General features: G+C 40.4%; 1 protein-coding gene and 1 long non-coding RNA gene across 2 annotated transcripts; one reads left to right on the top strand and one right to left on the bottom strand.

Moving 5' to 3' along the window:
- Positions 1-21,513: 21,513 nt before the first annotated feature.
- slc2a1b (solute carrier family 2 member 1b) lies at positions 21,514-53,844 on the bottom strand. The gene is made up of 10 exons (XM_034165767.1): positions 53,634-53,844; positions 34,345-34,440; positions 29,915-30,075; positions 27,813-28,053; positions 27,552-27,714; positions 26,648-26,835; positions 26,428-26,532; positions 24,829-24,930; positions 24,540-24,743; positions 21,514-21,714 (listed from the first exon to the last, which is right to left on the bottom strand). The coding sequence occupies exons 1-10, from the start codon at positions 53,646-53,648 to the stop codon at positions 21,514-21,516; spliced, it is 1,476 nt and encodes a 491-aa protein (XP_034021658.1). The 5' UTR covers positions 53,649-53,844.
- Positions 44,574-64,642, top strand: LOC117506284. Its single transcript, XR_004559420.1, has 3 exons — positions 44,574-44,587; positions 57,093-57,094; positions 64,458-64,642. It is a non-coding gene; the product is annotated as an uncharacterized LOC117506284 (long non-coding RNA).
- Positions 64,643-72,089: the final 7,447 nt, after the last annotated feature.

Genomic DNA, 72,089 nt, shown 5'->3' with positions numbered 1-72,089 from the left:
ATAGATTACAATTTGTTCATGTAAATGGGGAATCTTCTTCACAGACTAAGGTTAATTATGGAGTTCCACAAGGTTCTGTGCTAGGACCAATTTTATTCACTTTATACATGCTTCCCTTAGGCAGTATTATTAGACGGCATTGCTTAAATTTTCATTGTTACGCAGATGATACCCAGCTTTATCTATCCATGAAGCCAGAGGACACACACCAATTAGCTAAACTGCAGGATTGTCTTACAGACATAAAGACATGGATGACCTCTAATTTCCTGCTTTTAAACTCAGATAAAACTGAAGTTATTGTACTTGGCCCCACAAATCTTAGAAACATGGTGTCTAACCAGATCCTTACTCTGGATGGCATTACCCTGACCTCTAGTAATACTGTGAGAAATCTTGGAGTCATTTTTGATCAGGATATGTCATTCAAAGCGCATATTAAACAAATATGTAGGACTGCTTTTTTTGCATTTGCGCAATATCTCTAAAATTAGAAAGGTCTTGTCTCAGAGTGATGCTGAAAAACTAATTCATGCATTTATTTCCTCTAGGCTGGACTATTGTAATTCATTATTATCAGGTTGTCCTAAAAGTTCCCTGAAAAGCCTTCAGTTATTCAAATGCTGCAGCTAGAGTACTAACGGGGACTAGAAGGAGAGAGCATATCTCACCCATATTGGCCTCTCTTCATTGGCTTCCTGTTAATTCTAGAATAGAATTTAAAATTCTTCTTCTTACTTATAAGGTTTTGAATAATCAGGTCCCATCTTATCTTAGGGACCTCATAGTACCATATCACCCCAATAGAGCGCTTCGCTCTCAGACTGCAGGCTTACTTGTAGTTCCTAGGGTTTGTAAGAGTAGAATGGGAGGCAGAGCCTTCAGCTTTCAGGCTCCTCTCCTGTGGAACCAGCTCCCAATTTGGATCAGGGAGACAGACACCCTCTCTACTTTTAAGATTAGGCTTAAAACTTTCCTTTTTGCTAAAGCTTATAGTTAGGGCTGGATCAGGTGACCCTGAACCATCCCTTAGTTATGCTGCTATAGACTTAGACTGCTGGGGGGTTCCCATGATGCACTGAGTGTTTCTTTCTCTTTTTGCTCTGTATGCACCACTCTGCATTTAATCATTAGTGATTGATCTCTGCTCCCCTCCACAGCATGTCTTTTTCCTGGTTCTCTCCCTCAGCCCCAACCAGTCCCAGCAGAAGACTGCCCCTCCCTGAGCCTGGTTCTGCTGGAGGTTTCTTCCTGTTAAAAGGGAGTTTTTCCTTCCCACTGTCGCCAAGTGCTTGCTCCCAGGGGTTCGTTTTGACCGTTGGGGTTTTTCCGTAATTATTGTATGGCTTTGCCTTACAATATAAAGCGCCTTGGGGCAACTGTTTGTTGTGATTTGGCGCTATATAAATAAAAGTGATTTGATTTGATTTGATTGTTATAATCAGACTGGAAAAATCATCGGAAAAATCTGTAATCATATTACAGCTATGTCATCAAGGATTACATTTTGATTAGTAAATCATGGCAATGGTAATGTTTCCCAAACATCCAATGACATCAACTCATCACCTAAAAGTGAACAAGAAGCAGCAAATCCAGTGTAGCCAGTAGAGTTCAGTCTGCAGCCATTAATCTGTCTTTTTCATTTTTTTGAAGAGTCTAATTGATAAACTTGCAGGTAGAAGAAAAAAAAAAACTCTCCAGACATTCTGAGCAATTTCTCCATTATTTTGAATTTTAAAATGTGCACCACAAATTTTGAGTGCAACTTGTCTTGAGAAATAAAAATGGATGTGAAGAGATATTTTGTTTTTGTTCATTTCTTTGAAGTAATACATTTACATTGCTTCTTTGTAATCCACTGGATTGGATTGGATTCAGTAACTGATTACATTCCAGAATATTCTGACTCGTCTCTGGTTCCATGTTGAGAACATGTGTCACAGAACCAGCAAGCATTTCAGTTGGTCGCTCCTGTGTCACTCTGTGTCGCTCCCCGTGTCGCTCCCCGTGTCTCTCCTGTGTCACTCTGTGTCGCTCCCCGTGTCTCTCCTGTGTTGCTCCCTGTCTCTCCTGTGTCGCTCCCTGTATTGCTCCCTGTGTTGCTCCCCGTGACGATACTGTATCTCACCTGTGTCCCTCCCTGTGTTACTATCCTGTATCTCTCCTGTGTCACTCCCTGTGTTGTGCCCTGTCACTCCCCATGCCATGCCCTGTCACTCCCAGTGTCACTCCCTGTGTCTCTCCTGTGTCACTCCCCGTGTTGCTCCCCGTGTCTCTCCTGTGTCACTCCCCATTCCGCTCCCCGTGTCACTCCCTGTGTCTCTCTTGTGTCACTTCCCGTGTCGCTCCCCATGTCCCCCAATCCCCAATCATCATCATCATTGTCATCATATTCTGCTGTTTATCCATGTCTGGGTTCGTGCTTGCAGTAGACTAAGCAGCTCATCCCATGCTACCATATTCTTGGCCAAGTAACTCTTCCTAGTGTAACGGAGGCCAGCAGGTGTCGCTGTGCAGATGTAGTTAGTAAACCTCACTCCCAACAGCTCAAAAAGGATTCTCTGGTCACAAGGCCAGAGCCCTGGGTTTTAGCCTTCTGGTTAGAGAGTCCGACTTCCATGCTGAGGATTGTGAGTTCACGTCCCGAGGGGAGCGAATTGGTGGAGTCATAACAACACGACTTTCATCTTCTCATTACCTGTCCCTATATAAGTAGGGACTTGTAAGCAAGAAGTATTTAAGTAAAAGTAAGGATCGGATTAGCTGCGAAGCTAACGGCGACCTACCCAGGCCAGCGGTATTCCATCCAGGCCCGCGGCGTCTGCGGAAGCGAACCATCCAGGCCGCGGCGTTGGCAGAGGTGAACCATCCAGGCCTGCGGCATCGGCGGAGGTGATCCATCTAGGCCCGCGGCGTTGGCGGAGGTGACCCATCTAGGCCCGCGGCGTTGGCGGAGGTGACCCATTCAGGCCCACGGAGTCGGAGGAGGTGAACCATCTAGGCCCGCGGAGTCGGCAGAGCCGAACAACCCAGGCCCGCGGCGTCAGCGGAGGCGAACCATCCAGCGTCGGTGAAGGAGATCCATCCAGGCCCGCGGCGTCGGCTAAGGAGGCGATCCATCTAGGCCCGCGGCATCGGCGGTGATCCATCCAGGCCCGCGGCGTCGGCGGGGGAGGTGATCCATCCAGGCCCGCGGAGTTGGCAGAGAAGGTGATCCGTCCAGGCCTGTGGCATTAGCGGAGGAGGCGATCCATCCAGGTCCGAGGCGAACGACGGCTACATCCGAGGCTGGCGAAGGATACATCCAAGGCTGGCAAAGGCTACATCCGAGGCTGGCGCAGGCTACATCTGAGGATAGCAGCGGCTACATCTGAGAAAAGTGGCAACGACATCCGAGGCTAATGGCGGCTACATCCATGGCTAACGGCAGCTAAGACCGGAGCTACTGCTGGTAACTGACTTGCTAGTAGTGAACACATGAGATTCTGAACAATGGCACTGAGAAGATCAGGGCTTGAAGATGAACTGGAGGAAATTAAGAAGTCTCTGAATTTCATCACAGATGAGCTCTCAAAAGTGGTGAAAAATCAAGAACAATTTCAAAATCTTGTGAAGGAGGTGAGGGATCTGAAGAATATGATCATGGAAAAAGACAAAAAAAATTGAATACTTGGAGAGGAGAGTTGATGATCTTGAACAGTATTCAAGAATGAATGATTTGGTAATTCAAGGATTGGACACAAGACATCGAACGTATGCCCGAACTGTAACAGCTGACAGGGATGGGGAGGATGTTTCTGCCAAAGAATTAGAAACTTTAGAGGAACAAGTTGTGAAGTTTTTTGAAAGTAAGAATATGAGCATTCAGAGCAGTTTCATTGAGGCTTGCCATACACTTCCTAGAAAAGATGTGACAGCCAAACCATCTGTAATTATCAGATTCTGGAACAGAAAACAGAAAATTGAGCTGCTCAGACAAGCCAAAAACCTTAAAGGGTCAGGAATGTTCCTGAATGAGCACCTGACACAGAGAAATGCTGAAATTGCAAGACAAGCTCGAATGTTGAAAAAACAAAACAAAATTCATGCGACCTAGAACAGAAACTGTAAAATAATGCTGAGACAAAGTGAAGGGTCCAGAGTGATGGTCATCAGTGAACTAAAAGATTAGACAAATACATATGAATCAGAAGGTGACCTCATAGGACTTTAAAAGAAAAATCAGGTTACTAAAATAAAATCATGCTAATGCTAAACAATATTTCACAGAAAAATGTTAAAAATAGCTCATATCAATATATGTAGTTTAAGAAACAAGTTAATTGAAATTGAAAATTTAAGTGCTGAACAAAATTTTCAAATACTGGTGGTGTCAGAAACTCACTTAGATTCGACTTTGGAAGATAGTTCAGTTACAGTCAGTGGGTACAATATATTCCGTCGAGACAGAGATGCACATGGAGGTGGAGTGGCAATTTATGTTCAAAGTCACTTGCCAGTAAAAGTGAGACATGATCTAATGCCGAATTCTATTGAATCCATTTGGATACAGGTATATTTAAAACATCTCAAGCCAATTCTCATAGGATGTTGTTACAGACCTCCAAATTCATGTAAAGATTATTTAGATAAAATTGATCAGATGCTTGATCATGTCACTAGTACAGATTCGGAGGTGTTTTTGCTCGGTGACCTGAACATTGACTGGACTATGAATTGTCCAATGAAATCTAGACTGATGACACTGGCAACGGCATATGGTCTGACACAAATGATATCTGAACCGACCAGAATGAGTCTCAAAATTGATGGAACAGAGGTGGCAACATGTATTGACCATATATTTACTAACAGAACAAATCTCTGTTTGAATGCCTCTTCTACATCTGTAGGATTTACTGAACACAACCTAATAGGGATTGTCAGGAGAACAAAAGTTCCCAAAGCTGGTCCTAAAATTATAAGGAAGAGATTTTTAAAATATTTTAATCTTGACAAGTATGTGGATGAAATCATACATGTAAATTGGTCTGAAGTAATGACTGAAGAAGATCCAGAGAAAGCTTTTCAAATATCCATCCATCCATCCATCCATCCATTTTCTTCCGCTTTATCCGGAGTCGGGTCGCGGGGGCAGCAGCTCAAGCAAAGCCGCCCATACCTCCCGATCAACACACACCTCCCCCAGCTCCTCCGGGGGAACCCCAAGGCATTCCCAAGCCAGCCGAGAGATGTAATCCTTCCAGTGTGTCCTGGGTCTTCCCCGGGGCCTCCTCCTAATGGGACGTGCCCGGAACACCTCTCCAGTGAGGCGTCCAGGGGGCATCCGGAAAAGATGCCCGAGCCACCTCAACTGACTCCTTTCGACGTGGAGGAGCAGCGGCTCGACTCCGAGTTCCTCCCGAGTGACCGAGCTCCTCACCCTATCTCTAAGGGAGCACCCAGCCACCCTGCGGAGGAAACTCATCTCGGCCGCTTGTACTCGTGATCACGTTCTGTCGGTCATGAGCCAAATCTCATGACCATAGGTGAGGATCGGAACGTAGATCGATCAGTAAATCGAGAGCTTTGCCCCCCTACTCAGCTCTCTCTTCACCACGACGGTCCGATACAGCGACCGCATCACTGCAGACGCTGCACCGATCTGTCTATCGATCTCACGCTCCATCTGTCCCTCACTTGTGAATAAGACCCCGAGATACTTAAACTCCTCCACTTGAGGCAAGGACACTCCACTGACCTGAAGAGGGCAAAGCACCTTTTTCCGGTCGAGAACCATGGCCTCGGATTTGGAGGTGCTGATTTTCACCCTGGACGCCTCACACTCGGCTGCAAACCGCCCCAGTGCACGCTGAAGGTCCTGATTTGACGAAGCCAACAGAACCACATCGTCCGCAAACAGCAGAGACGAGATTCTGTGGTTCCCAAACCAGACCCCCTCTACACCCTGACTGCGCCTAGAAATTATGTGCATAAAAATAATGAACAGAACCGGTTCTGCTTTTCAAATATTTGATGGTCTATTAACAAAAATTGTCAACAAATATGCACCTATTAAGAAATGTATTGTATCCAACTCAAACAGTCCATGGCTGGATGTCAACTTGAAAGCACAAATGAAGGAAAGAGATAAAGCCAAGCAGACTGCAATAATATCTGGAAGGGAGTTTGACTGGAAAATATATCGTAAACTTAGAAACTTTGTGGTGAAAGAAAACAAGAAAAAGAAAAGATTATACTATTATGAGAAATTTAAAACTTTTACGGACAGTAAACAGTTATGGAGAAGTCTCAATTCCCTCCTGTATTGTAATACATCAACTCCACTGGTCTTGGAAACAAATGAGGGATTTTTAACTAAATCTGACGAAATTGCAAATTATTTAAATAATTATTTTATAGAAAAGATAGACGCATTCAGAAATAAGTTAAAATAAAAAAATGAAAATCAGTCATTTGAGATCATAGAAGAAAATATGAAATCAAAAAAGTGTCATTTTTGCCTTAAGGTTCTAAGTATAAATGAAGTTGAACAATATTTGAAGACACTAAAAGACAAACCTCCAGGAGTAGATGAACTAGATGGGTGCCTCCTAAAACCTGTAGCCTCAATAATTGCACCAGCCATAACCCATATAATTAATCAATGTTTTAATGAAAATAAATTTTTGTCGGCTTGGAAAATATCAAAAATTATAGCGTTGCCAAAAAATTAAAAAAGTGTCATTTTCTGCAACGAATAGTAGACCTATCAGTTTACTTCCGGTATTGAGTAAATTAATGGAAAAAATTATGTATGATCAGATTAACGCTTATTTTAGAGAGAATAATTTAATAACAAATTATCAGCATGCTTATAGAGAAAAGCATTCAACAGCGACTGCACTGACCCAAATGACTGATGACTGGTTATGGGAAATGGACAAAGGTAACATTATTTGGACAGTATTATTAGACTTCTCCGCTGCTTTTGATCTCATTGATCACAAAATTCTTCTAAAAAAAACTTGAATGTTATGGTTCCTACAAATCTGCTGTGCAATTTATTAGTGATTATTTATGTGACAGAAAACAATTAGTGTATTATAATGGATGTTTTTCAAACATGGTGTGCCACAGGGCAGTTGTCTTGGTCCGCTTTTATATTCTATCTTCACAAATGATCTACCATTAGTGCTTGATACAGCAAGCATTTCAATGTTTGCAGATGACACAACAGTCTATATGGCTGGGAAATCAATTGAGGAAGTTAAAACAAAACTTGACCAGGAAATTAAAAAGATTGAAAATTAGATTGAAGACAACAAACTCATTCTGAATGTAGGAAAAACAGTAAGCATTGTCACTGGAACTAAACATTCCTTAAGAGCCGAACCACAACTAAATCTTGTAATGAAAAATACAGTTGTTAAACAAGTGGAAGAAGTCAAACTCCTTGGAGTCTGTATTGACAGCCAACTGTCCTGGGACAATCAAATAAATAATGTAGTCTCTAAAATGGGACGGACTTTGGCAGTGATAAGATGTTCAAGATATTTAACTAAACCAGTGATACCATATGTCATTCAAAGTTTGGTGTTGTCCCAGTTAGATTATTGTGCAGTTGTCTGGTCAAATACTTCAGTAAATAATGTAAAAAAAATTACAGCTTGTGCAAAATAAAGCTGCACATGTGGTGTTAAAATGTGGCTTTAGGACGAGTGTGGATACAATGCATAAGCGCCTCTCTTGGCTTTTGGTAAGGGACAGGTGGCTATATGCAAAAGCAAACTTTTTAAGAAATATTATTACAACTCAGATACCGTCTGTCCCTTACCAACTGCCTTTTAGTAAGGATACTCATTTTTATCCAACCAGGCATGCTAAAGGACTGTGTTTCATTTTGCCTAAATGTAAAACAAACCGGAGTCAACAGACAGTGATGTTTCGAGCCATGAGAGAATGGAATAATTTACCACTAAAGTTAAGGGAATTGAGCAGTGGACTGGGTTTTAAAAAGGAACTTAAAAAGTATTATCTGAAGCAAATGGTTGAAGTATTGTGATGTATTATGAATTGATTATGAATGAATTTATTCTGAATATATTATGAATTTTCATTATGATTTACAGGCCTTAGTGGAAATCTATTATGTTATTGTACTGAAACTGTGATTAAAACATGAATGGACCCCAGGAAGAGTAGCTGATGCAGTTATACTGCAGATGCTAATGGGGATCCAAATAAATAAACAAATAAACACAACGCAGAGTGCAGCCACTACACTAGGGGATCCCTATCCTTTTCCAAGCCATTTGGGAAAGATTATCCCTCCAGCGTGTCCTAGGTCTTCCCCAGTTGGACGTGCTTGGAAGACCTCCCTGTAGGGAGACAACTGGGGGGGACCATCTTCACCAGATGCCCGAACCGACTCCACTCCGCGTCTCTCCTGGATAGTGGCGCATCTCACCCTGTCCAGGAGTTTAAGCCCAGATACCCGACAGAGGAATCTCATTTCCACTGCTTGTATCTGCAACATATTCTTTTGGACATTATCCAAAGTTCATGGCCGTAGGTGAGGACAGGAGCGTAAATCGACTTGTAAATTGAGAGCGTCACCTTCTGGCTCAGCTCCTTCTTCACCACAACAGTCCGGCAAAGCGTCCGTAAAACATCAGATATCGCCCCAATCCATCTGTTGATCATGCGCTCCAACTTGCCCCCACTCCTGAACCCCAAGACCCTGAGATAATTAAACTCCTCCACCTGGGGCAGTAATTCTCCCCTGACCCAGAGGGGACAAAGCCATGCAACAGGAATTAATTCACATAAATTAATTATAAGGAGGGGTGGTGGCCAAGTGGTTAATGCACTTGGTTTCAGTGCAGAAGGTTCCGGGTTCAAATCCCACCCCTGCCACATTTCTCCATGTAAAGTGGAGTTGCATCAGGAAGGGCATCCGGCGTAAAACCTGTGCCAATTCAACATGCAGATCCACCTTGGATTTGCTGTGGCGACCCCGAGTGCAAACAAGGGAGCAGCCGAAGGAATTTACAATTATAAACTAATTAATTAAAAGGTAAATTAACTTCTTCTTTTTTCCATTTTGAATTTTGACATTTTGTTTTCATTGCAGTACTTTTTATGTCACTACAAAAACAAATGGGGGAATCAAAACAGGTATTTTGAAGGTATTCCTTATTGTCCATTAGGGGGCGGCATAGACACATCTTAGGGAAGCTGTTTAAAAGTATAGTTCCTTTAAATTTTTCACAAACTTTGGAACGATTACAACCCCTGGCAATAATTATGGAATCACCGGCCTCAGAGGATGTTCATTCAGTTGTTTAATTTTGTAGAAAAAAGCAGATCACAGACATGACACAAAACTAAAGTCATTCCAAATGGCAACTTTCTGGCTTTAAGAAACACTATAAGAAATCAGGAAAAATAATTGTGGCAGTCAGTAACGGTTACTTTTTTAGACCAAGCAGAGGGAAAAAAATATGGACTCACTCAATTCTGAGGAATAAATTATGGAATCACCCTGTAAATTTTCATCCCCAAAACTAACACCTGCATCAAATCAGATCTGCTCGTTAGTATGCATCTAAAAAGGAGTGATCTCACCTTGGAGAGCTGTTGCACCAAGTGGACTGACATGAATCATGGCTCCAACACGAGAGATGTCAATTGAAACAAAGGAGAGGATTATCAAACTCTTAAAAGAGGATAAATCATCACGCAATGTTGCAAAAGATGTTGGTTGTTCACAGTCAGCTGTGTCTAAACTCTGGACCAAATACAAACAACATGGGAAGGTTGTTAAAGGCAAACATACTGGTAGACCAAGGAAGACATCAAAGCATCAAGACAGAAAACTTAAAGCAATATGTCTCAAAAATCAAAAATGCACAACAAAACAAATGAGGAACGAATGGGAGGAAACTGCAGTCTGTGACCGAACTGTAAGAAACCGCCTAAAGGAAATGGGATTTACATACAGAAAAGCTAAACGAAAGCCATCATTAACACCTAAACAGAAAAAAACAAGGTTACAATGGGCTAAGGAAAAGCAATCGTGGACTGTGGATGACTGGATGAAAGTCATATTCAGTGATGAATCTCAAATCTGCATTGGGCAAGGTGACGATGCTGGAACCTTTGTTTGGTGCTGTTCCAATGAGATTTATAAAGATGACTGCCTGAAGAGAACATGTAAATTTCCACAGTCATTGATGATGTGGGGCTGCATGTCAGGTAAAGGCACTGGGGAGATGGCTGTCATTACATCATCAATAAATGCACAAGTTTACGTTGATATTTTGGACACTTTTCTTATCCCATCAATTGAAAGGATGTTTGGGGATGATGAAATCATTTTTCAAGATGATAATGCATCTTGCCATAGAGCAAAAACTGTGAAAACATTCCTTGCAAAAAGACACATAGGGTCAATGTCATGGCCTGCAAATAGTCCGGATCTTAATCCAATTGAAAATCTTTGGTGGAAGTTGAAGAAAATGGTCCATGACAAGGCTCCAACCTGCAAAGCTGATCTGGCAACAGCAATCAGAGAAAGTTGGAGCCAGATTGATGAAGAGTACTGTTTGTCACTCATTAAGTCCATGCCTCAGAGACTGCAAGCTGTTATAAAAGCCAGAGGTGGTGCAACAAAATACTAGTGATGTGTTGGAGCGTTCTTTTGTTTTTCATGATTCCATAATTTATTCCTCAGAATTGAGTGAGTCCATATTTTTTTCCCTCTGCTTGGTCTAAAAAAGTAACCGTTACTGACTGCCACAATTTTTTTCCTGATTTCTTATAGTGTTTCTTAAAGCCAGAAAGTTGCCATTTGAAATGACTTTAGTTTTGTGTCATGTCTGTGATCTGCTTTTTTTCTACAAAATTAAACAACTGAATGAACATCCTCCGAGGCCGGTGATTCCATCATTTTTGCCAGAGGTTGTAGTAGTTATTATAAGGCTCCTGTATTTCCATGTGACGTAATGATTCGTGCACTGCATCACTGTTTATATTATAAACTCACGTAGGTCAAAATCCTAAATTGTGTACACAGAAGGTGAATTTTGATCACATTTGTGATATGATTGTGAATCTTTTGTTTGAATTAAAAGAAATAATGGCAGTGTTTAAAACAATCCTTTTTTATTAATTAAATCATATAAAAATCCACAAGGACCTTTAGACCTTCAACATTGGTTTCCATTAGCAGCGGATGCCTTCTATTATAGACTTCAGAAAAAAACTAAAAATTTACCCTGTTAAATGTGCTGGATAAATTGATACTTGCGTGCATCTCCTAACATGAGAATGCAAATAAAATAAAATAAAATAATAATAATAATAATACGCGCTATTGACTTGTACATCTCCAAATAAAAAGGACAGATAATGAAGCAAATGCATTAAAGTCTGATGAACCTTGGTGCACAAAATCAGCCAAAAAGCAACTGTTTTGTTTTCTGTTACTATGGCGACCATGGTGTCCTGCGTGAGTCCACTAAGCATGCCTTGTAAGCAGTGGTGGGCACACTTCCGATAATCCGATAACAGATAATTATCGAAGATAACGTTTTCATTATCGGATTATCTTTTTAGATAACTTTAAAAACCATCATCGGACTAATTATCTTCCGATGAATTGCCGACCGATAACTTTTATGCCGCGTTCACACCGGGCACGATCAGACGCTACAAATTCGCGTGGGTCACCAGGCAACGGACGCACCTCCTTCGCCCGATGTGTTGCTCTGCTTGGGTGGGCTTTCGCTGCGAAAATTCGCCCTGGTGCGTCATCAAATAGGAGGAGCTTCCATTCCGCTCGCTGGCTCCGGTTGTCAGTCAAGCTAACATGATGGACCTTGATCACACGGAGCGAGTTGCTGTGGAAAGCTCCCAATACAGAGAGTATCATTATTTGCTGCAGGAGCTGCGTCTAGATGACGGCCGCTTTCAGTGGTCCTTCCACCTCTGCGGGACCCAGTTTGAGGATCAACTGTCCCGTTCACACGCGCACATGTAAACAATTAAAAAAAAAAAGAAACTCTGCTGCTTGCTGCAGCTGGCTCTTCCCCCAAAAAACTCTGTCATAATTGTGTTTAGAAGCCAGTCACCATTTGCATCTGTGTAGCTAATTAATAAAATATTCTCTGCAGACGATTCACTCGCGCGCATGTAAAAAAAAGAAAGAAAAAAGGAAACTCCATTGTTTGCTGCGGGCTGCTCCTCCGCTCTTTCGCCCCAAAAAACTCTGTCATAATTGTGTTTAGAAGCCAGTCAACATTTGCTTTATTATACAGCTGTGTAGTTAATAAGTAAAATAATCTCCAGGACGATTCGCGCGTGCGCGCATGTAAAAAAAAATAAAAAGAAACTCCGCTCCACGCTGCTGTGGTGCTGCTGCTCGCTCCAAAAACTCTGTCATGATTGTCAAATAAAGGACAAAAGAGACATAAGTCCTGCTCACAGGCTGCTACCAGATACAGGACATGTTCACATCTTCAGTCAAACTCCAGACATCTCCACGTCACTACATATTCAGTCCCTGATTGGTCATCGCGGCGTGACGAGACGAAAAAGTTCAGATTTTTGAACTTGGGGAGGAGGACAACGCGACATGACGCGACGCAATAACGCCACATACACGCAAAACGCTCAAAATCGCTTCACTCACGTCCATCGCGTCGCGCTGTGCGGTTTGGCGCCAAAACGCGTCCTTACATAGGGATTACATGGCAACCTGTGGCTGCAGTCGCTCGCGTCGCGCCCGGTGCGAACACAGCATTAGACCGATAATGTAATAAACCAAGCTGAACAGTGAAAAACATTTTTAAAACTTAAAAGCAGTTGAGACCTACCTGTTAAAAGTTTCCTAGTAGATATATTGTTCTACCCTCTGCAAAAAGAAGAGAACTGTTTTCAGAAAAAACTACTCTATCCTGTGTAGGCAAAGGAGAACTGGCTCATTCTTTGGGTCTTTTGTCGCTTTTGATGCTTTCAAAAGCAATCGTGTTAAAAGTCAATTTCAGCTTCTTAGTAATTGCAAATGTACCAGAACCAATACTGGAATTTATTGGTTATCGATTATCTGTAACTTCCAATACATTTTTGGGTGGTTTATCGGTTTATCTTTATCAAAGATTACTTTTCAGTTATCTGATTATCTGTTATCAAAGTTAATTTTTTGGTTATCTGTGCCCACCACTGCTTGTAAGACCTTGGCGTGCATCCCTTCAGCATCCTGTGGTGTCCTCCACAATCTTCTGCTGACAAAAGGGAAGCTGAACGTGTAGCTGAAGTATAATGTAAGATCTCATACACCTGCATGGTTAGGGGATGGTGGAAGGATGATGGGAAATTAGGAGCAGGTTCTGTATTGGCCATTTTAATGGGATCTTCAAGAATCATGATTTCTTTGTCATTTCACCTTGTTAAATGTACAAAGTGGAAAAAAATTCCATTGCCACTGTCTCCATGCAAAACAAAGATGAATAGAAATAAAATAACAAATATACAAAAAAAAAAAAAAAACAAGATATACTATAAATACTATGAGTAACAGGATATACAAAAATGACATACACACACACACACACACATATATGTACAACCCCAATTCCAATGAAGTTGGGACGTTGTCTCATCTCATCTCATCTTCAACCGCTTTTCCGGGTTCGGGTCGTGGGGGCAACAGCTCCAGCAGGGGACCCCACACTTCCCTTTCCCGTGCCACATTGACCACCTCTGACTGGGGGATCCCGAGGCATTCCCAGGCCAGTGTGGAGATATAATGTCTTCATCTAGTCCCGGGTCTTCCCCGAGTTCTCCTGCCAGATGGACGTAGCTGGAACACCTCCCTTGGGAGGCACCCAGGACGCATCCTTACCAGATGCCCAAACCACCTCAGCTGGCTCATTTCACTGCGAAGGAGCAGTGACTCTACTCCGAGCTCCCCACGGATGACCAAACATCTCACTCTATCTCTAAGGGAGACACCAGCCACCTTCCTGACGAAGTCCATTTCGGCTGCTTGTACCCGCAATCTAGTTCTTTCGGTCATGACCCAACACTCATGACCATAGGTGAGAGTAGGAACGAAGATTGAAGATCAAGAGCTTCACCTTTTGGCTCAGCTCCCTTTTTGTCACAATAGTACGGTAGAGCGAATGCAACACCACCCCTGCTGCATTGATTCTCCAGGCAATCTCACACTCCATCATCCCCTCACTCGAGAACAAGCCCCCGAGGTACTTAAACTCCTTCACTCGGGGCAAGACTGTATTCCCTACCCAGAGTAGGCAATCCATTGGTTTCCTGCTGAAAACCATGAACTCAGATTTAGAGGTGCTGATCCTCATCCCAGCCGCTTCACACTCGGCTGCGAACCGATCCAGTGAGTGTTGGAGGTCACCAGCCGATGAAGCCAACAGGACCACATCATCTGCAAAAAGCAGTGATGAGACCCTGAGCCCACCAAACTGGAAACCCTCCTCCCCTCGACTATGCCTCAATATCCTGTCCATGAATATCACAAACAGGATTGGTGACAAGGCACAGCCCTGGCGGAGGCCAACCTCCACCGGAAACAAGTCCAACTTACTTGGACTTTATAAAGTGTGTTATAAAGTGTCAAAACAGTTATTATAGTTTGCTATGTGTTTTGAATAAATGTGTGGAAAATTTTTCGCTTTATTTTTTCCTTTCTTATTTCTGATTGTAAACCTTTATTACACTTATAAAACACAACAAAAACATATATATTCTGAAAGCACAGGTTGTCCTGAAAAAAGAGAAATAAAACTTGATTGTGGGATGCGGGGAGAGCTGTTAGTGTAGCGGGATGAAAGTCCCGGGTCCCAATTGAAAAGACGTTCCCGCTAGCTTGGCTAACGGGGAGTTCCCCTTTGGCTGACCTGGTAAAGGAACGGCCTTTTGGTGCGAGTCGCGTGGGTTCGATCCCCCACCGTCGTCCCGGCCACGAAGGTCCTGCTGCTTCAATCTGGCGTCACGAATAGGATGTGGGTCACAGAGTATGCTAACATGCACCTGTGACTTCGGGATGAAGTCAAAAATGGTGGGGAGATGTGTAGCGGGATGAAAGTCCCGGTTCCCAATTGAAAAGACGTTCCCGCTAGCTTGGCTAACGGGGAGTTCCCCTTTGGCTGACCTGGTAGAGGAACGGCCTTTTGGTGCGAGCCGCGTGGGTTCGATCCCCCACCGTCGTCCCGGCCATGAAGGTTCTGCTGCTTCAACAGCAATAATAAAACATTTATGCCAGGCGAATGAACTGTCCAAAAAACCCTCGGACCACAGAGGGTTAATGAAGATAATTTTAGACATTAGAAAACGGCTGTTTACTCACCAATACAACTAGGAGTCCACGGAGTTTTGTGGAACATAGCACCAATTACTGTACAGGATGGACCTAGCAGTCAATATGTGTCCCCGATTTCAAAATGGGTCTTTTCAACCAGACGTGGTGCCGTGACATGTCAATCATCCGGGTGGCACCTGGGGTGTCCAATCAGATTTCAGGGAAGACCAGTGCATCTCAGCTACACCCATGCCAGGAAGTGTTCAACATTTCCCATTTCCTGTTTCACTGTGGACTCAAAATTTGGCACTTCTTGTTCTGACTCCCTGTACCATGAGTGAACTTCGCGCCGCTGCATGTCGCTTCACTCGTAAAATTTGGCACTTCCTGTTTGGGACTCCCTGTATGACGAGTGAGTTTCGCGTCACTTTGCTCATATAATACAAAATATAGATCTAAAGGGCTTTTCAATGTTAAAAAGAATCAAATATCCACTAAATACACAATACAGATCAGATCACTTAGGCTATTCATTGAGAGTGCCAGTTTGCACCTCATTGTCACAAGTGAGAGTGATTGAGCACTTTTGATTGAGATATAATGTAAAATGTACACAAAATGGGCTTTTCAATATTACATTCAAATGTCCATAAAATCGACAATCTGGATCAGATCCAGATCAAACTTTGTAAGGTGATGGTGAGTGTCAGTATGCACCTTACTTTCAAATATGAAAGTGACTGGGGCATGTTTGATTAAGATATAATGTAAAATATAAACAGGTTTTCAATGCTAAATTTAAATGCCCATAAAATCTGTAACCTGGATCAGATCTGGATCAAACTTTGTCAGTCAATAAAGGATACCATCCTACACAACGCTCTCAAATATGACATTTGATCTTTTTTGACAGAGCTATGAATTTTTGAATATTCATTCAATGTTAGCGATTTCTCCTGACTTTGCCCTTTGGCCTTATGAGTTCTTGCCTATCAGGATATGAAGTTTGCTTTGTAAAACCTTGTAATTGTTAGAATGGCCTAAGCAGCGGGTCACCCCTCTTGAGTCTGGTCTGCTTGAGGTTTCTTCCTCAAATCAGAGTTTTTCCTTACCACTGTCACTTGTGTGCTTGCTCTAGGGGTTGGTAATGTTAGACCTTGCTTTTGTGAAGCACCTTGAGACAGCTTTGTTGTGATTTGGCACTATATAAACTAAAATAAATTAAATATGAATCTTCAGGAAAAATTTCATAATATATGAAATATTGTGGGCTCCAGGCTGTTCCCAAACAAACAAACAGGGGTGATAACATAACAACCTCCAATTTTGTTGGTAGAGGTGATAAAATACGCTCATATAATAAGTTATTTTTAAATTCAAAAATCATATAGGTTATGCAAAAAGTGTAATACTTGCCAGCTTTCCAAATACAATTTTTTTTATTCATGAAATAGTATAATGAACAGATTTAAAGAAAAAAAAAAATAAGTTTTCTAATGCTGATAGATTTACATTTAACTAGACGTGAGCAAATAAAAAAAAAAAGTCTATTTTTCAAACAATAACAGCAGATGGACCAAAAACATTCAGATTTGTACAAACCAATCCCATTTATTTCACTCAGCAAGAAGGCAGAACTGTTTAGAGCTCCAGCACATTTTACACTTCCCCACAACAGGTTCACATTTTAAAACTATACACACACACACACCTGCTTTATTATTACAAATTATACACTATGTAGTGTGCAGAAAAATGACAATACACTAACACAAACCACACATGGTTTATGCAAAATTTAGATTAAAATGATTGTGCCATAAGATAATTACAAGGATTAAAATTGGAGGCAAACAAAAACTAAAATGAACAAACCCTACAAGAATACAGTCAATTTATCTGTTAAATACAAACTAAAAGTTAAACATTTTGAATATAACTGTGGGTCTATCAGTAGCGAGTGTGACATTTACAACTCGTGGTAAACTTGAATCGCCATTCTTCAACCTCATAACAGATGTCAATAAAAATGAAACGCCCCAGTTAAAGTAATACTTATGTACATAAAATGCAGTTATTTGCAGGAAGTGGAGAAGTGCATTGTTTGTTTTCCAAACTCACGTCAGTTTTTGCTGGTGAAGATATACAACTACTACACAGATAGTTACAGTGCCTTCCGGGGGAAAAAAAAAACCCAGATATACTACACTATGTACAATAATTATCATTTATTTATGGAATGATGTATAATTTGGAGTGCTACTTTGGAATTGTTTAAATATGACTTGTCATCACTTATTGCTGATATTAAGGCGGCTGACAGAGACCACGACACGGCTAAATTAAGAGCAGGTACATCAAAATGGTCTTGCAAATTGAAAGACAAACAAATATAACTGACAGCACATGAAGCAAGTTAATTTGATGATGTGTCCATTGCAAATTCATACAACACACCCAGAAACACAAACGCTCTGCAAAGCTTCACAACACAACTGAAGCAGAAACAAAAAGGCGTTTCTGCCTGGAGGACTTAGAACACTTCAGGGCGTCACTGCGCTCTATTTTCACATTCCTGTGACTGAGTGCAGTCTTGCCAATGCAATGACAAGTAAAATAAATAAATAAGGCCAGTAAAAGAAGAATACAATAAAATACAGCAATGTGAATGTGGTGATGTGAATATAGGAGAGCTGGGCCAGCTGTTGTAATTGTAACAGTAGAACAATTGTTAATAAATGATGGGTAGGTAGGTGTAGGTGTGTGTCTCCTGCTTTAAGTTTACTTTGATGATTTTACTCTTAATCTAACTATATTTTCATGTTTTATTATTTTATTTGCAGCACATTGAAGAGACTTGGCAAAGTATTTTGTGTGACCGCATCAAATTTCTGCATGTCCTGCAAGTAATTTGTGGTCATTTGTTGTTGTAATGTGTTTTTTTCTTTTAATTTGCAAGATATTTTCCAATGTAACTACCTGTTGGTGAATGGATGCAGGCATTTTCCCCATTTAGAAGTGTCTTCTGTATTTGCTAGGGTCTTAATTCATAAGTGTCGTGGCCACTATTGGGCAGCGTGTAATCTTCACAAGATGTTTGAACAAATTAAATGTTTGATTCAGAATTACATTTTAGATACTATAAATGCGTTGAGTTCTAAATACAATTTGTCATATAGCTAACAGTTTGAGCTGTTACAATTTGTTTTCGTATGCCTATAATATATAATAATTTAGACATGCATACAAAAACCTGTATTATTCATGAGCATTGATCCAAACATGGCTCAACAAACAGCACATTTATTAAACTCCCGAGAACATCACAACAAACTGGAAACAACGGGCCACATGTTTAGAAATACATTCTGACCCAGCAACGTGACAACTGATGAAATCTCAAATGTAAAATTACACAAAATCAGAACCCTGCTCCACACAGCCGGACGTTCTTCATCAATATCTTACAAGGAATTATGACAAATATGAAGAAATGGATTCAAAATTTAGAAATACAATTTTAACTATCAGAATTTAAATGAAGACATGGAATTTACTTTTTTTTTGGATAGTTAAAACTGAACGATAAAGCAACAGGACTAGAGTTAAAATACAAAATTAAAAAAGCCATATCTGTCAAAATGCAATTTGTGATAAAACACAGTGCAAAGGTTTTAGGTGTTGAGAAAGTTGATGAAAATGTGTAGTTTATTTTTAGTATATTTCTATAAAGTGACAAACCTCTTTTCTATTTATGTTAATAATAACTATTGTATAACATTAAATACAACCCAAATTCTTTTTTTAATTTTGGAAATTATAGGAGACAGTGTAAACGACATTATGTGTTTATATGGATAAAAATGTTCAAAGGTGAAACATTTATATCCATTCAGAAATATTAAATATTCAGCAGCTTTTTTTTTTGTTTTAAAAGGTTTTGACAAGACTAAAGTTGCCTAAAACCTTTGCACTATTGTGTATCGTAGGATGTATTCAAATCAAGTTACAGATATCTATAATACGACAAAAAAGATCTGCAGAACAAGATGAACACATCATCAAATAAATCCTTCAGCAGGTCTTCAGTCCGTCTTCAGTAACACAGATTGAGTAGTAAAGTGCAGCTAAAAAAAAAAAAAACATATCCTCAAACAACACGTGAAGAGAACAAAGGCTCACAGAGTGATACAGCAGTCCCAGACGTGCACAGAGATCACAGCGTCAATACAGTTTTCACCAGAGCTGCAGGATTCAGCATTTTCTTTGCAAAGAAAACTACCTCCTTAAAACATGTAACGGACATGATGAGTTGCAAGGCACACTGGGAGTTTGACCAGGGTCAGGAGCCACACTTAATTTGGTCCCAGTTATAAATTTTTGTTGCTCGTTAATTTTCCCAGAAAATGCCCATCACATTCCAACGACTGATCCGTCATTGGGTGCTCAAACGCCACAAATGCCTGGATTGAGCCAGTCTGATCCGGATCTGCTCCAGAGAGACGGGACATCCACAGACAGGCATCTAATTACCTCCACCAATGAGGTCATGTGATCATCTGTGTTTATTTGGACTTTCAGCAGTTAAAAAAAAAAAAAAAAAAAAAAAAAAAAAAAAGGTTTTAGCCAATCTGCACCAAAGTTGGCGTAATGTTCGATATTAACAGGAAGAATCAATTTTGGTGCCAACCAAAATTAGGAAGTGGATTCTGAAGCTTTAGTTATTGAAATACTTTAAGTTGGGTCATTTGTGGCCATTTCCATCTGTTTGTGAAGAAATTAACATTTTTGTCAGTTACACATATCATAAAAAAAAAAATTTTTTTAAGGATTTCGTGATCCTACTAAAAGTTGTTATATTGTATATATGGAATAACATTTTTTGCAATGTTAAATTGGACATTGCTGCCAAAACATAAAATCTTAACAAGTACATTTGCTTAATTTCTCATCCAAATATCTCCCTACAATTAACAAGAGACAATCGTATAACAAGTAAACCTTCAGTAATATCCAATGACTTGTTTCTAGATTGGCATTTTTTTTCAATTTATAACAAGTTTAAACACCTTGTTCCTTTTGTTTTTTCTAAAGTGAAAATTAAAATGCATTTTCTGAAAAAGGATTCCTTGTATCTCACCTGTTACAAGTTAAAAATACAATGTTTTCATGTCAAAAAATATGACTAAATAAACCAACCCCAACAACTCCTTGTATCTTACTGAAATTTTACTTTTAGGTGATTGTAGCTTATATGAAGTGTTACTAAATATTTTGACTAAAAATCAGAACCATGAGTTTTTGCAGTGTTAATAAGCTGAGGTGTGCGCTTTGCGTGTGCTTTTCTAGTTTAATTAATGTGATGTATCGAGGAGACCGATTCGGCTTTGTGGCTGATGATCGTGTGTGAGTATGGATTTCATGTCATGGTGAGTTTGTTTTTTATTTTGTTTTTGTTTGCTTGTTTTTTGATTATTATTTTATCCAAGAAAACTGTTAAAAATACATACATAAACAATAAACTGGAGTGAGTTTGTTTTAAATATTATCGAGTAAAACTGTAAACATTTTTAAAACTAAATATCTCACAAAATTGTAACCATTTTTAAAACCAAATAGCTTTTCTGTTTGTTTTAAGGACAGAACTTTTTTCCAACATTGAAAATAATAAAATCCAACAGTTATGTAAAATTGTAAAAGATTTTAACTGCAAAAATGGTTCATTTTTAAAAAAGGGCATGACGCCATCTACTGGAGAACAATAAAAATAACTGTGAAAGTGTAGATGTGCCGAGTTGAGCCTACAACTTGTAAAAACTTGTTACATAACATCAAGAATTTCACGTGACTCATCCCGAGCTATAGCGCAAAACAACAGCAACGTATGTTATCAAACAAACAAAAATATTCAGTGGCGAAGATTAACAACCGTTTTGTGAACGTAGACACTCCTTTTCTTTCTTTAAAATATTAAGAAAAAAAAAAAGGTTAAAACTTTTCCAAATCTATTCTCAGCCTCCCTCTGTGACTCAACAACTTATTGCATGGCGGGTGAAGGTGTCATATTAGAGAATCACACAAAGGCTGCTGGGTAACAGCCGAAATGCGATGACAGTGTGGAAATAATTCTACCAGTGCAGCAGACCTGCCTCGCTGTGAGAAACAGTGTTCTTAAGGGGTGCCACAGCAGCGGCTCAGAGCTGCGAGTCGGTTCCCAGGCTGTTCAGCTCATCCGGTGAGTGTCTCTCAGTCCCCATGACGGCTTTTTGCCGGAAGCCGGATGCGATGTCGTCAAACGTCCGGCCTTTGGTCTCTGGCACTTTGAAGTAGGTGAAGACGAAGAAGATCAGCAGCAGCACGCTGAAGATGATAAACACGTAGGGGCCACACAATTTCTGTGAAGATGAGAAGGAAGAACATCAGGAACGCCGTGGGTTCAAACCCCCTCCCACCCCCAGTGATCTGACAGCCAGAACACAAGCAGGCGTGTGCAGCAGTGTTTCAGTTCAGGTCAAAGATGCACTGCAGTGATGAAAGAAAGCCATCTTTAAAGTCTGGATCCAGCTTGAAATCAGGAATAAAATGAGGCCAGATTCCTGTCTGAACAGCCAACATTGAGCCGTGTTTCGTAACAATGGCTTCAAACAATCAAACAAGATAAAAAATATAAAATAAATAAAAATTTTAAGAAGAAAGGCTGCAATGTTAGCCAGATGACACAGTAATGAACACTTCCAAATTATTTCTGCAGTGCTACAGTGCTGTGCAAAACGTTTTAGGCACATTTAAAGTAGAATACTTGATAAATCTTTAATATTTCTTGAAGAATACAGTTTTTCTTAGAGGAGAATTTACAGAGGAAAACGGGCTCTGCGGTGGGTTCACTACGGACCCCCTCCAAATCAACTCCAACATTCACAGACAAACCAAACTATGCCGTTTTGGAACATTTTAGATCAAATAATGTGTTGTACTTTTCAGTATGACTGGAGTATTTTTAAATGCTGACCCTTGTGTAATTCTTCACTGACCCCTTCCTGGTTACCACCATACACTTTAAGTAGGTCACGGTACAGAAAGAGCTTCGTTTCCATCCCTGAAGTGACACCCGCTTGGCTCGTGAACTATTTATTTTAGCCGTTTTCCTTCATCTTCTTGCTTCCAATATAGTTTAATAATAAGCTCCAGACGTTCTCAGCTGAGAAGTGATTCCAAGGTGATGCTTGGGCCACGAGGGTCGGCTAAAAAGTTCTGTCTCCAATGCAGTTACTTCAATATCAAGCTACTGTAGATATGTAGGTGAAAGTGGTGCGAGAATAATCCTTCACTTCTTGACCATCGCTGCACCAAACACCTTTTGCCTGCAATTTCAGGCTTGTGCAGAATCGCCTTTGACGTAACACGTGCACAGGAGTCGGTAAAAATAATAGCGACGTACATGAACATGCATTAGAAAGAACGGCCGAGGGTTGTGCACCCGTGGATATTCCTTGACCGCTGAGTATTTATGTCGACACCTGTGTGGCTGTCAGGACAGTCAGGAGGTGGGTGAGGAGGTCGAAAGGTGAAGATCTAGCCATGACAAGTCTACATGACCAGGTCTGTAGGGGGCGCCCCATAACAGCCACAGGTGCACAGTATCAAGCGGCTGATTCATGCCAATCTCTGCACAGTGTGCGTCAGCTGTGTGCACCCTTGAAGTGGCTTCATCCCATAAAAGATGCAATTCTCATCCAACGCTCATCCATGCACAAGCTGACAAATAAGCTAAGTGCACATCTCGGGCCGTGTGGTGCATTATGGGTACGCTAAATTTTTCAGCTACCAATCCACATTCAAAGACGGCAGAAAGCAGCGAGGAGTGCTATGATTTGAACCATTTCAACTACTGGAAAGTTGACGATTTAAAGCGTTTTTGGAAGCTCCGCGGATTGCCTGTTACAACCAGGACTGCGTACGGCAGTAGAAGGAAGGCAAAGAGCGCTGCTGTCGAAAATGACCAGTCATTGTTGATAGTTGGAGACAAACAAATTTCTGACCCCTTGAAGGCAACTGACGGATGGTTAGACGAAGTCCAGAGTCTGAAACTGTGGATATTGCAGAATATTTGCTAAGCAGGGATGAGAAATTGCTACTCCGCCGGCTTCATAATGACTACAAAGAAGGTGGGTCTCACATATAACCTCGAGTGTCATGTTTGTTTTAAGTTGACAAACAATGATATGTGCATGCATGCAGTTCGTTTATAGAACATGCCAATATTACAATATTACGCGCAATGTCATTCATGGTGCGACATTACAGTCATAAGCCGATGCACGAAAACGGCATCAACAACCACATTATAATTCGGCACAGGTTCAGGATACTGACACCATAAATGTGTACAAGAAACTTACAATTTTAGTCCATCTTTTACATCCGTCTGGATCTTTCTATTCTGTGGGGAAATTGTGCAGAATGAACGGAGGTTTACAACCAGATTTCTTCTTCTTTCCATCTTTGTGTGGACTCGGCGGAGCCTTGCAATCGTGTGTTTTCAGCCACCTTTCAAGCCTATAAATTCCGTTTGAGCATTTGAAAACAGCATAGTGCGCACCTGTCATTACTGTATGCGTCGCTTAAGGCTTAAAGCCTTTGAAACAATCCCTGTAAGCTTTAACTTTTACAGTCCGCTAATGCTACCGTATATGAAATTCAATGGTAGCGATGTGTGTTTGGTAGCTGGAATTTTTGACCCATGCATGCGCAGATGCGTTGCGCATTTGGCTTATACAGGATGCACCGCAGCAGCTCAAATCCAACTACACCTACCGTAACTTTTTCCTTTGTCCTCAAGTTCAAAGAACACCTTAAGGGACACATTACACTAACAATGCTGTGTGTCACTGGTGCCAAGAGAAGACAGCAGTGTAGCCATGAGCATGTGGAAAGGGAAGCTGACTATCTGGAAAAGTAATGACACTGCCTGACAGGGAACATTCCGAATTTTAAGCCGATATGTGATTCATGGGGATCTCTTGCTTGTTATTGAAAGAATCAGAGGCAGAACTTTTCGTCTGACCCTCGTAGCTCCCCTGTGTGACCAAAAGGTGTACTATAGACATAAACTGTGACAAAAATAAAATCTCCTGTGCCCCACAGTGTTTGGGAACCACTGGTGTAAAACATCCCATCCTGCTGAACTGTTCTACAAATATTAAAAGACACAAACTCTCACCTGGAGATACTGGAAGCACATTCCCACTATGAAGTTTGAAGTCCAGTTCGAGAAACCAGCCACGGCGATGGCCGAAGGTCTGGGTCCCTGTGAGAACAACTCCGCCACGATGAACCAGGGGATGGGTCCTGGTCCAATCTCAAAGAAAGCCACAAAGGTTAAAATGGCCACGATGCTGATATACGACATCCAGTCGAGGTGCTCCTGTAAGAACAGAGGACAACAATGAGGTTACTCACTGCCAACACTCAGCTATTTTTTAAATGAGTTCCATCAGAGAGAAGCCTACCAGCAGGGCCAGAGCGATGGTCACCACGACGGCGGATACGGCCATTCCCATCAGCCCCACCAGGTGTAGAGTCCTGCGCCCGGCACGTTCCACAACAAACAGCTGCAGAAAAAGAAACAAGCCCTTCAAACTTTCAAAACAAAACAAGCTTGCATGTGTGTGTGTGTGTGTGTGTGTGTGTGTGTGTGTGTGTGTGTGTGTGAGATTCTTTGTGTTTCAGTTGCAATTTAATCTAGAATTTCCTCAAGAATTCCAAAATTTGTCGCAAGAATTCCTTTTGGCAAAGTGCATGACGAAGGAATTTGATTTTCAAGCTGATATGGACAAAATGTGGCAAACGCCTCAAACCTGCCCTGGCAAGAGTTGAGCTTTGCTAAAATGGTCACTTCCGCTAGCGTACTGTTACTGCTCCTTTCACTTCCGCTGGCCTCCGCTAACCACAACGATCAATCAGTGTTGCCCAACTGATGTTGACTTGACTCCTGCGCAGTCTGGTTGATCTCAGTGCTGTTCGGCGCAAATCAAATTTTTTACCTTTGTCACAAACGTTTTTTTGAGAATCTGCTATGTTGCCCAACGTTTGCATTTCATTTGTAAGTCAACCTACAATTTCCTAAAGAATTCCAAAATTTGCCTCAAGAATTCCTTTTGGCAAAGTGCATGGTGAAGGAATTGGATTTTCAAGCCTCCGCTAACCACAACAAACATCAGTGTTGCCCCAACTGATGTTGACTTAGCTCCTGTGCAATCTGGCTGATCTCAGCGCTGTTCGGCGCGAATGTCAAATGTCTTTTGATAACACTATGTAACAATTTTTGTTCCTGGCTTCTAAGTGTTATATTTCAACTGCTTATGTCTAAAGTCTATGGAAAAATGACTACATTCAGCACAAACTTTGATTTTATTTTTTTTAACGTTCCTGATAGTTCTAATAGTTTCTTGAAATTTCTAGATAATTCTGGAAACTTCTAGAAAATTCTGGACAGTTCTAACACTTAAAGAATATTCTAGAAGACTACTCAGTAGCAGTGAAGGCGAATCGAGAATATTCTTGAAAACAGACATATTTCAAAATATCATTGTCCTGATCACAGAAGCAAAGTTTCTGTGGAATAACAGCTATTTTCTATTTATTTAAGGCATAACAGGTTAGGAAAACACACTGTGTACCCAGGAACAAAACAAAAATAAAAATTTGTTACATAGTGTAATCTGCTACGTCGGCTAGCGTTGGCCACTTCACGTCACAGTGTGAATGAGCCATTAATAATAGTAATGTCATATTTTTACGGCACTTTCAAAATGACCGTTACAAAGCACTTTGCAACAACACAATAAAACACAAAAAGTGATTTTAAAACAGCCATGAAAGACTAAAGCAAAGAGAACACAAGTAACAGGAACAAAATTTCTGGAATTCTGTCATGCAGCACTTTACAGACTTATGAGCTCTGAATTCCAGAGTGGAAGAAGATAATTCCAAAAGAAACAAACAGACAATTAGCCAACTGTCAGTTGTAAGTGAAACGGTCTCTGGAGCTGGATGTTTTTTTTTTTTTTACATTGTGACAAAAACAAGTAAGACTGTATTCCACTCACCGACACCACAGTGAACACCGTATTAACCACTCCAGCTCCAATTGTGGCGTAGATGGGCTGCTTGACTCCAGCTTCCTCAAAGATAAGAGTGGAGTAGTAGAACACCTGTGAAGCACAACAACATTTAAATGTCCAGGAGATCTTCCTTGATGCACACCGTTTCTGGAAGTGGCTACACTGCAGAAAGTTGTTTCCTGATGGTTAAAAAGTGTAAACTCACGATGTTGATGCCTGATAGCTGCTGGGACAGCTGCAGGACGATGGCAATGATGAGCGGCTGGCGGTACAGATGGGAGCGGAAGAGCTCCAGGATGGTTACTTTCCTCTCCCGCATCATCTGCCGGCTCTCCTCCTTCATCTCCTGCATGTCGCCGCTCACATCTGTGGTCCCGCGCAGCTTCTTCAGTACTAACGTCGGGGGGGAGATTGTTGTTTTAGGTTGACACAAAGTCCATAACATTCAGTCATACAGTCCAAACTTTACTTTTTTAGAATCTTTCTGATCATGCAAATAACGTGTTGCTCAATATGATTGTTGGAGAATTTTTTTTTTTTTTTTGTAATGTTGCCCCCCCGTGTAATCCTTTGACCACTACCTGGCTATAGCCAGCAGACATTTTGGCATAGGTCATGGTATGCTGAGGTTGGATTGTGTCATTTTGGTAACAAAACCCTGCTTATTTATTATTGGACTGTAGGCTATTTGGGCAGCACAGTTGGCGTAGTGGTTAGCACTGTTACCTCACAGTAAGGAGGTCATGGAATTGGCCTTTCTCCCTGTTCTCCCCGTGTTTGCATGGGTTTCCTTCGGGTGCTCCCATTTCCTCCCACATTTAAAGACATGCACGATATGTGAACTGGAAACTTCATAATTGTCCAGGTCTTCCTTGTAAAAGAGATCTTGGTCTCAATGAGACTAACCTAGTTAAATAAAGTTTTAATTAAATACTTCAATGAGCTCCTGTTCCTGGCCTTTGCCAACTTGCTTTTTTAATCTTCTTGTTTCCAATATATTTTCATAAGCTCCATATATTCTGAGTTGAGAGAATTTTTCAAAGTTATGTTTTTCTTGGTGTTCAAACCTTGTTCTCTATTTTCACTCTTCTGTTTGTAGGAAATCTCACCTGCTTTGGCCTTGTTCTCTTCGTTCTTGTTAATGAGCAAGAAGCGAGGGCTCTTGGGGCAAAGAGGCAGCAGGACAGACTGTATGACAGCAGGGATGAAAGTGAAACCCAAGAGGAGTGGCCACAAGTCTGCACTACCCATGATGGACTCCAAGCCGAACACCTGAAATCAAAGCAAGTTGCACATGAGCTACACAAAGGGTGATGCCCGAAGCCACCTGGCACTGTTACGAAAGCACGCAGGAACTAATATGAACCAACCTGTGCAACAAGGATTCCAATGACGACACCCAGTTGGTGGAGGGTTCCCAGGGCTCCCCGAAGGGCCGTGGGGGAAACCTCGCCCACATACATGGGCACAAAGCCTGTTGAGAGGCCAGAGTAAAGGCCCACCACAAAACGGCCGATTATCAGCATCTCCCAGGAGCTTGCCAACTTTGAAAAGCCCATCATAGCAGCTGCCAGGAATGCCAGAACGTTAGCCATGAGCATAGAGTTCCTCCTGTAGACAACAAGAATGCCATCACAACCACATACATTGTATTCATCCACATACATTGTATTCATCCTTAAAAAACATCTGTTAAAGTTTTTACTACAAGTTATACCTACTTAAGTTATACCAACCAACCAACTTTGTTAAGCATTTTAAAAATCAACCACAGTGGACCACAGTGCTATACAAAAGAATAACTAACTAACTAACTAAATAAAAGATGCAACAGTTCACATAAGACATAAAATCGTAAATAAAATGATTATAAAGTCATCAAACACAAGTAAAAATAATGACAATCCTACTATGCATAAGAAATTTAAAAATGTGAAAGACGTGTATGAACGTCACACTGGTCTGAGTTTCTGTTCTGACAAGTTTTAATCTCGCACAACTTTTTTGAACAAGGAAAGGGGAACTGGCTGGACTGTAACAATTACCGGGGTATACCATGGAGGTGATAGTCCAGTGGGTAAGCGTTGGGCTTCAGACCAGAGGACCCTCAGATCAAACCCCAGCCTGACCGGATAATCACTAAGGGTCCTTGGGCAAGGCCCTTAATCCCCAAGTTGCTCCCGGTGTGTAGTGAGCGCCTTGTATGGCAGCACCCTCACATCGGGGTGAATGTGAGGTATTATTGTAAAGTACTTTGAGCGTCTGCTGCAGATGGAAGAGTTATATGACTGCACTCCATTTGCCATTTATAACACTGCTCTCTGTGCTGGGAATGGTGCTTGAAAGGATCACTCTCAACAGGATTCAGTCCCAGTTACTTGCAGCTCAGCAAAGAGCAGTCGGGTATCACACTCGGGAAAACCACCATCGACCCCATCCAAGCTTGATGAGCAAAAGGCCGCAGAATCTCCAACTAGCTGCAAGATATCATAGCTGACTTGTGAGTGTTGTAGAGAGCAGGGACAGGATCTACAATTTCCTCCCAGGCATTACTGGTGTTCCTCAGGGATGTGCTCATGCTCCTTCACTGTTCAATTCTTGCATGGACTGGGTGTTGTGTAGGGTTATGGAAACCAGTGGTTTGGTTTAATGAACCTTGACTTGGCAGTCGATTGTGTGATCTTTCTGAGGAATCAATGGATACCCTGACTGCAGCACTTAGAAAGCTGAGCAAGGATTTTAATCTGAGCATCTGGGTTTGCAATCATCCTGGATCAAGGTTAAGATCCAGGCCTTTTGTGATTACCTAGCCTTGGCCATCATATGTGTAACTGTCGGCGGTGAATGTGTTGAACTTAGAAAGAACTCGCATTGCCATTCTTGTCTCTGGGTCCTCTGCCTCAGAGTTCGTGGAGATGCCCATGAAGAGCTTATAGCATCAGGTTGCTGGACAAAACTGTTTGGTGATTCTGATACCTTTGTACAAGAATGAGGGTCCAAGTCTATAGAGTGCTTCCTGTCTTACTAATGTTACTGAGACATGGAAGCCAACCAGTGAGCTAAGGCAATGACTGGATGTCTTTTGGTATCAGGTCTCTTTGGGATGACCAGTGAGCCGATGTGCATGATCCAGCACATAGGGGCCTCAGTGTTGAGGACTCCAATGACTGCAAAAAGTTAAAGAGACCCCCATGTATTACCTAGCTACAGCCAACAGATAGCCGTTTTTAAGAGGTGGAGATGGATGGGTTGTTTGAGAACTTTCCATCCCAGCAGACATCTCCTGACCTGCACTGTGCATCTATGCGACAGTCCACACAAGCCAAAAATTTTGGTCTTAACTTCTGCTATAATTATGGCTGAGTCCTGAGTCAGCTGGGTTTCTTTTGGGAGAGACAAAAAGAACCCTGCATCTACTGGTAAAACTGAAAGTGTACACAAAGACAACACCAGCAAGGTTTGCGACCTTTACCTTCCAAAGCGGTTGACAAAGAGTCCAACAGAGAAGGAACCAAGGATCCCACCGATGGAGAAGATGGCGACAGCGATGGACCAGAGAGCTGTGAGGGTGCTCTCGGTAATGGGCTCTTGGTAGCGTTCAAACCAGGTCACATTGATAAAGTTCTCAATGATCTGTCACAAAAAAAATAAAAGAAAGATTTGCAACATGACCAGTAACAACGTCTGTCACATAAATGTCATGGAGCCAAAAAGTACAACGTTTCCCTCCGAGATATAGTCACATAGAACTTTGAAGTAGCAGATTATTGAATTATACAAGGAAAGTACTTATGTTAATATACTCTCTTATTTTCCAGTACTGGATTTCTGTGATGTGTCACGGAAACTTTAAAAAGATTCATGCAAAAAAATTTCTTATACTCAGAATTTCTGTGTGAAGTCATAAAAATATGTAACTTTGAGGCTGCTTAAAGTGAAACTCCAACCATACCTAACTGTTACAGAGAAAAATGGTGATTTTGCACAGTATGGCCCCTTTAATAATAATGTAAACTGATAATATAGCCGTAGCCATACTATTAAATGGCTTTCTACTTTCACTCAATGCGTCATGCATAAAAAAAAAAAAAAAAATTTAAAATGAAGAGTTTTCAGCAAGACCAAGCAGAATAACCTTTATTTTGTAAAGAATGTGCTTTGACAGAATCATCGTCACTGCAGCTGCATACCTCAGAGGCTGATTTTCTTGTGCGCGCACACAGCAGCCAGCAGATGGCAGCACTACTCTAATCTCGGGACACTTTCCAGGAAGCATTTCAACCCAGGATCAAATTTCTATTCCTTTCCATGTGCCTGTCACAGGTGACACTGACAAACACACCCAGGATGTATGATGGCGTAAGAGTACGTATGTCTGTGTCACCGTCACACCTCTCAGATGATTCACAAAAGTCACTGCCCTGTCCCTGTGAGAATGTCTTCTGACTTGCGCCTGACCATCTGTCACCTTCAGCTCCATCACGTGCCTCCGTGCTAATACATCATCACCTGGATTTGTTATGAAATTTGAAGCTGTTCCCACAGTAATGACGTTCCAAAATGTTCCAGAGCTCAGCCAGGGTGCGTGGAGGCCTCGTGCTGTAATTCGTAAAGGAACCCTTCACTGATTCCATGACGGGCATGTGCACTATCAAATGTCACTCAAGACCTTTCCTGACACCATCACAACAGTCTCGACATTTATCATGTTCATGTCTATGATTTTAAAAGCTGCTATAGTGGCGCTGTGCTGAGACATGTAAGACACTGAATCAGGACGGAGGTTTGATGTTCTGTCCCAGGAACCATCAGCTGTTCTCACGCCGTCCTGAATCACGTCATTTGTTCACTATCAGATTGCTAACATGTTGTGTCTGAGTTGGCTGCATTGTCACTGTGCACATCAACTCCATGAACACAGGGCTGACCGTGCACAATACAAAACAATACACGTCCTAGAAAAACATAATAAACTGATATAACTACACACAACAATTCATGCCAACTACAGATATTAAATGTGGCAGCGATCACTGATCGGTGTTTCTTACATGCAAAGTGATGACAAAATTTTTTGCATCAGTTTGCAATTTTATTTGTGCAATTTAATTCCCTACACTGATAACTGCGTAGGACTTGTACAACAAAAATATAAATGAGAGAATGGGTTTGACCAACCCAGCCAGACAATAACAAATGATAAATACCATCATCCTGCACGTCTCCAATGTGAAAAGGGCATATAACAGGCTAAACTGCTTAAAGTCTGGTTAACTTTGACGCAACCACATCAATAAGAAAACCGTTTTTGTTGTAAAGATGAAACCTACTGGATGTGGCCAAACACAGGAGGAAACGCAACAGAACGGGAATCAAAACTGGAATTAAAGGATGGGGAGTACGTGTGAATGAGGATGATAACAAAAACGTTGCGCTGAAACTGTTACTTGCTCGTAGATCTGAAACGTTTGATAGAGGATGTGAGAGAGGTTATTTCAGGCCGAGCATGTGGTGCCCAAACCAGCGCAAGTAGCATTTGCCATTTTTCAACATGTGCACTTGCTCTCGTGGATGTGTAGGTCCTAAATGCTGTGTGCTCAGGCAACTTTGGCACCACAGACCACAAAACCCTGGTCCAAAGTAGAGCACAGAGTTCATCCATTTTCTGAACTCACTCACTCCTCTTAAGGTTCATGGGGAGCTGGGGGGGGGGGGGGGGGGGGGGGGGGGTGCCAGAGCAACCAGAAGAAAACACACACAAACACAGGCAGCACACCAGACTCCAATGGGTAGCTCAGTGCAGGTACTACCTCAGTGGGACACGAATTAAGCTGCCAATATGTAGACATGGGTTCTGCTTCCAGTCATACTATTCATCTGTGCTCTTTAGCAAGACATCGGCATAGTCTCTCAGCACACCCAGTTCTAAATGAGAACTGGACTTGTCTGGGGAAGTAAGCTGTGATGAACTACTGTCACATCCAAGGATAGTTACAGACTCTCAGCCACTTCACGGTATATTATCCCGGGATAAGCTGTACCACCAACGGACCTAAAGGCCTGTATTCCAAGACTAATTGGGAGACTAAATGCAACTCCTTTGTGCCCTGCACCTGCACCCTATAACTGGCATAGTGGAGTTGGACACTTCCCAAGTCCACTTGCTCAATGCGTTTGAAACTGCCTGACAACAGACCATCATACTAGACCTCAGAACGGAGAGATTCCGAGAAGGCTTAAAATGAAATTCCAAGTAGGTTTACCTGTAAAACGCATAGAAAAAAACAATTTTGCAAACTGAGGTTCCCTTACATTGGAGCTCTAAAAATTTTCTTCACACAAGAAAAAAGCAACCTTGCAAACTTGAGCTTCAGAAACTAAAGCAGTCTAGGCAGAAAGACAAGCATCCAACAGATAGACTGACTGCTTTACTAATGGCAGGAATGAAGTCCTAACACTAAGAGGGGAAAAAACATAGGTGGCCACTTGCTGAAAACAAGTTTCCTTCCTTAAAAGGATTCTTCTATTTGCAGCTGACAGGACTTGAGTGTCTGAACAAGGCCCTTGAAAGTATCTAATCAGAGACCCGGACACAGAGAGAAAGCCCTACGTCAGAGACCAGCACGGCTGCAGCCTTTATCTCACGCGGGAGCAGCGCAATGGCGCTAAGCTATACAGAGATCCTACATGTGGAAAAATCTGAGCTCCCTGAATGTTGGTGAACTCAACGTCTGCATCGATTCCCACAACCTTGAGCAGTTTTTCTGCACCGTCGCCACGTGGCCAGAAATGAGGGCATTTTAACACTAGTTCAGTGTGTAACCAACCACACCTTCACCACCGCCACCCCGCCCCCACCCTTCCTGTAAATCTCCTTGGCAAATACGTGCTGGTGTACAGGTCTGTGGAGGTTTTTTTTATTCCCGCTCCCTGCTTGCATCAATTAGACAAGAGAGGAAAAAAAGGGAGAAATGTCTCCTGAATCAACAAATCTGGTGCCAAGGTCTTTTTTTTTTCCAATTCGGTTTCTCAGGACCCAAACTCGTACATTGGCTGAACATAACCTGACTGAGCCAATCTGTTCTGAGAAGATCAGGACAAAAGGAAACTATGCAACACTTGAGGCCATGAGGGGCAGGACTGGGAAACTCTAATCTGGTGGATGCTGCGCGCCACTATGTTGCAGAATAAAACCCTCCGTCTGTCACACCCATCTGAAATCTCTTCATTGATCGCCTGCAAGTAAACAGCTGCAGACCAGTGGAACAAAGACAGTCGGACTCTAGTCCACAGACTTCCTTGTGATTGTTTTATGATAAATTTAAAAAAAAAAAAAAAAAAACTCAGGCAAAGCTTTGTGGGGCACCTGCGACCTCGTGAGACAGCTGTGGAGCTGCAGGGTGCAAGAACAAATGGGACAGTCATGCATTGCTGATGCACGGCAAAGACAGTTACAATTTAATATATTTCTTTGTAATGCCCCTGGGTATGTACGTTTTTTTGTTTTCTTTTTTTCAGAGGGCATGAACATTTGTCTTTTGTGTTACACTGTACTGTTACTGGGATGAGTGGTCACCTCTCAAATATCTTTAATTTCCTGGTCTGGCTTGTTGCAGCCTGTTCCCGGAAGGCACATAAGGCCATTTTTGACCATGACACACTCTTTCTACAAAAATGATTGAGTTCCTTCATTGTCACGACTTTGGGCCAGACCAGGCTGAATGCTACTCATATTACTATCCCACGTCGTAACCCTAGAGACTGGACAGCAAACTCACAAGGAATAGATCAGGAAGCACTGGGACCAGCTTATCAGTCTGTCAATGATAAAACACTTCAAGTGCCAGATTGGCATGAAACAAAGCGTATGACAGAGCAGGTGGTGTATGCACAAAGACTCACCTTCTGAGGGGCATTGATGACACCGCTGTTGTAGCCGAACTGGAGGGAGCCAATCACAGCTGTTCCAACGGCCATCATCAGCGAGAATGTTATACGCTGCAAGCAAGCACAGTAAGGACGGGTTTTAAACATACAGAACTGCTTAGTAATATTCAGCACAAGACAAAAAAAAAAGTCAAATGGAGCCACTGGAGCAAGGAACATAAAAACCAATGTGAAAGTTCACCTTCCCACCATGTAATGTGGAGTTGTGTCAGGAAGAGCATCCGGCGTAAAACCTGTGTCAATTCAACATGCAGATCCACCTTGGATTTGCTGTGGCGACCCCGAGTGCAAACAAGGGAGCAGCCAAAAAAACTTACTAGTCTGTGGACTTGCATGGATCAAATAAAAGATGTGAAATATTTGTTTTTATACGACGGCTGAGTGGATCCTTGTCATTTGATTGGTGCTTTGTATGTCACGTGACATGGATTATTCACACCATTTGTGTTGTATTGCATTTAGCGTGCAATTTGGTTCCATACATTTTGTACCATTACATGCTGCACCGCCCACACACGCACTAGTGAAGGTGGCATTTAGCTAAACATGGCAGAGTTTGTTTTACTGACGGACGACGGTTTGAAGGAGCTAAGTGACGGTGGTAATTCTTCTAACACAGACACACAAAAAAGAAACCAAATTTGCTATGCTGTAAGCCATCTGGAGGCATGAAGAGCTGTTAGGATGAAAAGCTGGACTATATCTGACGTGATTTTTGGCTGGACTGAGGGACGACACTGTCTTTTTCTTTTTTCTTTCTTTTTGGAAGTAAAGAAAGTCAGTGCACAGCCTCATGAACTACATCATCAGGATTATTTCTGAACTACATAACTCTTTTTCCAAGTTGACTGAGAACAATTCTGGACTCCAATTTCAAGGTCGTGTTGGACTGATGACGTCAAAGCACCAGTGACGAACACCAAAATGTAAGTCTTTTATGTTGTTTATAAATTAATAAAATATCAAATGACAATGATCTATTTTAGTCGTTATATAAAACGTTAAGCATGAAGTTGCGTCACAACACGAGCTTAATGCCAGTCAAGCGCTAACCTTCATCCAAATTTTGTTTCAAGACTTTGATTTAAACATTTGCTGTCTTTTCTGACAAATGGGCAATTCTACAGTAACGGAATTACAATCTAAGCTAATCGGCCGTGGTTAGATGCCATATGTCCAGATTTTGCTGCTGTTGTAATTCCATTACCACAGAATTGCCCAAATATGAACTTATCCCATCTGGACAGGCAAGAGCTCCCCCCCTTCTATCATAATCCAGCATTATTAATTAAGTAATGAATAGTCTGAGCTGTGACAGACCTCTGGCCAACTTGTAATGTAATAAATAAAAGACTACCTTTTTCCAAAATATTTCCGAACCAAAGAAAATGAACATGACCATTTCTACAGAACTCAGTCCAACTGAAATGGACCAAAGCAACCTCAGAGTCCAAACAGAAAGACTCTGAACTGTGAATATTCCTATGAAATTAAAAACCTCCGATTTACCTGATGGTTCGCTTCTTTCCTTTTGCGCTTTTATGTGTATAACAGCAAGAAAACGGCACCGAAAGCAATCTTACTTTTTCCTTCTACCCTTATCCTCCGTCTCAAACCGCTTCTGGTCATACACATAAACAAGGCAACAGATGGACCGTTGAGATATTATTAACTAGCAGACGTGCCATCTAGCTAGCATGCCATCATGAACTGTTAACTACTACATTATGTAGCTCACGCTAGCTTATCAAGGAGGATATCGTGATATGTAATACCGTTTGATTAATACCGTTGGAGCAGTGCATTTTGCAGTCAGTTACAGGAAAATACAAATTAACGCCTTTCAAGTTCTGGTAGTTGCTGCGCTAACTAGATTAGCGAGTAACTGTCTCAAAATGGGCCTTACATCTGGCTGCTGTCCAGTTAATGATTTTATTATATATGTAACTAGTTATAGTTCCAGATTGGAGGTGGGGAAATAAAAAAGTTGCAGCAACCAGCTTTGAGTTGCCAACATTTCAACAGGTTGACAGAATCCCTAATTTGACTGCAGCATTAATTAATTCCAAAAGCAGAAGTGGAATATTTTTGAAAATGAGAATAAGACACAAAAATTTCTGTTTTTTGTTCCTGTGTGCAATTGTTCATTTGTTCAACAAACTATTTAAATACACTATGTTTTCCTCAGATTTCTCTGTGCCACCATTTCTGATTCCAATGAGTCAGCACTCATTAAATGACCTTAGGTACAAATGTCAGTTTTACCATTTTACAACACAGCAAAACAAAAGCAGGTACAGCATTTTGAGTTTTGTAAACCAGTTTCTGGGAGAAACAAAGTTCAAGCTGTGGCCAACCGGTGTTATTGTCTGTATTTCTGATCCTCCGACTCCTAATCTCTGTAGAACCCAAAAAAGATTAGTGTTTTTCCATCATACTAAATTAATGAAGCTGAGTGCGTTTTTCCATTTCCGCCTCTGCAGACGCTAAATCTGCACTGTGAGGCATATAACCTTCTCGACACATGCAGGTGATGCAACTTTCCTGCTATTTACCAAAACGGCAGCATGGGAAAAGGTCACAGTAAAATCCCAGAGCCAAAAAAAAGTACTAGGTTTAATATTCTACCTTGTTTTTTTTTGTTTTTTTTTTTAATAAAAGCACCTACTTGTGGCAGAGCGCAGAAAAGACTAAGACCCCGTCACACATAGTAAGAACACACAGGACCAGGTCGACACGGCAAAAATGGCTATAATCTGGTCGCAGTCGGGAGGGAAAGAGGATGGTGACTGTGGGCAGATCCAGTCCAGACTACCTCGTCCACACTTGCTCGATGGCATCCAAAGCGTATTTAGTAGGCGTGTGAATCTCATCACTGACGATTCGATACACTACCAGCGATACGATTCACCCCGTTCCCAATTCGATATGTATTAGATGCCGTGTGTGTGTGTTCGTTCATAACGGCTGAATGAGCCGCTACACGTGTGCACAGATTGACAATACTGGATGGAAAAAAAAAAAAAACTCCATTCATCCAAGCTAATCCCCACTTGGTGTTCTGAAGATGGTCATCTAATACACTGGTCCAATATACGTGTTGAGTTGAGATTTAGTGGGTGCAAAGGCAATAGCTTGCGATTCATGTAATTTCATTCAACTGTTGAGTGATCCCTTGTGCTCTAAAGATGCTGTGTTGTGTTTCTCCACTCATTTATTCAGGTTTTTCCCATCAATTTGTCCCTCCCCGGTGGTGGTTGCCAGACCAGGGTCAGCACTGATCCTGCTACTGAGTAAAATTACGCAAAATGGGGCGTGGATGTTTTTCTCACATGTCTGCTTTACTGTGGAACTACATATTTTTGGATCTGTGCTACATGAAACAACAGCAGTATTGCCAAAATTCCCATTTGTTGGATCTCATCAATCATGGTGTTTTGTTGATCGTGTTTTTTGTTTTTTGCATCTCGGTAAATGGAAACATTTTTACTACTACTACAACAAAAGAATTTGCCAGCTGACTCTGAATACATAGACAATCACACCTGAAGCCATTCAGTTAGTTTTCTAACCTTCAGCATAACCCAAGGAAGATGGAAAAACTAATTAATAGAGATAACCCAGGTTCAGACTGCCTGTTTTTGTTTTTTTGATTGTTTGTTTTATGTTTTTAATGGAACACACTCTACAATGGCATAATTTTTTTGATGTATGAAAAAAAATATTAAAAAGAAAGTTACAGGGGTTGAGTTACATATGTCACAGAAGTCTAAAACATGCCATTTTACATGTAAATTTTGTTTTAAGCAGCATGTTTTCTGCATGCATAGTCATATAATTATATGACTTTAGGGACACTTCATATGAATCCCTAACAACGTGTTAAAGGTAGATTTAAGATATTGAACATGGCCCCTTTAAATGATAATTTGGCTTTGAGAAACTGGATGATTTGTGATATTTGGTCAGCATCACCTGATGGATGATTTCCAAACTGCATGAAGTGATCAGGCTCCAGCAGGCAGAAAGACTTTAGTGACATTCTAAACAGTACTAAGGTGACAAATGAAAACGCGCCTGAACGCTCCAATTCCTATTGTTGAAACTTTTGACCAGAGAATCTCTCTCCAGAGTTAAATACACCCAGTGACTGGAGAAGATTTAAGGAGTGTGAACACTTCTTCACACTATCTCAGAAGCGTCTGCTGAGTACTTCTGTGTTTTTGCCAGACTGAACTTCTTCACAGCAAAGGAGAAATGAGAGCTGGAAAAAAGAATAAGATGAATAAGTCACACCCATGTTCACGTCCTTCAATGCTCTGCTGTTGGGGGAGGGGAACGAGCTACAGGCTTGCCTACACATCACAGCCAATGGGAACTCTTGCGTGAGCAATCCAGGGTCATCAAGTCCATGACAAAGAAATGTCTGACGTCAGTGTAAAAACACACACACACACACACACACATATACTCAGCATGGTGGGCAGGGCTCATAAAGATGCAGTGCCACCTGGAAGAAGTGATGCCATTCTAAAAGTGGCGTCTGCACAAAGATGTTCTGTCTGTCCAACACTGGGGTCGGGACAGACTTTACTCTCATGTGATCGACTCTGCACGCCCAGAATCTCTGCCAAATACTCCCTTGGAGTAGATGGCAGAGTCCATCTGCAAACAGTTGCCAAACAGGAAATACAGAAAGTGTTCAGAAGAAACATTGCTTTGAATCGTCTTTCCCTTTACCCTACAAGTACTTAAGCTGCTCTTGGTGCACACATAACGAATCACTAATGCTGCGTTTACACATAACGACGACAAGTCACGAATGCCACAAAGTACACCTTCTTGGCCGCTAATCACGAATGTGATGATTTGGGGCAGAGGCGTCAGGTGTCCTCAGGAACTGCTGCAACCTGTTACCAGACGTTACGATTAATGGAAATCTGCCTTGGTGATGGAGAACTTTAACCCATGGCGTAATCTAATGCATTAATCTTTCTAAACCAATAATCAGATTAAAGTTACTTCTCCAAGTCACTGCGCATTACTATTATTTTTGTATTCTGGGTCGATCGCAGCATTAAAGCCGGCCCATGAGCAGGGGGAGGTTAAGGTTCAGTTACTGGCCACTTCGCCTGTTTTTAGCGAGCTGCGCGCTTTTCCTCCGCTGCGCAGCAGCTCTGAGTTGAAAAACAGTTGTCTCAAAACGCGGTGACACTCAGAGCTATGGCTTTATAAAGACAGTTTAATATAAAAAGGTAAATATTACTCACAGACATTAAAACTGACAAATTTTTTTTACTTGTGCGCGAGCGAATCGTCTGTAGAGAATATTTTATTAATTAACTACACAGATGTATAATAAAACAAATGGTGACTGGTTTCTAAACAATTATGACAGTTTTTTGGGGGAAAGAGCGAGGAGCAGCCCCGCAGCAAACAGCAGCGGGGAGCGGAGTTTCTTTTTTTCTTTTTTTTTTTTAACGTGCGCGTTCCGCCCCTTTCCACTGCGAAAGCAGCCGGAACTACTGCGAACTTCGGTCTACGTACTACTCGCGGACAAAACCGTCTATGTGTAACCTGGGCTTTAAAAGTACTAATTAAATTTTTTTGTACCTTGTGAAAGGCCAGAATGTAATGTTGCTACAGCTGTAAATTTAAGGAATTTATGAGATGGGACCTCAATGACTTATATTCAAAATGTTCACATTTGTTAAGGTATAAAAATTTCTTAGCCACATCACAAAAACCCACTTTGAACTGCTCCAAACTTCCCAAAATGAATGCACAGAACGTGTTTTCACATGACCTTTAATCTCTTGTATTAGAGGTTATGTGAGTATCTTTCTGCACTTCTTGCCTCCCATATCTTTCATAGAATTAAAGTAATCCTAGAACTCAAACCTTCATGCATTTTTTTTTTTTTGCATGTGACAAAGTGAGGCTGCAGAGGACATTTCTGCCAAGTCATGGTTACGGTGCAACTGTCACTTCGGCTGCTGAGCACCATACCCTCGGCTTGTAATAAACATTGTGGAACAGCAACAAGAGCGATGGTACATTTTAATAAAGCTTATGATTTAGGTAAATTACTACGTTGGGAAAAGAGGCTCTGAACACACATTTACAAAGCAGGCCTTGCTGTGTTTGGCTATTAGCTGTTCCTCCACACATTCTCTTCATAAATTTTAAATCAGCTTGAAGGGGAAATGAGGCTTTGAAGAAGTTTTCTCCTAATTTAGGCATGATGAAGCCATATCCAGCTCAATACGTAAACCTCCTTTTTGATGTTTAATGCTTTAGTTGTACCTCGTCCAACATGCCAAACTTCTGCACCACTTAATCTATGAGACAAACCAGATAATCAACAAACAATTCCACATTTTCTCCTGGTAACTGTAAGTGGACTCGAGAGTTATTACCAGTAATTCCACCCTGAGTAAACCACGTAAACACACACATTTGGTAAAACAAGATTCAGTAACTTAAGAAGTGCGACAGGGAGGTCAAACTTCTTAAACTATATATATATAAAACAAACTTTCCTTTGCAATCGGTATTGTAGATGGTGGGACTGTTAAATTCTATAGCAGGATTTATCTTCACACATTTTATGTTGTTGGATTTCATGGTGAAGGAAAAAAAAATTGCAGATACCTATCAGTTTGAGGATTTATTTCACCGATGAACAAACCTGACTAATCTCCATAGGAACATATGTGCCTTCTTCAAACATTCTTGCCTAATAAACTATAATTAGATTTTGTTGCATATTTGAAAACACTTTGTTGTAGTTTAAGTGACAGGACTGTGAAAGGAAAATTGTGAAATCTGAAGAAAATTTGCACGGAGCCAGGATCTAGGGCCTGCGGGGCCCATGAAACCAAATTAATTTTATATCTAATGATACATTTTCAGCATCTCATGAAAGAAAAAAAAAATCTCAAAAAATGTGCATATTAAAATGATCCTAGGTTCAACCTTTCATTTGAACCATCAATGACCATGTTGAAATAACAGAATATGACGTAAGACCTGACTTCCCTTTTAATTGTAAACCAAATTATGCATTAACTCAGAACAATTAAACTGCATGAAATTCACGAAGACTGAAAAGACTGTTAAAGCATTTCAAAAACCACAGCTAAAGATTGTAGAGTATTTTGAAAATCATGGTAAAATATCAATAACATACCTTATCCTGTTTGAACAGCACAATATTTATTTTCCAGGAAGAGAAAAATTCTTAGTGTTTCCTGACGACAAGATGCAGTGAGCTTTTCTCATTTCTTTAATCTTTCGGATGTGTTCATGAATTTAATTCAAGCCAGCGCCATTCCACGGATTCTTGAGTCCTTAAACTTTTTTTTAAGTAGTCTTTCTCGTCATCTTCCCTCTGTCCGACGTCGCTCTGTGACACAGACGTGCCGCAAAATTCTTCTTTTAAAAAGCTGATGGCTCTAAAGGTAGCCAATGTCCACATGCTACGTTTAGCAGCAGTCACACAGCGTCGCCACCAACCAACCAGTCCTGCTTTATGACAACTGTCGTAACAGCCACGCTTTGAGTGAGGCATTTTTCTCCGCGGACACCGATCTGTATCCGTTATACAGATCGGTGTCCACGGATTTATAAAACTTGCACAATGCCATAATAAAAGAATGCTTTGAGTTTGACATTTTAAAAACTCAGTGAAGATCATAATGACAAACACCCCCCCCCCCCTCCCCATGATGAAATCCACAGAATTCCTCTGATCCGTGGAGTTTTCACAGCCCTGAAGTGATTGTTGTTACTGCTAGAATGGCCAAAGCACTGGGTCACCCCTCTGAGTCTGATCTGCTTAAGGTTTCTTCCTAAAAAAGGCCTGAGGGAGTTTTATCCTGACCACTGTCACTTATGTGCTTGCTCAGGGGGTTGGTAAGGTTAACCCTTACCTTTGTGAAGCTCCTTGGGGCAACATACATTATGATTGGGTGCAAAATAAATAAAGTAATTCCCTTTGGCTACTCCCGTGTTTGCACTCGGGGTCATCACAGAAAATCAGAGGTGGCTCTGCATATTGAATTGGCACCAGTTTTACACTGGATGCCCTTCCTGATGTAACTCTGTATTACGCAGAGAAATGTGGCAGGGGTGGGGTTTGAACCAGGAACCTTCCGCACTGAAATCAAGTGCATTAACCTCTTGGCCACCACCCCTGCTTGGCACAATATAAATGAAGATACAAGTTGGGAGATGTTCTGTGTAACTAAGACCAGAACTGTGTGGAACTGGTTTGGAATAAGACAGGGACTCTATTCGCTGCGTGAAATGTGACACTAAACATGAGCAGCCGGTTTCTATAAACTGCAAAACAACACGTCACCTTCTTAAAAGTGCAAGTGAAAATTGTGTTTTATCTTGAATAACAAACATTAAAACTGTATTTATAAATTAAACTACATCAAAATAATTTGTGACAGACCGGCGTCCTGTCCAGGGTGTACCCCGCCTTGACCTCTATGACTGCTGGGATAGGTTCCAGCCCCCCGCGATCCTTCATTGGACTACGCGATTGAAGATGAGTATGAGTGAGTGTGTGTGTGTGTGTGTGTGTCAAAATAATTTTCAAAAATACTGATACACCTCTGACATTTAGGGGGTGGGGGGTGACAAATAGCATTTTTTTTTCATTTTAGAGTTTCAAAATAAAATGTCAAAAATACTGTCTGCATCACTCAGCCGAAAGTCGCTGGAATTCAATGTGTCATTTTATGAAAGACAAGTGTTACAGCTGCACTCGGCGCAATCAGGAACATATCTGGAGTACTGCAGAAAAAAAACTGGTTATTCATCAGACTAATAATGAATCTAAAACCAGCTGCACCTCATCTCTGGTGTGTGTGTGAGATCAAACGAGCATCACCAATTCATTTTTAATTAGAATCAATTTGAAACATTTACTGTACACTGATCATTAACAGATTTCTGATGCGTAGTTACAGCCCTGGTGCTACGTCTTCCTCGTGCTGTCCTGAGCTCACATGGCTGAGGGTCTACTGAGTGCTGAAAATAAAAAAAAGCAAGAAGAAGAAAAAAAAAAAGGGTCAATCCATGACAAACTGAGTTTTTTAATCTCTTGGCTTGCACCCACAGTGATGATACATTTTAATACCAGAAATTGCACAAACTAAAGAATTTAAACAGGGAAGGGCTGATCCTCCTGATGCCTACACTCACCGATTAGTAGAAATAGAGTAGTGGTGAATCATAAAAACCAGCGCAGAGGACTTCCCCTAGATAAGGTCATTGTCTGAGTGTTGAGGAGGTAGTGGTCATAAATTTACTCATTTCTCCTGTGAAGCAGTTTGCCGCCGATGTCTACGCTGCGAGCATCACGTCCGTTGACACGTGAACTCTTTAGATTCAGGTTACACAGCTCCAGGGGATCCAATATGCGCCTCCTCAGCGTGACTACACAGAGCTTCAGCTCACAACTAAACGACCCTGAAGTGTGTCTCTGTGCAGCTGAAAACAATGGACCACTCCAAACTAATACTGTGCATTTAAACAGTTAACCTTTGTTGAACATTCAAGACAGATTGTATCTAAAAACAACACAATTACACTTTAGTATCGATTGGTTCCTGAGCAGTTTCTGCCTAACTGACAGGCTCAAAAGTAAAAACTTGTCATGCTTGAATATATGAAGGAGAAATTTACTTTGTACCAATGGACAGAAAATGCTTTAAAGTTTCAGGAAAATAAATTAACATCAAGTTCAGACATTCTCAGATTAAACAATAATGTTAAACACACTCAATTCTCAAGCAAATTTTACACATTGCATCCTGTGACTTACTACTTAAAAAATAGGGGTGTAACTGCACACAAAAATATAAAATAAAATCATGGTTTGGGGCATGTTCAGTACAGTGGAAAGAAACAACATTAAAAGATATTTATTGTATGATCTGTAGACTAGTGTGTAACTGAATAGTCTTTCCAAGCTAACATGCTTTTTTCTTGAATTCTTGTGAAATATGTTTCAAAAATGAATTTGACTTATATTCTGGGGCAACATACCGTTTTCTTCATGATGCATTTTATACTCTGGTGACTTAATAGTCCGGAAAATACTGTACTCAGTGTACAGTGGGAATCGGTGCAATGTACGCAATCCATAAAGTTACTCCAGCATTTAAACTGAGTGAATGCTGTCAGTTGCCTGTTAAATGTAATTAAAGATCTCTTAGATCTCTTGATCCTATTTTTTGTAGCCAAGCCTCATGATGCTTCATTAGTCTGTCAGTTGGACTGTAAGACATAACTGAAGTGAGGTAGTCATGCAGATGGAAATAAATCAATTTGTCTTAAAGGAAGGGAGCAGTCAGTGGTGATCAGAATGCCAAAAAGCCCAAGTAGAATAAAATATGTACAATTAAGTCTGTAGAATGTGCAGATGGTTACTGGCCGAGGGCCTTAATCAGAATGTCTCCAGTTTTAAATCTGTCAAGGATCAAGTATTTAGAAGCTACATTCAGTCACAGCAGATCAAGCCAACTGCATACCCAAACCCAATTCATTTGTCTTTTCAAGCCCATACAAAGCTCTGAACTGTCTAAAGTTAAACTCTTTGAACAAGCTAACAATGAAAAGTTAAAAACGACAGACCCAAATGTGACATTTTGATGGAGAAGTAAAGCTGCATTCCACCAGTCTGCCTGATGGCTCCATCCTCAGCATCTTTCCCCTGATATACCCCACTATCCCTCCTCTGCACGTCCCTACCATCTCAATCTTGTCCGTCTCACTCTGTCAGCCATGTTTTATTTGTGTTTATACAGGCTTGAGTTGCTGAAGATGTTCACGTCAGCACAAAACTTTCAGAAAATATATGTTATTACAATGGAGTAAAACTGTGGTGAAATTGTACATAAAGTGCCACTGCAGCACAGTGGGAAGTGGGAACAGAGACAACAACTCCCCATCAAAACACACCAAATGTATCCATGTGAAGGATGAAAACAGGCAGCAGGGTGGACAGAACAAAAAACACACCTGAGAAAATATTCTCTGAGCACAGAGTCATGGGATGTTCCACTGGTGGGCTTAAATGGCCTGTGTGACTCATTCAGTTTCACACAGTAACTGAAAACCACCAAGACTCAAGCATTCGTACCATATGCCAGACAAGTCTCTACAATGGGCATCATTATCTATATTATAATATCCAAGTGGCCTCTGTGTGTGTGTGTGTGTGTGTGTGTGTGTGTGTGTGTGTGTGTGTGTGTGTGTGTGTGTGTGTGTGTGTGTGTGTGTGTGTGTGTGTGTGTGTGTGTGGCTTCAATCACACAAAATGGGGGAGAGCTGGCATTTGCTGTTTGGCAAAGCTACAAAAAAAGAAAGTTGATAGGACAAATATTTTTGGAGAAAAAAAAAAAGCAATTTTAGCTAACCACTAAACGAGTGCTGTGCTGCAATGCACAATGGGAGTTTGAGGTTTTAAATGTTATTGTGGTTCATGTTAGTGTTATTGATTTATTGTGGGTTTTTTTGTAGCTCAATTAGTTTCATCAGTTTAGATAAGTCTCATGTTGCTATTACCATGAGTGACTTAAGTTTCATGTTGGCACCATGAGTGAAAAGAATAAATCATTTTAATGTGTTCTGCCACTGTCTGTTTGTCAAATTAAAACCACCTACTTACAGCAGCTGTCCATGCGTGTGTGTTGCTAACTACTTTCTGGACTTGCACCATTTCAGCAGGGGGCGGCAATGTAAGCACATAATATAATTATAAATACATTAAAAAGCCATGGAAGATACAAGAAAGTGAAAACACTTATTTCCATTGTGGTCCATTTAAAAATCAAATGACAAATTAGAAGTAGAAATAAAATAGTGTATATGATAACAAGAACCCAAACAATTTATAAATACATTAAGGCATTAAATTGACATTAAAAAAATTACATAATGAACAGGAAATAAAAGGACTCAGTTCTAACAATTGTTGAGGTCTAAGGTTCTAAAACATTCTGGACTCACATGCCATTCCAACTCATTATACAAGCTTTGCTTAATTTATTACTATCCTTACCACGAAATTGTCAGCTACCTATTTTATAAACACTACCCAATCTAGAGCCTGTGGATCCCCACGGGCAACATGCTAGTGGTCTATTTATAAAATAGGGCTGAAACGATTAGTCGAGTAACTCGAATAATTTGATTACAAAAATGTTTGAGGCAAATTCTGTGCCTCAAAGCTTCACTTAATGTTGTAGTACATGTGCCAGGCCTGTGTGTGGCACTGCAACATCCCCAGAAAAAAGACGACGACAAACAGCAGAAGTCCAGTCTTTCTTCTGTGTTTCGCTTTTTTGGGCAACACACAACACTTCATAAACACAGTAACTTAAATAAAATAATAATTTAAAAAACTGACTGCGAGGCTTGCATGTTAAACCTCCAGCTGAAATGCATCTGCTGAATAGCAGAGAAAGAGAGATTCAAAAAATAATCAATCACAGAGACCGAGTTCACCAACCCAAAAAACAAACTTAAAAATGGTTAAATTTTACAAGTTGAAGAAAACAAAACAGAAAGCCACATCCCATTGTCATTTCAAAATGTCCACACTGGCGCAGCGACATTGTGACATTGCTTAGGGAGAGCCCTGGACTATTAAAGTTGTTTAAAAACGCAAAAGTATTTTTTATCCAATTACTCGATTAATCAAAAGAATAATCGATAGAATACTAGATTACTTAAATAATCAATAGCTGCGGCCCTCATATAAAATGTACAAAACCCAAGATGAAGCTGCTGGACCATGTCCACATGAATAAAATCTGTATGTTTAAATCAACAGGTGTGGCTGCAGCAGCAATGAGGTTAGCTGTGCCATGGGAATACATGTACAAACAATGGTGTCTGTTCTCTAGAAAGCTAATATGCAAAAACCTGTATTCATGAAGGGAAGCGACTGGCTGAGCAGGAAGCTGTTATTACAGAGAATCAGACGTGATGGAAATAAATATTCATCATGTCTGTAGCTGTTGCACATCGAACTGCGAGATAGAACTGTGCGCCAGATTGTGCGTCCAACGGTGAAACAAGTTCTTTATTTAAAAACCCCAACAAGTTGTGGGCTTGTGGTAGGATAATGATGGAAAGCACATAGGCGCTGGCTGAAACACGAGACAATTTAATGCTGTGTGCTAAATTTTTACAATATGCATCAAACAGAAGCGAATTAGAACTCCAGAAAAGTGTATGTTTAACAGGGATAAAGTACATATTTAAAAATGCAACATCTTTAACAGTTACAGTAGAATTGCAATGGAAATCATGTGAGCTCTGGTTTCTACGAAGATAAAGCTGTGTGGAAAAAGGAAGGACAAATAAAGGAAGACAGGAACAAATAAAGATTTGCGAGAAACCTGAAGTAGACTGACAGTGTTGTTTCAGTATGACCATGATGATCTCAAACAAAACCGTGGTGTGCACCAGACACGCACCAACACATATCTTGGTGACAAGATCTGACTTCTCACAAGGAAATTATTCTGTTTGTGTTACACCAATGATACAACCCCTGGCAATAATTATGGAATCACCGGCCTCGGAGGATGTTCATTCAGTTGTTTAATTTTGTAGAAAAAAAAGGAGATCACAGACATGACACAAAACTAAAGTCATTTCAAATGGCAACTTTCTGGCTTTAACACTATAAGAAATCAGGAAAAATAATTTTGGCAGTCAGTAACGGTTCCTTTTTTAGACCAAGCAGAGGGAAAAAAATATGGACTGACTCAATTTTGAGGAAAAAATTATGGAATCACCATGTAAATTTTCATCCCCAAAACTAACACCTGCATCAAATCAGATCTGCTCGTTAGTCTGCATCTAAAAAGGAATGATCACACCTTGGAGAGCTGTTGCATCAAGTGGACTGACATGAGTCATGGCTCCAACACGAGAGATCTCAATTGAAACAAAGGAGAGGATTATCAAACTCTTAAAAGAGGGTAAATCATCACGCAATGTTGCAAAAGATGTTGATTGTTCACAGTCAGCTGTGTCTAAACTCTGGACCAAATACAAACATGGGAAGGTTGTTAAAGGCAAACATACTGGTAGACCAAGGAAGACATCAAAGCGTCAAGACAGAATACTTAAAGCAATATGTCTCAAAAATCGGAAATGCACAACAAAACAAATGAGGAACGAATGGGAGGAAACTGGAGTCAACGTCTGTGACCAAACTGTAAGAAACCGCCAAAAGGAAATGTGATTTACATACAGAAAAGCTAAACGAAAGCCATCATTAACACCTAATCAGAAAAAACAAGGTTACAATGGACTAAGGAAAAGCAATCGTGGACTGTGGATGACTGGATGAAAGTCATATTCAGTGATGAATCTCAAATTTGCGTTGGGCAAGGTGATGATGCTGGAACTTTTGTTTGGTGCCATTCCAATGAGATTTATAAAGATGACTGACTGAAGAGAACATGTAAATTTCCAGTCATTGATGATATGAGGCTGCATGTCAGGTAAAGGCACTGGGGAGATGGCTGTCATTACATCATCAATAAATGCACAAGTTTACGTTGATATTTTGGACACTTTTCTTATACCATCAATTGAAAGGATGTTTGGGTATGATGAAATCATTTTTCAAGATGATAATGCATCTTGCCATAGAGCAAAAACTGTGAAAACATTCCTTGCAAAAAGACACATAGGGTCAGTGTCATGGCCTGCAAATAGTCTGGATCTTAATCCAATTGAAAATCTTTGGTGGAAGTTGAAGAAAATGGTCCATGACAAGGCTCCAACCTGCAAAGCTGATCTGGCAACAGCAATCAGAGAAAGTTGGAGCCAGATTGATGAAGAGTACTGTTTGTCACTCACTAAGTCCATGCCTTAGAGACTGCAAGCTGTTATAAAAGCCAGAGGTGGTGCAACAAAATACTAGTGATGTGTTGGAGCGTTCTTTTGTTTTTCATGATTCCATAATTTTTTCCTCAGAATTGAGTGATTCCAGATTTTTTTCCCTCTGCTTGGTCTAAAAAAGTAACCGTTACTGACTGCCACAATTTTTTTTTCCTGATTTCTTACAGTGTTCCTTAAAGCCAGAAAGCTGCCATTTGAAATGACTTTAGTTTTGTGTCATTTCTGTGATCTGCTTTTTTTCTACAAAATTAAACAACTGAATGAACATCCTCCGAGGCCGGTGATTCCATAATTTTTGCCAGGGGTTGTATTATGAACCTTGTTAAAACTAAATGGAATTGAGATTGAACAAGTGTGTCAAATGTGAGTTATATCTACTGAAGTTCAGCCAAAGACAGCTACGGAAGCCTCAGTGTGTTACTAATATCTGTTTTCTGAAATAAATGCATAGGCCGTGTTTTCACATGACCTTTAATCTCTTGTATTAGAGGTCATGAGTATAAGCACACTTCTTGCCTCCCATATCATTCATATAATTAAAGTCTTCCTAGAACTCACAACTGACTGGTGCTTTGTATGTCACGTGACATGGATTATTTGTCCCTTTTGTGTTGCATTGTATTCAGTGTGCAAATATGGTTCCATTTACAGCGCAAATTTGGTTCTATACGTTTGGTACCATTGCACGCTACAAACCCCGCCCACACACACACTAGTGAGGGTGACGTTTAGTTAAACATGGCGAAGTTTGTTTTGCTGACGGGCGACAATTTTAAGGAGTTAATTGACGGTGCTAATTCTCTGAACGCGCACAAAAGAAAAATCTGCTGTGCCACAATGAGTCTGGAGGCATGAAATCCAGGACAAATTTCTGATGCAATTTTTCTATGGACTGAGGAACTACACAAAGTCTATATCATTTTTTCTTTTTTAGTTGTTTAGTCAATAAAATGTTTCAAAACAACTCAAGAAAAATGCATTACCTTTACAAAGATACAAAACAGTAAAAAGCAGCATCTTCACAGCAGATAAGTTGAAACAAGAAAATATGTTAAACATTTTTAGAACAAATGATCTGATCATTTCATGATTAACATAGTGATAATTGCTCCACCCACCCATCAATCTACTCAACATTTCAGACCATTATCTGCATCAAGCTACTTTTTTGGACACTTGGTTGGACCAAGCTTTGATTTCTGGAAAACTTTTTATTTTCATTTATTTATTTATTATTTGACATTTTAAGACCCAATCAATGAATTGAAAACATACAAAGATTATAAAAATGATTAGTTGCAGGCCTACATTAAGCTAATGGATTAAAAAAAATCATTAGGTAGATGTAGACGCTGAGTTGCTCATATCAAAAGTTAGTCATGTTGCCCATGAGTAAAAACAGAACACTGAAGCATTTGGCTGTGAGTATAACAACACTCAATAAGCATTTGTAAACTGAGGACACTAACTGTTGAAGCTTTGTAGGTGGAATTCTTTCCCATTCTTGCTTGACGTACGACTTCAGTTGTTCAACAGTCCGGAGTCTTCATTGTCGTATTTTGCGCTTCATAATGTGCCACACATTTTCAATGGGTGACAGGTCTGGACTGCAGGCAGGCCAGTCTAGTACTCACACTCTTTTACTACGAAGCCACACTGTTGTAACACGTGCAGAATGTGGCTTGGCATTGTCTTGCTGAAATAAGCAGGGACGTCCCTGAGAAAGACATTGCTTGGATGGCAGCATGTGCTGCTCCAAAACCTGGATGTACTTTTCAGCAATGATGGTGTCATCACAGATGCGTAAGTTGTCCATGCCATGAGCACTAACACACCCCCATACCATCACAGATGCTGGCTTTTAAACTTTGTGCTGGTAACAATGTGGATGGTCTTTTTCCTCTTTTGTCCGGAGGACACAACGGCCATGATTTCCAAAAACAATTTCAAGTGTGGACTCATCAGACCACATCACACTTTTCCACTTTGCGTCTGTCCATTTCAAATGAGCTCGGCCCCAGAGAAGGCGGCAGCGTTTCTGGATGTTGTTGATGTATGGTTTTCATTTTGCATGGTCAAGTTTTAACTTGCACTTGCAGATTCTCTGAATCTTCTGATTATATTATGGACTGTAGATGATGGAATCCCTAAATTCCTTGCAATTGAATGTTGAGAAACATTGTTCTTAAACTGTTGGACTATTTCTTTATGCAGTTGTTCACAAAGTGGTGATCCTCACCCCATCTTTGCTTGTGAACAGCTGAGCCTTTTGGGGATGCTCCTTTTGTACCCAATTATGACACTCACATGTTTCCAATTAGGTGTTCTTTGAACATTCATCAACTTTCCCAGTCTTTTGCTGCCCTGTCCCAACTTTTTTGAAACATGTTGCTGGCATCCATTTCAAAATGAGAAAATATTTACACAAAAACAACGTTTATCAGTTTGAACATTAAATATCTTGTCTTTCTGGTGTATTCAGTTGAATACAGGTTCAAGAGGATTTGCAAATCATTGTATTCTGTTTTTATTTACATTTCTCACAATGTCCCAACTTCATTGGAATTGGGGTTGTACAGATTACAACAAATAATAGTCATGATTCAGGTATGGCCTTCTGTGTGATGTAAACACTCGGCAGGGACATGACAAAACTTTCACCAGTTTTGAATGTTGGCTGATGAAGCAGACAAAGCAATCCACACACTAAGCCAGTGAAACTTTTGTGTCTTGCAAAACTGGTGAGTCCAATATGACAGACTCCAAAAAAAATGTTGATGAGGAAATGACTTGGGTTAGGGAGAAGTTCAAGATCAATCCTTAGACAAGTTTAGTTTCACAAAATTAGAGTCCAACCAAAATGGATTTTTTTGTTGTTTTTGTTTTTTTTTTTTTAGGGGGATCACTGCAACCTCAGTTGATCATTTTGCCTCCCTCTTGTAGCTTATGTGACCAAGGGGTGGTGTGTGTATATATACACACACACACACACATATGAAATCACACCAATATGACAGAGAAAAAAAATAATTAGGACGAGTCTCCTCTGTCATTTTGTGACAAAGGTACAAACTAACTAGCTCCCTTCTAGCTTTTCATGTCTATGCCTGTTGTCTATGGTGTTTTTTTTGTTGCTGACAGTTGGGCCTTGAGGTATGTGCTCTCAGAGTAATCAAGGACATTAGATGTTGTGTATTGCTTTAAGTGTTACATTTTCTGCAGTTTCTTGTTTTAATTGCTGGCTGTTAATAATAATAATCATAGGAATAATAATACTACTACAACAAATAAGGCTCCAGATCCCCCATGACCCTTAATTGGAGTAATAATAATAATAATACTGTTTTGTCCATTAATTTCCAGATTAGTCTTAGAATGCCATAGAAATGATTCAAAATCAGTAACAATCAAAAACAACTCAAGGAAACATTTTGATATACTTACTGGCTCTGGATTATTACTCCTTATTTTTGCTGATGAATCAGATAATGAATTAACTAGCCTGTAATAATGTAAATCATCCTTCAAGTAAACATGCAAAACTTTGGTTATGTTTTTTTTTTTAATCTGAGGAATTTACACGTTTGTATGTAATATACTTGTACACAATACAACTTTGGAGTTTGGATTGTTGATAAGATAAAAAAGGCCAACAATAAAATACAAATAAACAAAATTTTAAAGTGAAATTTTGGGCTCTGTAAAATTTTTTAACTGGCATTTTAATTTGACCTTTTCTTTTCCTTTTTTAGGCAGAGTGATGATTGGGGTAAAACATAAGTTAACTGATTCCAAAAATAGCTAACTGGTTTCTGACTTAGGGATATGTAGCACATAAGCACACCTCCAAAATATTTGGCATAACATTTTACTGAATCATTAGCACGTTTTTGTGTGTAATTTTTTTTTACAAATGCCCACAATACAAATGCACAAACCGACGTATCCCCACAAAGAAATACGTGTGAAAAGACACGCACGCGCACACAAAGCGGGAGGCTTAAAAAAAAAAAAAAAAAACCGCGTTGACGGAAATTCACTGAACAATGAAAAAGTTTTGTTTAAAACAACAAAAAAAAAAAAAAACGAAGGAATAACGATTAGAATTACGGGATGCAACACAAAGCCTCATAAAGGCGCCACAGATATTAAAGGAACAAAATATGGCATAAAGGAGGCGTTTCCACGTGATCTTAACCACGTCAAAACCCCAAGCGTGGATTTGCGTGCTGTAACACGTTTGCATAAGAAAGACCAAACAGGATTTAAGAGAACTCGTTTAAATTTTTTTTTTTTACCTTTTCTGACTCCATGGCGGCGTTCTGGGAGAAGATACTCGTCTTTTCCTGTTTTCTCTCTCTTCTTTGACAAAACTAAAGGCGTCTCCTTCGCCTCGTTAAAAAATATTTTAAAAGTTTAAACTTTCTCTTAAAACTCGTATTTTAGCTAGGGTCGGAACGATCTAAACCCGGTTAGAAAGACTTCCTGGGTGAAGAAGTATGTTTCGCTCGACGTAAAAGACTTTTCCGGACATCAACCGGCGGTGTTTCATATAGCCTTCGTGGTGTGACGTCATGGGGGGGGTACATCCTCCGAGCCTCTGTGTTCAGCCAATCGCCGAGCACAAAGGCGGGGCCAACGTACAGATATAAAGAAGCCGCAGAATTCATTAAATTAAGTTAAATTCTACAGTAAATCTGCTTCATTTTATAGAACTGGAACGTTTGGATCGGTTCACGTAATAAAACATTAAATGGCTAATTAAATAAATTAAAAATAGATGGGCTGGACAAAGTGCCACAATAAGCAGTAATAAAAATATATAATGTCAAATAAGTATATGAATAAATAAATAAATGAACTGGATGGGAACTCGCAGAGCACACACACATTTCCTGTCTGTTTTGGTGAAGTTATTAGATATTACTTATTATTTTCCTTGCAACTATGCTTTGTAATTGCTGCTGTCTATCTTGGCCAGGTCTCTCTTGAAAAAGAGATTTTAATCTCAACTGGATATTTCCTGGTTAAATAAACGTTAAATAAATAAATAAACAAATAAACAAATAGGGAAGAACTAAAAGAGAGTGATAAAAGCAAACATTTTGCACCGACCTAAATTTAATTAACACAAATGACAAAGGTAATCAATATGTAGATAAAAGCCAGAGGTGGGCGATACCGAGAATTTTGGTATTGATCTGATACCAAGTAAATACAGGCCCAGTATCGCCGATATCGATACCGATACCGATACTTTTTCATATTTAAGCTTCATAGATCAAACAGATCCAAAAGACCTAGGACAGAATTTTGCCAAACATTGTATGTGACAACAAAATACTTTATTATCACAATCAACATTTTTGTTTAAAAAAATATCACTCAACACAACTTAAAACAAAATCTCCTGAGGTAGAGGGCTGACAAATCACAATACAAGGGTGCGCTGCTCCATGTTGTGTGACACAGCGCAGCGCTGCTCTTACAGACAGAGAGTAGAGTTTAATGAATCTGCGTGCGCAGCAGTCAGTGCGTGTGAGAGAGAAAAAAAGCTTGAGTATCGATCGTTTTACACAAGGATCATCCAATATCAATACCAGCGTTGGTATCAATATTATCGATATTAGGATCAATCCACCCAATAAAAGCTAGAGCAGACACACTGTCAGCTGACTGTGATGCAAAATACAGCAATGTCAGAGAAATAGTTATAAATGCAAAATTATGCACAGAAATCCCCCCAAAAAACAAAAAACACAATTTAATAAATTATTATTTGCAGCAAGACGCATAGAGCTATAAAGTATGCACATATAGAATTAATAGGTTATAATGCCAATAATACATTATTAGTATTGTGACTGTTTTATTGGCATCATTGTCATCTTTTTTGCAATATACTGATTAATCCTATTTTTGGAGTTCACGTTAAAGGTGATAATGACATCAAACCAATACTCTCCCTTTATCCTGTCACGTCACCATTTTGCACATTCATGTGCAAAATGAAGGGAAAGTGTGTGTACAAACAGGCCATCAAACATGTTGGTGCTCCAGCATTTCCAGAGTGAAATTTTTATATTAATTTGTGTGTTAGCACCATTAGCACTAATTAGCAGCTATTGATATCTTGGTGATGTAAGCTCCATTGATGGTGCCATGGGTGTTAATGCAATGTGCTAGCCATAGTTTTTAATCTTAGACATTGTTACGAAAATCGCCACCCAGGCTATAAAAAAGTATGTGTTAACTTAACACCCTAACTAAACTAAACTTAGCTTGTTAGCCTCAGCTAGCTTGGTAACTAGGAGACGGGGGGCATGTTCGGGATTCATTCATCCTCATCAGATGACGCTGGTCTTGCCTATTCTCGAGACTGGCACCATGTCACTTCGGCAAAGTGGCCAATCCAAATGCAAGAATTCGTACTTCCGCGACTGGCCACACACACTCGGGCTGTATGCTGTTATACTGAAATCAAAACAGCCAGCTGATGGCTCTCATTGCCTGGACCGATGAGATTTATACACCAAGCTGACCTGAAATAAACCATTGTACATTAAATTTGCTTTATTGACGAGTCAAAGTGACAAAATTACATGAATTTGTATTGAGTTCGGCGATGTTTTCACCGACAAAACCCACCCCTAGAGGTTAAACGCCCGGATGACCGACCTCGAGAGTGCTCTTAGGCATAATCAAGCATTGCAAAGATAGCAGCTCCAAAAACCAATCCACTTGAGTTTCAAACCCACTCTTCAGAAAACCTGCATGGGTGGGTTTAGCCAGTTCATATTCAGTCTGATGTCACATATCTAATAATCTGATGTCAGATGTCATAGAAAATACCTTCAAATATCAGACCAGCATTCAAAAGTACTTTTAAAGACACAAGCAGTTCAGCAGAATGGTCTTTCCAGTGGATTCGGTTTATGCTGGTGATGATATAAAAGAAGCTCACTTCTGTGCTGCATGGTTCATGTTGACCTTCCATGCACCTGACATAACCACCACTGTAATGCTAAGCCAATTTTTCCTCGAGTCAGACGGGAGCTCAAATGATTCTTTTCACAGTCCTTCACTCGTCAGTGCATTTGTGCACGTAGGCTTCCACGCCGCGCTATTCTCTCGAGTCAGTCTCCGGTCACCAGCCTTTGTCTGTGTAAATACTCTGCCCAGGAGATGCTTTCAGTGGTGCTTAATTCACTGGGACTTCTTTTTAAAGGAGTTTTTCTATCCACAGAGAGCTGCAGCCTCCCTTTGGTACATATTATTGAGCAGCGCTGCCATCAGTCTGGTGCTCAGTCACTCTGCAGTCCCAGAATTCCTAATAAACCCTTTAAATTAGGAGGAAATCAATGCTCTCACATACTAAAAATGAGATGGACCTGTGCGCTAGGGAATACAAGCGCATAGATACATCAACTGCTTGAGCTAATGTGATGTTCTATAGAAACGGGCAACACATCAGCAGTGGTGAGGATCTGCAATTGGTGTCCTTGTTAAGCCAAATGAACAAATGCAACAATTTAGTAGCGAGAGAAATCAATAAATAATCGATCGAGGTTTCAGACAGATTATGAGCAAGCATAGGGCTTGGACAGCAAACATGTAGATGAGTGGGTGAGTGAGAAAAGTGGGCTCATCCATCCAAGCCCGTTTCTGTCTACAAAACCTCCGATTAATATATACTATAATCTTGTAACTTACGAAATGAAACACAGCACATAATGAAGGCAACCATTACCAAAAAGTAGTATATGCAAGTATGTTTCAAGTATACGTCTAGTTGATTTTTTATATACTTATCAGTACTATTTTTTGGTAAGGGAAACTGAATATTTCTGGGTGAATTCCACCAGATCAGTTGAACGTAAACAATTTTATTTTGCCTGTGTGTAGTGGCTGCACTCTGCATTGTGCTGTTATGACTCCACACATTCACTCCCCTCGGGACGCGAACTCACGATCTCCAGTATGGGAGCTGGACTCTCTAACCAGAAGGCTAAAACCCAGGACTCTGGCCTTGTGACCAGAGAATCCTTTTGAGCTGTTGGGAGTGAGGTTTACTAACTACATCTGTACAGCGACACCTGTTGGCCTCCGTTACACTCACCCCTTAAACTCACCTATCCGGCTCACGGCACCACTGTAGCAGCAGCACTCTGCATTGTGTTATTATGACTCCGCACATTTGCTCCCCTAGGGACGCGAACTCACAATCCTTGGCATGGGAATCAGACTCTATAACCAGAAGGTTAAAACCCAGGACTCTGGCCTTGTGACCAGAGAATCCTTTTGAGCTGTTGGGAGTGAGGTTTACTAACTATATATGCACACAGCGACACCTGTTGGCCTCTGTCACATATGTAATATCACATAGATGTGTTTGCCCTCTGCTGGATAGCTAGTGAATGCTGGATGGATTATGGGAACTAAGGAACAACTATGTTACTTACTTGCAGTTTGTCTAGGTCCTGCTAAAACTGTGCACATTAGTGCAGTGGATAACTGAAAAAAATGCTTCAAATGGGGATGCAAGCACCAAACTGGCACACATACTCCTTACACAGAAACGGCATTGATCATTCTGTGATATTCCTGCCATTTCACTTCCGGTGGCGCTGCACGGCTGGCGACCCGGGCTCATGCTGGTTTGGATGCCTTTTTAACTTATTTTATGTTTTTTAACATGTTTCTGTTTTATTAGCACGCGAGTGTGCGGGATGTCAGGAACGCTTGAAGAAGCACTATCATGAATTTTGCATACAAACTTTTGTTGTCCTTCGTTTTTTGGCTGGGGGTGCTCCACGGCGAAGTCATGGATCCATTACCGCTGTGGTATTCCAAAGACGCATTGCTGGCCCTCCGTCCCCGGGAAATAACAGCACCAGCGGATTTCCTTGATGTTGTGAAAGTACAACCGATAACTGGCAGACAGCGAAAGAGAGGCAGACGAGGGGGAATACGTCAGCGTCTCCGGCGGAGAGGAACCAGACCTCCATTACCTGGCATATTGTTTGGCAATGTAAGATCATTAAAAAACAAGATCGAGGAGCTCCGTATAGACGCCAAAGTTTGCTGGGAATACTGGGAAGCTGGTATGTTGGTCTTTTCTGAGACCTGGCTTCATCAAGATATTCCTGACTCTCTTGTTGAACTTGAGGGATTCTCTCTTATCCGAGGGGACAGATCCGAGTTGTCAGGAAAGAGCAGAGGGGGCGGGGTTTGCCTGTTTGTGAATGACAGCTGGTGCAGGCACTATACCGTGAGGGAGACTACGTGTACATCGGACGTAGAATTATTGTGTCTGTCACTGAGGCCTTTCTATCTCCCGAGGGAGTTTGGGAATATAATCATTTGTGTTGTTTATGTTCCACCTAGTGGGAATGCAGTAAGAGCAGCAAGCCTTATAGCTGAATGCATTCATAAACAGTTGCAACGTACACCGGCGGCCCCAGTGTTTGTCTTGGGTGATTTTAATCATTGTAAATTAGAATTATCTCTTCCTGGTTTTCAACAATATGTAAAATGCGAAATGCGTGGAAACAAAGTGTTGGATAAATGCTATGGCAGTGTGAAAAATGCTTACACTGCCAAATCAAAGCCTCCACTTTCAAATTCGGATCATAATATTGTCCAGTTGATCCCGCTTTATAAGACTGCTCTTAAAAGAAGTAAGCCACAAACAAAGACAGTGATTTTATGGGACAAAGACAATATGGAGAAACTTAAAGGATCCTTTCTCTGCACTAATTGGGAAATATTTCATGAAATGGAAATAAATGAAGCCACTGAAGTAATAACAGATTACATTAAATTTTGTGTAGACAGTGTTATGAGTAAGAAAGAAGTTACAGTGTACCCAAATAATAAGACGTATATAACTAAACAGGTGAAAGAGTGTATTAATAGGAAAAAATAGCATTTAAGAACAAAGATAGAATGAGTGTGAAAGTGGTACAAAGAGAACTTAATACATTGCTGAAAAAGGCCAGGATTTACACAGGGAAACTACTGAGAAGAACTTTAGCGAATCAGACATTAAAAGGCTGTGGGATAACATCAAGATAATAACAAACACAAATCCAGCTAAAAAGACACTTGCAACAAATGATGATCAAGGAAAAGCAAATGAGTTAAATGATTTTTTTTCTGAGGTTTGAAACACAAGATTTTTCTGATGATTGTAAGAATATTCTGGAAAATCTTCCTGTTGATCAAAATACTAGGATTGCAATCGACTCATGGAGAGTTCAATCAATCTTTAAGAAGGTGTCTACAAAAAAATCCACCGGCCCAGACGGCATCTCTGCAATGCTTATAAAAGCATGTGCAGAAGAACTGGCCCTTGCTTGGTGTCCTGTCTTCCAGCAGTCCGTAGACCTTCATACTGTACCAACCCTCTGGAAAAGATCCATTATTGTTCCAATCGCCAAAAAATCGTGCTCACTTGGAAATAATGACTATAGGCCAATAGCTTTAACATCTGTTGTAAGCAAGTGCTTTGAAAAGATTATGCTATTTTTCCTTAAGACGGTTGTTAACCCTGTACTTGATCCATTCCAATTTGCTTATAGGCAGAGTAGAGGCACTTACGATGCCATTAACAGCTTAACCCACTTTTCACTTAAGCACTTGGAAGATCCTACTGCTTATGCACGGATTTTATTGGTTGATTTCAGCTCAGCCTTTAATACATTACAGCCATACCTGTTGTTGTCCAAGTTAAAGGAAATTAATGTTAACCCACTTTTAATCAGATGGTATCATTCCTTTTTAACTAATAGATTACAACAAGTTAGAGTTAATCAAGCTCTTTCGGTACTCAAATCATCAAATACAGGTGTACCACAAGGCTGTGTCAGTTCTCCTGTTCTCTTCACTCTTTATACTAATAACTGTACAAATAACTACTGCAATAACTTTGTTTTTAAATTTTCTGATGATACAGCTATTTTGAGCCTACTGCACAAAGATTCAAGTCCAACAAAGTACTTCCTTGAAGTGAAACACTTTGTGCAGTGGTGTGATGACAACCACTTGGTTTTAAATGTCAATAAAACCAAGGAAATGATTCTGGATCCAAGGACTGTTGGGGACCATACTCCTGTGGTCATACATGGTATTCCCATTGACCAGGTCAACTCATACAAGTACTTGGGGCTGCACATAGACAATACCTTCAGCTGGACTGCACATGTGGACAGTTTGTGCTCCCGATTCCATCAAAGACTTCATTTCCTTCGTAGACTTCGTTTGTATGGAGTCAATCAGAAAATTATGTTGTTGTTTTACCAGGCAGTGTTAGAGAGCCTAGTTAGGTATGGCATGACTGCCTGGTACGGCAATCTTTCTGTACAATTTAAAACAAAACTTAACAGACAAATTGATGATGCAATGAAGATAATCGGAAAGAAACAATATCAGTCCCTCAGTTCACTCTATGAAGAGTCTGTTTTGAAAGCAGCTCAGAGGATACTGGTGGATTCAGTTCATGTTCTTCACGCAGAGTACACTCTCCTTCCTTCTGGGAGAAGGTACAGAGTTCCTCGGAGTAGACTGAATAGATTTAAAAATTCATTCGTCCCCATGTCTATTAAATTGTTAAACAATAATGTTTAAAATTGGAATTATGCAATATTTATGGTGTTTCTCCTGACTCCTGTCATGTTAATTTGTTATGGATGTGGTTGTGTTTTTATCTGTATTGTTTGTTTTCTCTTTTCTTGTAAAGCACCTAGCATGAGTCCAAGACAAATTTCCCTGAGGGGACAATAAAGTATATCGTATCGTATCGTATCGTACACATTACTCTTTTAAAAATGCCGAGTGGCCACATGAACTTTCAAGAGGCGGCCAAGAAGGGGTCAATTGAAGAATTACACAGGGGTCAAAATTTAAAAATGCTCCAGTCATATTGAAAGGTATTCCATATTATTTGTCTGATCATAAAGATTCCAAAAAGGTATAGTTTGGACTATCTGTGACTGAATGTTATGGAGTTATGGGGTAAAAACAGCAAGAATGGTGACAAAGGTCAATTTCAATTTGTACAGGGGTCAAAGGTTAAAGTTGCTCCAATTTAGGTAAAAAGTGATGCAAATTATTAGTTGAGTGAATATGGTTTTTAAAAAGGAATAGTTTGCATCATGTATCATACTTAGTTATCATGTTACAGGGTAACATATGTCACATGTCATAGAATCCAATGGATGCCGACATTGTTTATCCTTTACTTTGCAAACCAAGCACGCAACACAGTTGAAACTATTCCATTTATTAATCCTATTAGCTCAACCAGTAATTTGCACCATTTTTTACTAAAATTGGAACTTTAACTTTTGATCCCTGTACAAACTGAAATTGACCTTTCTCAGTGTTTTTGCTGTTTTTACCCCATAACTCCATAACATTCATTCACAGATCATCCAAGCTATACCTTTTTGGACTCTTTATGATCAGACAAATAATATGGAAAACCTTTCAATATGATTGGAGCATTTTTAAATTTTGACCCCTGTGTAATTCTTCAATTGACCCCTTCTTGGCTGCCTATTGAAAGTTCATGTGGCCACTCTGCATTTTAAAAAGAGTAATGTGTAAGGAGTATGTGTGCCAAATTTGGTGCTTGCATCACCATTTGAAGGATCCCTCAGTAAATATTCACTTATCTGCTGCACTACATCACGTGCTCGTCAGTGCGCTCCGCCCTTCATGTCAGCATCAGCTAACATGCTAAGTTAGCATCTGCAGGTGGAAATAGGGTTGCCAACCGTCCCTTGAAAAACGGAATCGTCCCTTATTTGGAAATAAAAGTGTGCGTTCCGTATTGACCTGAAACGGGACGCAGTTTGTCCCGTATTTCTGTGAGAATCAAAAAATCTGTAAAATGTCAATGGAATTGACTGGCGCTTTATATGGAAACTTACGGTAAATTTGATCTGTCCTGCTTTTCACCAATGAGCTGACAGACACGAGTTGACGATACAGAATCACTCTTATCTCATTGGTCGAGGGACATCTGCTCGCAAAAAGATACCGACGTCATGAGCCGACGACGGTCGCTGGTCGACAATAACAAATCAGCATGGCTGATATCGATACAGACACCGACACTGGCACTGCAGATATGCCTACGGACAGCAATGTCTGTAACGTCGTTACTACTCCTCCTAAAAAAAACAAAACAAAAGAATGCAAAAATACAGGGGAGAATGAGAAAAGGAAAATGTCTGGGTGGAAAAGGTGCGCGACAACAGTATTGTTTACTTTTCAGACTTTATTTTTTGCACTTTTTATTACACTAAATGTGCACTGTTACATTGTTTTGTACTGTTACATTGTTTTGGATGATGCAAATTTTCTATTGTTTTTTTTTTGTTAATTTATACAATTTAAGTTAAGCAATAGCACTACAGAGATTTATTTTTAAAGAAGACAGAATGCTCATATTGAAATTGTTTGTCTGTTTCTGTCTTTTGTTTTTCCTTCCAGGTGGCACGCGTTTAGGACTGAGTGGCTGTGTGGCTGAGTTATCAGGACCTCACCCTGATCACCTGAGGCTGATCATGTGCAGCTCGTCAGGACTCACAGCTGTGGTGCATCTACACGGATTGGAGCATGGTGGCATTTAAGTCTGGAGTACACAGTGTGTATTTGCCAGAGACTCGACCTTGTGACCAGACGGGTGAGATCGTCGTCTTGAGAGCCATCTCATCATTATGGATGCAGAGAACGTCCAGGTTTGACGCCATGGTCTGTGAAAGAGGAGGGGTGAGGTCTCACGCTCGTCAGCACACTTCCTGAGGTACGTTAGGTTTTGTGACTAACATTTGTACAGTCAGTAAATGTGGTGTCCCTCACACCTTATTATATTGAGCTGTTATGTTAGTCATTTAATCAGCTTCCACTGCAATGATAATGTGAACGGGGTGTTCCATGCCTGCAGGGTGGGAAGCTGGTTAGTAATTAAGCCAGGAAGTGTTTGCTGTTTGTGAACACCTTTGAGTGGTCTCTCTGTGTGTGGATGTCGCGGCCACCTGGGGGGTGTCGGCGGGGTCCTTGGGTCCGAACTGTTTCTGGCTCTGGACCATTTGTGCAGCTGGGAGCGCACCATATTATCACCTCGCAGACCGCGCACTTATTTGTTTGTTCTTTTCCACATCACTGTTATGTCATTAAATTTTGTTATCCTTTGTACCGTGCTCTGCTTATTTCATACTGGGTCCTTCAAACGCTGGTCGGTTCTCCGTCCTGCGTCCGACACATAACAGTAAATTTATTTTGCACTAAAAATAAATTTCTAAATAATAATTTGTTTTCCACGTGTTCATATCAGAACAAATGCATGTATGCATCTACCTAAATTCAGGGTCAAGTCAACAGTAAAATGGTTAAAAATCGTTTCACACAGACGCTGGGAAGGGTGAAGGCAATGGTCAGTCGGCCGGTCGGCCCTGGCGGTGAGGTGTCCCTTATTTATTTTTCAGAGAGTTGGCAACCCTAGGTGGAAACATGAAGAAATATACAACATAAAAGGAAAGTAAAACAGTGAATAGAACATGTGGCTGGGGATGGTGCCAAAACTTTTCAAAGGAACAGCAAATTAGCATACAAATAATGAATGTTTATGAGTGCAATGGTAAGAATATTGTCATTCATTGAAAGATGGAATGCACTATTCCACGAGGGCAGAAAAATGCAGAGGGCAATGTGACCCAGCAGTGCCCTCCGACACCTCTGACTTCAAAGACAGTGAGTGCTCAGCAGTGTGTGTGGAAACATGGCAGCTGCCGGATTTAGCTTCCTCGTGTCATGGAAGCATTTTTACGAGGAGCTGAAGGGGCTGTGTAATCTTGCTGAATTTAAGTGTCAAACATGTTGCGGCATCCTGGAGATGTGCAACAGTGTAATACAGATGAGAGAAAAATGCATGGATAGGACCAAAAATGCAAGCTAGTGACTTCAGGCTTTCAAGGGGACAGATATTGAATATGACATTATGTAGAAGCCACCCGTTAGTGCAGCAGATAACTGAAACAATCCTACATATGGTGATACAAGTAGCAAAGTCGGCACAAATGCTCCTTAGACATTTTGACTGTGTTGAATGATAGGCCTCCAAAGTAAAGATCAAACAAGGTCAACGTCCATTGGATTCTATGACATGTGACGTATGTTACCCTGTAAGATGATAACTAAGAATGACACATGGTACAAACTATTCCTTTTTAATAACCCTGTTAACTCAACTAATAATTTGCATAATTTTTTTTACCAAAATTGGAGCAACTTTTTCTTTTGACCCCATACACCTTTGTCACCATTCTTGCTGTTTTTACCCCATAATTCCTGAACATTCAGTCATAGATAGTCCAAACTATACCTTTTTGGAATCGTTATGATCAGACAAATAATGTGGTATAGTTTTCAATTTGATTGGAGCATCTTTTAATTTTGACCCCTGTTTAATTCTTCAATTGACCCCTACGTGACCGCCTATTGAAAATTCAAGTGGCTAGTTGTTGTTTTTTTTTTTCAAAAGACTAATGGCTAAGGAGTATTTGTGCTGAATTTGATGCTTGTATCACTATTGACAGGATTTTGCTCTAAGTATTCTCTTAGCTGCTGCACTAAGTCAAATGGCACGGATCTGTTCACGCAGGGCTGGATCCAGAGTGAAAATCTGACAGATGCATTTTTGCCCAATGATAAAATAAAAATCGTTCATGTCTTGTCATTCAATAATTTTCATTCTTTCTTTCGTATTGTATTTCATTCATGTATCACATGACTGTGGAACTTCCCTATAATTTAAAAATAATCAAGTTTTTAGAATTTTGCAGAATTTATTTATTTGCTCCAGAAGAAAAGTAGATCTGCAAATTTACAGTGTAGTTTTTAGAATTTTATAGAATTTATTTTTAATATTTATTTGCTCCAGAAGAAAAAAAATAGATCTACAAATTTACAGTGTAGTTTTTGGAATTTTATAGAATTTATTTCTAATAGTATTTATTCGCTCCAGAAGAAAAATACAACTACCAATTTACAGTCTATTTAAAATATGAAGAAAGTTCTGTGTGTCAACAATGATTTAATTTCTTTGATTATTGGAAAGTGTCCTATGCCACGTGACCGAACGGGTGCCTGCGTTCGGATACATGTATTTAGTAAATACATTTTTTTTTTTCCGATCTGAAAGTTTGTGTGTGGCATAAATACACTTAAATCAGGCATACTTCCATGATGATTTATGGATAAATGAAATACTTTTACAATCAATGCATGTGGCATGTCTGATATCGTCTGTATCAACAATCCACAGCAACTGAGCCAGTGGGTTTTTTTTCCAAGTTTCAGCCATCGATCGACCAACGATTTTAGTTGGAAAACCATCGAAAATGTAATTTCAGTCATCACAGAATGCCTTTCAAACCACGCTATTGTCTGAAAACTATTTATAAACCACTCACCGTTTCTTGCTGAAATAAGTGCCCAATTTTCCTTGCACAACAACTTTTTTCCTGGATGCCATGATCATTGACTCGACTGGACTACGCTGTACCTGCGAAGTGCATTGTGGGATCAAATCAAAAGCTATGTTCACCGCAGAAACACGTTTGGTACTATTCGGGATTATTTGAGGTTTTTTTTTTTACCAATGATGATGGCCAACTCAAAGCACTATTCTGAAACGTTTGATAAACCTGAGGACTGAACATTGTTCTGGAGTTGGCATGAAAAGTAAAACACCTGCTGGACATTTCAGGTTCGTGAATCCATATCAAAACATGAATTTTACATTTAAAGGCTGTTGTCAGTGCATGGTCTGTACATGCACTAGCGAGCACCTTTTTTCCTTCTCTTATACAGAAAATATATGTATTACTTTCTCAGTTTTGTGGCTTGTTCTCTGTATTATAACCATTATTCATTTTGCAGGAAATTTTATTTGACCATATTATCCTTGATGTTACACAGATAAGATCCAGTGTTTTGGGTGGAAATACGACAACAGGATGCAACATACGCCATTCACCTGTTGGGTGCACTTTACATCTTTGCAGGAGGTTTTCCGCAAACTGAGCATGCAGACGCAATACAGAACCTCCCAAGAGTCTGGGCTTGGGTCTATCGAGAAGAGATCTGTTTCCTGCTCTGCAAAGCCTGGGTTGTGGTCCAGCAAAACACAAATGCATCAAAGGGTTTCTTTCACTGTGGATTTATAAGAATGCATCACTGGTACCTGGTGTTCTTCTTGCTGCATATAGAAGAACTAAAAAAAAAAAAAAACACCAAAAAAATGTTCTTCGATATTTACATCACAGATAAAGCAGACAGACATGTGAACCCTGTCTATGGGACATTAAAGTTTTCAATACATGCTAGTTAATTGTGATTTTTCAAGTTTTCTCTATAATAATAATGATGATGATTCATTTATATAGCACTTTAAATAGACATATTTGCAGTGCTCATCATCATAAAACATCAGGACAACAATAAAACAAAAATCTTCTGTACATCAGAACATTCAAAATAAAAAATATCAAATACAAATAAAACTTACAGATTATTAAATGTGATTAAAATTATTTGGAATAAGAATAAAGTGGCCTGTGATTAGCATCAAGACTTGTACGTACCTTGATTGACCTGTCTGTTATTATCTTATCTGATGGTCCCTGAGCATTTTAATAGATGCCACTATATGATCCAAAATAGGAGGTTCACTGGTTCTCGTCTGTATCTATCAGAACCCAACATTTCAGAGCTGAATATGCAGTAGTATCTATGGTATTACAAAAAGAAATTTGTACACAGGTGTGTTCTGGGGCATTGCTTCCAAAAACATGGAAAAAATATACTGAAGGAAATTTACTGCATCCTTATTTCTACATACCGGTTTTCTATACGCAATGTCCATAAAATAAGACATAATGCAAAAGCATTTCTTCATACAGGCTGCAGCAGATATTTTCATTGCCTCCACAATGAAGTTGGAGGTTATGTTTTCACCCCTGTTTGTTTGTCTATTTGTCTGTCTGTTTTTCAACAGCCTGTAACCCACAATTTTTCATATATCGTGATGAAATTTCTACAGAAGATTCATATCACAATAGCCCTATCCTTTAACATTGAATTCATTTTCAAATATACCTCTGTCAAAAAAGATCAAATTTCTGTTCATATTTGAGAGTGTTATATACGATGGTATCCTTTATCAGCTGACAAAGTTGATCCATATCTGATCCAAATTACAGATTTTGTGGCCATTTAACATTGAAAATCACATTTATTGTATATTTTACATTATATCTTAAATGTGCCCCAGTCACTCTCATATCTGAAAGATGGAGACGGAGACAAGAAGAAGAGTGTCTCTCCCTTATTTAGCATGAGTAGGGGAAAAACTACAGAGGATCTTCAGACAGCACAAAATCCCAGTTTACTTTAAACCTTTTAACACCTTGAGACAGAAATTAGTTCACCCTAAGGACAGGATCCCTAGTTACAAACAGAGTAATGTAGTGTATTCTATCACATGTCAGGAAAACTGTAACGAACACTACATAGGTGAAACGAAGCAACCTTTACACAAAAGGCTATACCAGCACCGCAGAGAGGGCACCAGTGGACCTCAGTCTGCAGTTCATCTCCACCTTAAAGACACTAACCACATGTTTGAGGACAAGGAAGTTAAAATATTAGCCAGAGAGAAGAAATGGTTTGAGAAAGGGGTCAAGGAGGCATTCTTTGTAAAATGTTTGAAACCCAGCCTTAACCGAGGAGGGGGTCTGAGACACGCTTTGTCCCCTGTTTACAATGGGGTACTCAGGTCAAAGCAGTTTCAGTCTTTTGTTCATGGTAATGAGTCATTCACGTCATCAGCAGAATCGTCAAGGGAGCCATCAGGAGAGGGTTAGTCCCATCATTAGGAGGGACAGCTGCCCTGTCATTAGGAGGGTGCTAACTAGAGCACAATAGGTGCTAATTAGAGCTATTGTTTAGTCACTATCCTATAGCAGTCTGCCTCTCGGTAGGAGGGGTCTGGTTAGGTTTAAAACTCCAGCTTTTGTGACTTCTTGATTATTCTTCTCTACAAGAGTCAAGACAGAAGTCAGACCACCAGAGCAAGAATTTTAGCTGAGGAAGATTCTGCGATTTGAAGCAAAACGTCCTCGCGTCAAGCAACCCAGTCCAGTCGAAGATTCAAGCTTCTTTACTGTGGAAACCACCTGGACAACTGAGAGCCTACACAGAAACTCATATCTGAAAGTGAAGTGCAGACTGACACTCACTATCACCTGACAAAAATTTGATCCAGATCTGATCCAGATTACAGATTTTGTGCACATTTAAATTTAACATTGAAAACCAGATTTAATGTATTTTTTTTACATTATATCCTAATCAAACGTGCCTCAATCACTCTCATATTTGAAAGTGAGGTGCAGACTGGCACTCACTATCACCTCACAAAGTTTGATCCAGATCTGATCTGGATTGTGGATTTTGTGAACATTTGATCTGCGCTTCGAGGCGGCAGCGTCTCGCCGTTTCAAGTTGAAAACTTCCACATTTCAGGCTCTGTTGACCCAGGAAGTCGTCAGAGAACAGAGAACTTTCAGAAGAAGTCGGCATGAGGAGTTTATTCGGACATTTCATTGTTAACGGACATTTTGTAATGAAAGAACGTGCGGGCAGAGTCGCATGTCGGGCCGGACCCGACCGCGGGGGGTCGCTACAGGAAAAACACCTCCGTTGGAAACCTTAACGGGCAAGTTGGAACATGCCCAAGCTGTTAAACAATTTCTCAGTTACTCACTTGTTGAAAGCCATCAAAAGCCGCCTGAATTTTACAAATGGTTTTCAACACGGAGGTGTTTTTCCTGTCGTGGCGCACACAACTCGGCGAATTTGCGCGCACATCTTTCATTACAAAATGTCCTTAAACAGTGGAATGTCCGCATAAAGTCCTCATGCCGGCCTCTTCTGAATCTTCTCTGTTCTCTCACGACATCCTGGGTGAATTAAGCCTTAAATTAGGATGTTTTCAGGTCGAAACAGGCCGACGACGGCGCCTGGAAGCGCTGCGTGACGTCCCGCTCCGTGGGAAGTCCTTACAGCGACAGAAACACCCCATAATCTCTCATCAGCCGTTAAACTTTTCACCGAAAACCATCTTAATTTCTCGAATAGTGTCCACTCGGATATTCCTCACAGGTCCAGAAAAAACTTTGATAAAGCAACGCGTGCCATCTCGAGCAGCGTGTGAAACAAAGGAATTCAGCCGAGAGGGCGGGACCACATCTCACTCAAGGCCTGCCCACAGGGAAATGACGTCACCGACACGCGTGAAAAAACTCACGCATGCGCACGAGGGTTCAAGCATGATTGGTGTAATCGGACGTCATTCAAATCCATATAGTTAAAAAATAAAAGTGTCGGTTTTTTATCTAATAGACCTCGTATATATATATATATATATATATATATATATATATATATATATATATATATATATATATATATATATATATATATATATATATATATATATATATATATATATCCCTTTCCTGTCCAGATGGCACCTCGGAATTGAGCCAAGCTTGGCACACATACACTTTAACATACAGGGAGTGACATAGGCTAGTGAGCACTTTAGTAGTAGTAGTAATAGAAGTAGTAGTAGTAGTAGTAGTAGTCGTAGTAGTTGTTAAAGTGAGAGATACTTTTGTGCTGCAGTATTGAGCCAAACTTGGCACACATACATTTTAACATACAGGGAGTGACATAGGCTAGTGAGCACTTTAGTAGTAGTAGTAGTAGTAGTAGTAGTAGTAGTAGCAGTAGTAGTAGTAGCAGTTGTTACAGTGAGAGATACTTTTGTGCTGCAGTATTGAGCCAGGCTTGGCACACATACACTTTACCATACAGGGAGTGACATAGGCTAGTGAGCACTTTAGTAGTAGTAGTAATAGAAGTAGTAGTAGTAGTAGTAGTAGTCGTAGTAGTTGTTAAAGTGAGAGATACTTTTGTGCTGCAGTATTGAGCCAAGCTTGGCACACATATACTTTAACATACTGGGAGTGACATAGGCTAGTGAGCACTTTAGTAGTAGTAGTAGTAGTAGCAGTTGTTAAAGTGAGAGATAGTTTTGTGCTGCAGTATTGAGCCCAGCTTGGCACACATACACTTTAACATACAGGGAGTGACATAGGCTAGTGAGCACTTTAGTAGTAGTAGTAGTAGCAGTAGTAGTAGTAGTAGCAGTTGTTAAAGTGAGAGATACTTTTGTGCTGCAGTATTGAGCCAAGCTTGGCACACATACACTTTAACATACAGTGAGTGACATAGGCTAGTGAGCACTTTAGTAGTAGTAGTAGTAGTAGCAGTAGTAGTAGTAGCAGTTGTTACAGTGAGAGATACTTTTGTGCTGCAGTATTGAGCCAAGCTTGGCACACATACACTTTACCATACAGGGAGTGACATAGGCTAGTGAGCACTTTAGTAGTAGTAATAATAGAAGTAGTAGTAGTAGTAGTAGTAGTCGTAGTAGTTGTTAAAGTGAGAGATACTTTTGTGCTGCAGTATTGAGCCAAGCTTGGCACACATATACTTTAACATACTGGGAGTGACATAGGCTAGTGAGCACTTTAGTAGTAGTAGTAGTAGTAGCAGTTGTTAAAGTGAGAGATAGTTTTGTGCTGCAGTATTGAGCCCAGCTTGGCACACATACACTTTAACATACAGGGAGTGACATAGGCTAGTGAGCACTTTAGTAGTAGTAGTAGTAGCAGTAGTAGTAGTAGTAGCAGTTGTTAAAGTGAGAGACACTTTTGTGCTGCAGTATTGAGCCAAGCTTGGCACACATACACTTTAACATACAGTGAGTGACATAGGCTAGTGAGCACTTTAGTAGTAGTAGTAGTAGTAGCAGTAGTAGTAGTAGCAGTTGTTACAGTGAGAGATACTTTTGTGCTGCAGTATTGAGCCAAGCTTGGCACACATACACTTTACCATACAGGGAGTGACATAGGCTAGTGAGCACTTTAGTAGTAGTAGTAATAGAAGTAGTAGTAGTAGTAGTAGTAGTCGTAGTAGTTGTTAAAGTGAGAGATACTTTTGTGCTGCAGTATTGAGCCAAGCTTGGCACACATATACTTTAACATACTGGGAGTGACATAGGCTAGTGAGCACTTTAGTAGTAGTAGTAGTAGTAGCAGTTGTTAAAGTGACAGATAGTTTTGTGCTGCAGTATTGAGCCCAGCTTGGCACACATACACTTTAACATACAGGGAGTGACATAGGCTAGTGAGCACTTTAGTAGTAGTAGTAGTAGCAGTAGTAGTAGTAGTAGCAGTTGTTAAAGTGAGAGATACTTTTGTGCTGCAGTATTGAGCCAAGCTTGGCACACATACACTTTAACATACAGTGAGTGACATAGGCTAGTGAGCACTTTAGTAGTAGTAGTAGTAGTAGCAGTAGTAGTAGTAGCAGTTGTTACAGTGAGAGATACTTTTGTGCTGCAGTATTGAGCCAAGCTTGGCACACATACACTTTACCATACAGGGAGTGACATAGGCTAGTGAGCACTTTAGTAGTAGTAATAATAGAAGTAGTAGTAGTAGTAGTAGTAGTCGTAGTAGTTGTTAAAGTGAGAGATACTTTTGTGCTGCAGTATTGAGCCAAGCTTGGCACACATATACTTTAACATACTGGGAGTGACATAGGCTAGT

Source organism: Thalassophryne amazonica, chromosome 3 (assembly GCF_902500255.1).
Source record: "Thalassophryne amazonica chromosome 3, fThaAma1.1, whole genome shotgun sequence".
Taxonomy (NCBI): domain Eukaryota; kingdom Metazoa; phylum Chordata; class Actinopteri; order Batrachoidiformes; family Batrachoididae; genus Thalassophryne; species Thalassophryne amazonica.
The sequence above is the reverse complement of the archived record's forward strand: the minus strand, read 5'-3'. Positions and strand labels throughout refer to the sequence as shown.

What these genes read in the sequence shown, in the direction of transcription:
- slc2a1b (XM_034165767.1), bottom strand. An exon ending in CGGTGTTCACTGTGGTGTCG is followed by an intron (nt 24,931 to 26,427) that starts GTGAGTGGAATA and finishes CTTTTTCTGCAG; the next exon opens with CTGTTTGTTGTGGAACGTGC. An exon ending in TGTGCTTCCAGTATCTCCAG is followed by an intron (nt 21,715 to 24,539) that starts GTGAGAGTTTGT and finishes TCATCTTCACAG; the next exon opens with AAATTGTGTGGCCCCTACGT.